At 45.6% G+C, this 64,536-nt stretch overlaps 3 protein-coding genes across 4 annotated transcripts in view; 1 reads left to right on the forward strand and 2 right to left on the reverse strand.

Annotated features, from left to right (window-relative positions):
* LOC137880948 (receptor-type tyrosine-protein phosphatase beta-like) overlaps window positions 1–20,000 on the reverse strand; it is a 31,338-nt gene extending 11,338 nt beyond the window's left edge. The window contains exons 1-15 of the mRNA XM_068722551.1: window positions 19,844–20,000; window positions 15,099–16,846; window positions 13,914–14,178; window positions 11,903–12,214; window positions 11,351–11,614; window positions 9,480–9,743; window positions 8,797–9,066; window positions 8,406–8,672; window positions 7,966–8,232; window positions 6,311–6,574; window positions 2,700–2,963; window positions 2,127–2,390; window positions 1,759–2,022; window positions 772–1,041; window positions 193–456 (exon numbers count right to left, since the gene is read on the reverse strand). Of these exons, the coding sequence (XP_068578652.1) occupies window positions 193–456; window positions 772–1,041; window positions 1,759–2,022; window positions 2,127–2,390; window positions 2,700–2,963; window positions 6,311–6,574; window positions 7,966–8,232; window positions 8,406–8,672; window positions 8,797–9,066; window positions 9,480–9,743; window positions 11,351–11,614; window positions 11,903–12,214; window positions 13,914–14,178; window positions 15,099–16,846; window positions 19,844–19,895 (5,299 nt within the window). The 5' untranslated portion in view covers window positions 19,896–20,000. The remainder of the gene's footprint in view (window positions 1–192; window positions 457–771; window positions 1,042–1,758; window positions 2,023–2,126; window positions 2,391–2,699; window positions 2,964–6,310; window positions 6,575–7,965; window positions 8,233–8,405; window positions 8,673–8,796; window positions 9,067–9,479; window positions 9,744–11,350; window positions 11,615–11,902; window positions 12,215–13,913; window positions 14,179–15,098; window positions 16,847–19,843) is intronic.
* Window positions 20,001–29,220: 9,220 nt separating this feature from the next.
* Window positions 29,221–46,900, reverse strand: LOC137881055 (zinc finger C3H1 domain-containing protein-like). The gene is made up of 35 exons (XM_068722760.1): window positions 46,124–46,900; window positions 45,289–45,780; window positions 44,789–45,033; window positions 43,752–44,145; window positions 43,438–43,649; window positions 43,173–43,296; window positions 42,359–42,453; window positions 42,035–42,214; window positions 41,799–41,954; window positions 41,577–41,711; window positions 41,201–41,319; window positions 40,979–41,122; window positions 40,726–40,900; window positions 40,463–40,591; window positions 39,560–40,219; window positions 39,319–39,428; window positions 39,087–39,218; window positions 38,879–39,000; window positions 38,696–38,797; window positions 38,447–38,575; window positions 38,058–38,235; window positions 37,655–37,841; window positions 37,358–37,546; window positions 37,047–37,284; window positions 36,824–36,929; window positions 36,502–36,700; window positions 36,317–36,411; window positions 36,130–36,234; window positions 35,703–35,807; window positions 35,143–35,293; window positions 34,953–35,053; window positions 31,391–31,492; window positions 31,250–31,289; window positions 30,898–30,960; window positions 29,221–29,953 (listed from the first exon to the last, which is right to left on the reverse strand). The coding sequence occupies exons 1-35, from the start codon at window positions 46,662–46,664 to the stop codon at window positions 29,819–29,821; spliced, it is 6,390 nt and encodes a 2,129-aa protein (XP_068578861.1). The 5' UTR covers window positions 46,665–46,900; the 3' UTR covers window positions 29,221–29,818.
* A 2,240-nt stretch (window positions 46,901–49,140) lies between these two features.
* Window positions 49,141–59,605, forward strand: tbc1d15 (TBC1 domain family, member 15). Of its 2 annotated transcripts, none has more exons than XM_068723139.1 (17): window positions 49,141–49,215; window positions 51,366–51,467; window positions 52,121–52,195; window positions 52,460–52,601; window positions 52,892–53,099; window positions 53,932–54,034; window positions 54,506–54,703; window positions 54,816–54,944; window positions 55,338–55,441; window positions 55,866–55,960; window positions 56,046–56,162; window positions 56,240–56,340; window positions 56,492–56,591; window positions 57,328–57,425; window positions 57,518–57,634; window positions 58,042–58,128; window positions 58,267–59,605. In XM_068723139.1, the coding sequence occupies exons 1-17, from the start codon at window positions 49,192–49,194 to the stop codon at window positions 58,456–58,458; spliced, it is 1,992 nt and encodes a 663-aa protein (XP_068579240.1). In that variant the 5' UTR covers window positions 49,141–49,191; the 3' UTR covers window positions 58,459–59,605. The 2 variants fall into 2 exon arrangements, with proteins under 2 accessions (XP_068579240.1, XP_068579241.1); XM_068723140.1 differs by having other exon boundaries at window positions 54,509–54,703.
* Window positions 59,606–64,536: the final 4,931 nt, after the last annotated feature.

A 64,536-nucleotide genomic window follows, 5' to 3' on the forward strand; every position in this document is an offset into this window, starting at 1 on the left:
AACAATTCAACATGGTGGAAAATGGAGAAGGTGCACTTAAATCTGATTTCAATCTGACTTTTTTCTGACGTTAATTAGCCGACTGGCTTCATATTTTTAAGGAAGCACTTCCACATCATCACAAACAAATAATAACAAAGCAGCATAAACTCTTCTCATATGAAACAAAGTGCTTTAAATACCCCCCCTCACCTGTCTGGGCCCAGACAGACGATTGGCTGGTCTGCTCTCCGCTGTGGGTCACCACCACCATCCTGTATGGAGCTCCAGGTCTGAGACCCTGGAAGGAAACCTGCTGACTGCTGGACTGACCGCGTCGTCTCTCCTGCAGCGACTCGTCGCTTTTATACAAGAAAATATCATAAAAGTCAAACTCTCCGTCAGGTGGAGACCAGCAGAAGGACAGGAGAGTGGTGGTGTTGGCTTCAATGGACAGATCAGTGACGGCTGCTGGACCTGACCGGACATGACAGGACAGGACGAGGAGGGGGGGGGGGGGGGGGTATTACTACTTTATTATTTTATGTTGAAATATATGTAATATTTTCTCTACAAAATGACATCTCTTTTTTCTAAACATGACCACTTATTCTAGAATGAATCCAAATTTATTACGATTATTACTTTATATAATTAATATATATTATATTGTCTTTTTGTTGGAAATGTCACAACTTTTATTTTTTTTCTCAAAATATTACAACTTCTTCTCTTTGAACTTGACTGCTTTTTTCTCAGAGGATCTAAACATCTTAACTCTTGAAATATTACGTGTTCGAGCCCCGGCGCTGACTCCCTGGCTGAGGACGCCCCCGCTGGTGGTCTGGACCAGGACCCGGTACCTCTTGCCTGGTGTGAGGCCGTCAAACCTGAACCCGGTGTGTCCGGAGGGCTGAGAGAAGTTCCTCACCAGAGAGCCTCGATCGTCCAGGAGCTGCAGGACGTAACCGTCAGAAACACCCAGAGCTTCCAGCCAGCTCACCTGGAGGCTGCAGGAGGAGACGAGCTCCTCCACCTGGAGACCCGTCACTGCCGAGGGCACTGAGGGACACAATTATGTCATCAGGATGTCATCATATCAGCAGTACAAGTACACAAGTATTATGAAATGTATCATAGTTCAAGTATAAGCAGTACAAGTACACAAGTATGATAACATATATCGTATATTAAATCTATGCAAGAACAAAACACAAAACATTGTAAAAAATGTTTTTCTTAGTACAAACAACGACCACTTGTAACTTATAATCTCATTATAATGCACTATGAAAAGATTATAATGTATTACAACTATGTGAAATATAATATAATTATAATACACAATGAACTCCATCAGTTATGAAGTATAATGATAGTTGACCTCATAAGTTCTTATAACATGATTGTTGTTATAAAGCTTCATAACTGTGTTTCAATGTAAAATCAAGGGTTGTATAACAAAATGTGTAATATATAAATATAAATCTATGTACTGTGTAGTACTGTCTAGTACCTGTATAGAAGAGTGCAGTACCTGTGTAGTACTGACTAGTACAATTAAGTACCTGTGTATTACCTGTGCAGTACAGTGCAGTAAAGTATAGTACAGTGTATTACATTATGGTACAGTGTAGTACAGTATATATTTCCTGTGCGTCCGGTGGCTGTGTTGTTGTTGAGCAGTGTATTACCTATGTAGTACATTATACTACAGTATAGTACAGTATAGTACCTGTATAGTATCAGTGTATTACCTGTGTAGTATTTGTATATTACCTGTGCGTCCGGTGGCCGTGTTGTTGTTGAGCAGATCTCCGCTGACTGACTGAACCGTCACTCTGTACTTCTGTCCCGGCTGAAGAGAACCAAACGTCACCTCGCTATGGTGTTTGAGGATGAGCCGGACGTCCAGCTGTCTGTCCTCTCTGTACAGAAACACGGAGTACTCGTCCACATCGCCCTGACCGGATGTCCAGCTCACCTTCAGACTGCTGCTGTCTCCGCTGTTACTGATGTGGATGTTCTTCACTTTACTGGGAACTGAAAGACACGTTAGAACCTCAGGAGCTTCTTCTGTGTAAGCTTGTTATAGTTTTAATGTCTACAATGATGTGAAGAAGAAGGAACAGCTGGTTCTGTCTGACCTGTGCGACCCTCGATAAACTGGGCCCTCTGGTTGGGTCCACTGAACGTAGAAACCAGGATCTTGTAGAGCCGTCCAGGTGTGAGCGATGACAGCACACACTCTCCCACGCCGCTGCCCAGAGTGACCGGAGGAAACACCTTCATGTCGTTGAACAGCAGCTGCACCTCATAGTGATCCACGTCACCAGGGGCGGCGGACCACGTCACGCGCAGGTCCTCGGTACCCCGTCCAGCTAGAACCAGGGACCGGACCACCGCTGGAACTGCAGAATGGAGAGCAGAGAAAGTTGATCCTGTTCTGGCAACCAGAATCTGGACTCCATTAAAAACAATGACACGTCTTCAGAGAGAAAACAGGTAGTTGGTGAGTATTTTGATTGTATTTGATTGTCCATAAACCTCCTCTAGTCAAAGCTGACCTGAGAACAGCTGAGGCTGCTGAAGTAAAGCAGCTCTGATTCAGGTAAATTCTCCTCTGGTGCCAATATGTAGCCAAATGTTAACTTGACATGTTGGTTTACACCAGTGGAGAGTAAAGTGGTGGTGTATCAGAGGGGTCAGAGGTCACTCACAGGTCCGGCCGTGAGTGGAGGCGCTGGTTTCGTACTTCCCGCTCCAGGTGCTCACCAGCACGGTGTAGAGTCGGCCGGGCACCAGGCCGGTGAACACGCACTCGTTCTGCGTCTTCAGAACCGTCTTGTTCTGCAGGAAGATGTTGTTGTGTTTGATGAACACCTGGTAGAAGTCAAAGTCTCCAGCGGCTTGACGCCAATAAACCTTCAGGTAGTCGTCCCGCGCTGCGTGAGTAGCTGTCGGGTTCTGGACCTGCGACGGCTCTGAGAGGACGGAGATTAAACATAAACATGCAGACATTCAGTCAGCAGACAGACAAACATACAGATATAATTGCAGTCGACAGACAGACCTGCAGACAGTAGACAGTCCTGCAGTCAGCAAACAGACCTGCAGACAGCAGACAGTCCTGCATTCAGCAAACAGACCAGCAGTCAGCAAACAGACCAGCAGTCAGCAAACAGACCTGCAGTCAGCAAACAGACTTGCAGTCAGCAAACAGACCTGCAGTCAGCAGACAGACCTGCAGTCAGCAGACAGACCTGCAGACAGACCTGGAGGCAGTAGGCAGACCTGCAGTCAGCAGACAAACCAGCAGTCAGCAAACAGATCTGCAGTCAGCAAACAGACCTGCAGACAGCAGACAGTCCTGCATTCAGCAAACAGACCAGCAGTCAGCAAACAGACCAGCAGTCAGCTAACAGACCTGCAGTCAGCAAACAGACTTGCAGTCAGCAGACAAACTAGCAGTCAGCAAACAGACCTGCAGTCAGCAGACAGACCTGCAGTCAGCAGACAGGCCTGCAGACAGACCTGGAGGCAGTAGACAGACCTGCAGACAGACCTGGAGGCAGTAGGCAGACCTGCAGTCAGCAGACAGACCTGCAGTCAGCAGACAGACCTGCAGACAGACCTGGAGGCTGTAGACAGACCTGCAGACAGACCTGGAGGCAGTAGGCAGACCTGCAGTCAGCAGACAAACCAGCAGTCAGCAAACAGACCTGCAGTCAGCAAACAGACCTGCAGACAGCAGAGAGTCCTGCATTCAGCAAACAGACCAGCAGTCAGCAAACAGACCAGCAGTCAGCAAACAGACCTGCAGTCAGCAAACAGAGTTGCAGTCAGCAGACAAACCAGCAGTCAGCAAACAGACCTGCAGTCAGCAAACAGACCTGCAGTCAGCAGACAGACTTGCAGTCAGCAAACAGACCTGCAGTCAGCAGACAGACCTGCAGTCAGCAGACAGACCTGCAGACAGACCTGGAGGCAGTAGGCAGACCTGCAGTCAGCAGACAAACCAGCAGTCAGCAAACAGACCTGCAGTCAGCAAACAGACCTGCAGACAGCAGACAGTCCTGCATTCAGCAAACAGACCAGCAGTCAGCAAACAGACCAGCAGTCAGCAAACAGACCTGCAGTCAGCAAACAGACTTGCAGTCAGCAGACAAACCAGCAGTCAGCAAACAGACCTGCAGTCAGCAAACAGACCTGCAGTCAGCAGACAGACCTGCAGTCAGCAGACAGACCTGCAGACAGACCTGGAGGCAGTAGGCAGACCTGCAGTCAGCAGACAGACCTGCAGACAGACCTGCAGTCAGCAGACAAACCTGCATTACATTACATTACAGTCATTTAGCAGACCCTCTAATCCAAAGCGACTTACAATAAGTGTATTCAACATTGGTAATCAAAAGAACTACTAGTCACCAGAAGTCATAAGTACATTTCCTTTTCCAAACAAGCATCTAAGAGCATGAAGCAGAGCATAACGCAGAGCCAAAGTACAGTGCAGAAACAGACAAAAACAGTAAGTGCAAAAAAAGTAATACAAATACAATAAGTGCAACAAACTAGTATGAACACAATAAGTGCTAAGTGGAAGGCTCAGGGTAGTACTTCTTGAAGAGGTGGGTTTTCAGCCTGATGAAAGATGGGCAGCGACTCTGCTGTCCTGACGTCAGTGGGGAGTTTATTCCACCACTGTGGGGCCAGGACAGAAAACAGCCGTGACCGGGTCCATCGGCCGCAGAGACCTCTGAGCAACGGGGTGACTGATCGCCCCGAGGCAGCAGAGCGAAGTGATCGGGCGGGGGTGTAGGGTTTGACCATGGCCTGGAGATAGGAAGGAGCTTTTCCTTTCACCGCCCTGTAGGCTAGCACCAGAGTCTGAAACTGGATGTGAGCTCTTACAGGGAGCCAGTGTAGAGAACAGAGAAGGGAAGTTGTGTGGGAGAACTTGGGGCAATTGAACACCAGGCGAGCTGCAGCTTTCTGGACAAGCTCCAGAGGTCTGATGGCCGACGCCGGTGCTCCGGCAAGTAGAGAGTTGCAGAAGTCCAGGCGGGAGATGACAAGAGCCTGGATGAGAACCTGCACCGTCTCGTCAGTGAGAAAGAGGGGAATCCTCCTGATGTTGTAGAGCAGGAATCTGCAGGAGCGTGTAACGGATGAAATGTTTGCCGAGAATGACAGTTGGTCATCCAGGGTCACACCCAGGTTCCTCGCAGTCTGAGTTGGCGTCACCACGGTATCATCAATGGTGATGGACAGGTCCCGGTGTGGGCTACCCTTCCCCGGGAGGAACAGTAGCTCGGTTTTGTCCAGGTTGAGCTTGAGGTGGTGTGTCGTCATCCACTTCAAGATGTCAGCCAAACACGCAGCGATGCATGTCTCTACTTGGGCGTCACCGGGGGCAAATGACAAGACCAGCTGGATATCGGCATAACAATGGTAAGAGAAGTCATGCGAGCGAATAACAGAACCCAGAGATGTTGTGTAGAGCGAGAAGAGAAGGGGGCCTAGGACTGAACCTTGCGGAACAGCAGACAGACCTGCAGACAGCAGACATACCTGCAGACAGACCTGCAGACAGACCTGCAGTCAGCAGACAGACCTGTAGACAGCAGACAGACTTGCAGACAGACCTGCAGTCAGCAGACAGACCTGCAGACAGCAGACAGACCTGTAGACAGCAGACAGACCTGCAGACAGCAGACAGACCTGTAGACAGCAGACAGACTTGCAGACAGCAGACAGACCTGCAGTCAGCAGACAGACCTGCAGACAGACCTGCAGTCAGCAGACAGCAGACCTGGTCAGTGAGACCAGGTCCCGGTGCGGGCAACCCTTACATGGGAGGAACAGTAGCTCGGTTTTGTCCAGGTTGAGCTTGAGGTGGTGTGTCGTCATCCACTTCGAGATGTCAGCCAAGCACGCAGCAATGCGTGTCTCCACTTGGGTGTCACCGGGGGGAAATGACAAGACCAGCTGGGTGTCATCGGCAAAACAATGGTAAGAGAAGTCATGTACGCAAATAACAGAACCCAGAGATGTTGTATAGAGCGAGAAGAGAAGGGGGCCTAGGACTGAACCTTGCGGAATAGCAGACAGACCTGCAGACAGACCTGAAGTCAGCAGACAGCAGACAGACCTGCAGACAGCAGACAGACCTGTAGATAGCAGACAGACTTGCAGACAGCAGACAGACCTGCAGTCAGCAGACAGACCAGCAGATAGACCTGCAGACAGCAGGCAGACCTGGAGTCAGCAGACAGACCTGCAGTCAGCAGACAGACCAGCGGACAGCAGACTCGGTCAGTGAGGTACATACGTGTTCTCTCCTGGATGAAGGTGCGGTTCAGGTGCGTTCCACTCCGGGAGGCAATGGAAACGTTGTAGAGACGTCCGGACACCAAAGAGTTAAAAACACACTCTGGACTGGATTTAGAAACAGAGACGGTGTGAAGAGTCTTCTGACGGTCGCTCAGCATCACTAGGTAACCGTCCACCTCACCTGGAGCCGGACGCCACGACACACTCAGGAAGTCCATACGACCGTTATTACTGACTGTTACCTCACCCACTGCAGCTGGGGCTGAGGGAGAGACAAGGAGTGTGTGTGTGTGTGTGTGGGAGGGGGGGGGGGGGGGGGGACATGATGTTTCAGCTCTTTGGATCAAACTCAAACCAAAAGATTTAGTCTTTAAATGTGCATTTATATGAAATAATATGCAGATATTTAGAGCAAAAACATCCTTTTTCAATGAGCCAGTTATAGTGAAACAATATATATATATATATATATATATATATATATAGTGCTGGGCAACGATTACAATTTTTAATCGCGATTAATATCATTGTTATGCGCAAAATTCAATAATGAATTCAAAAGTAATGTATTGGTCGGTGAAGCATGTGAACCTGGAGTGAGTCTGTAGGCAGTAACATACGTGAAGTTATGCTAATAAAGAGTTAAGAGCAGTTTGTTCTCACATGCTTATATGTTTATCTAAAAACACGACAATATGTATTTTGATATTGTCACGTTTGATCCTGTAACATGTCTGGGGGGGGGGGGTGGGCGGCAGCAGGAAGAGAAGGAAGAGACGCAACACACACACACACACACACACACACACACACACACACAGAGCTGTTCACCGCTCGCTGCCCGGTTTTTGTAAAGATGTCCGCTTAATAATAAAAAAAACTGCATTAATGCGTGATAAAATAATTGTCGGCATTAATTAATTAATGCAATAATAACGCGTTACCTTGCCCAGCCCTAATAAATATATATAATTTCTACTCTTTAACATTAGTTTGATTCTCACGATGTTCACAGTGAAAGTTGAATACGACTCATTTAAAGTCTTTGATCTTTGTCCTCCGTGACTTAAAATTTTTTTCCAGCAGTAAAATATTAAATGGTGTAATTTAACAATGAAGTTCGTCCTGACAGGAAGTCTCACTTCTTCTGTTGTTGTCAACACTTCCTGAACATTCCTGACAAATTCCTGCTTTTCAATAATATCCTGTTAGATTAACACACACACACACACACACACACACACACGTACACACCCACGCACACACACGTGTTATAACTTGCAGATTAATGTTTAAACACGTTTAAATATATATATATATATATATATATATATATATATATATATATATATATATATATATACATATATACATAAAGGAATGAAAAGATAAATGAATAAAGAAAGAAATGATTATATAAATAATGAAATTAATAAATATGTAATTAAATAAAGAGATGTATAAATAAATTACTATATAAATAAATGAATAGATTAATAATTAAATAATTAAATAAATTAATAGATAATGAAATAAACAAATGGATGAATAAAGAAAGAAATATATAAATAAACAAATAGATGAATCAATAAATAGATACATAGATACATATATCATTAATATTGAAGAGAAACACCACGATGTCAGTCTTACCCGTGCGTCCCTCTGCTACACTCTGTCTGGAGGTCTGTCCGGCTCTGACGCTGGTCAACACCACCCGGTACAGAGTTCCGGGTCTCAGACTCTGGAAGCCAATGCCAGTGGCATCGGCCCGCACGCTCTCGTTCTTGATGACGCTGCTGTCCTGGACCAGCAGGACGCGGTACGAGTCCAGGTCTCCGGAGGCTCGATCCCAGTGCGTCTGCAGGCTGTCGGTGCTGCCGAGGTTTGAGACCTGCAGCCTGGAGACCTGAGCCGGACCTGAGAGGACACAGGGACACGTTACCGACTCCATCTTTGTGTCCCAGCAATCAGCTCGTGGTTTGATACCCTGCAGATTCTTTTACAATAAACTAGGAACAAAGTGAGACAAACAGTTTGAATTGGTGGCTGACTGGTTGGGTGTTGGAGCCGGACTAATGAATCAGACGTACTGGTCCAAGCGGTCACAGAGGTGGAGCTGGTCAGGTTACCACTGTTGGTCGTCACAGTGACAGCGTAAAGGCGTGCTGAGGTCAGGGTGTTAAAGGTGCACTCTATGGCCTCCATGGAGAGGATCCTCTGAGCCACGACGGTGGCGGGGTCCACCTGTCTGAGGACCACAGTGAAGCCGTCCCATTCGCCGACCGGTGGACTCCAGAAGACGCTCACAGTGGTTTCATCGGTGTGACTGACGAGCAGCTGCTGGACGGGACGAGGGGCTGCAGGGACGTATAATAACTAATTATTATTTAATATAAGAATCAATAATATAATTTATAACCTATTTGTGTTGTTTCTGACCAACAAACTTAAAGATGAACGAAGGTGTGAATGTGAATTTACCCAGTCGTCCATGGCAGAGAGCCGTGTTACCCAGAATGCCGCTGTGAACCGTGACCTCTGCCCCGTAGAGTCTACCCGGTACCAGACCGTGGAGAGAGAAGAGGTGCTGTCTGCTTAGTTTACTGATAGTCTGGTTCACCAAAACCACCGAGCCGTCCCTCAGCAGGACGCTGTAGTTCTCCCAGTCTCCTCTGGGGGGCGACCAGCTGAGCCTCAGAGTCCTGCTGTCACTGAGGGGCGTCATGGACAGAGACGACACCGACTGAGGGACTGAAGCATGACGGGGAACTATCATTAAAACAAAGACTACAGACTGAAACATGACAGGGAACTATCATTAAAACAAAGACTACAGACTGAAACATGACGGGGAACTATTATATTACACTACATTACAGACATTTAGCAGACACTTTTATCCAAAGCGATTTACAATAAGTGTTTTCAACATCGGTGTTCAAGGGAACTACTCGTCACCAGAAGTCATGAGTACATCTCCTTTTTTAAACAAGCATTTAAGAGCATGAAGCAGAGAGAAGACCTGAAACAAACTAATATGAATCCAACAAGTGCTAAGTGGAAGGCTCAGGCTCAACTATCTTTAACACAAAGACTACAGACTGACTGCATGAACCTGTACTAAGGATAAAGGTTCATGGTGTCCTGGTGTTTAAAACATGTACCTGTCCTGCCGCTGGTCCTGGTTTCTGAGCTCTGTCCTCCAGCGGTGGTCCTGATGCTCAGCTGGTAGCTGTGACCGGGGGTCAGACCATCAAAGACTACACGGGTGACGTTGGGATGCAGACGGAGCTCCTGGGAGGTCAACTCCAGAGCTGACAGCGTCAACAGGTAGACGTCCACACCACCTTTAGGTGACCGCCAGGAGGCCTGCAGACTGTCTGAGCTGTTGTTGTTGTCCAACCTCAGATCTGAGACCACTGCTGGGACTGGAAGGGGGGGGGGTTAGATTATAGGTATAAATAGTATTTACAGTATATTCTCATTCTTTCTCATTCTCCTGTTTCATTTATTCATTGTCTTCACTTTACGATATTAACTGATGGAGGTTTCAGTTAGATTAATAAAGTGAGAGAAGTCAGATTATTATGGATATGAACCATTTCAATCCGGATTCAGATCTCACCACAGCACAGAAACTGCCCTCATCAAAGTCACCAACGACCTCCTCCTCTCCTCAGATGACCACTCCCTCAACATCCTGGTACTGCTCTCGACCTCAGTGCAGCCTTCGACACCATCAACCACTCCATCCTCCTCTCTTGTCTGGAGTCCTCCCTCCACATCACTGGCACAGCCCTCTCCTGGTTCAAATCATACCTCTGACCGTAAACAGTTCATTAGTATCAATAAATTCAAGTCTGACACAGCCCCGGTCTCTCACGGTGTCCCCCAAGGTTCAGTACTCGGTCCCCTCCTCTTCATCCTCTACCTGCTCCCCCTTGGCGGCATCATCCGCCACCATGGTCTCCACTTCTACTGCTATGCTGACTACACCCAGCTCTACATCTCCACCAAATCCATCACCACCACCACCCACTCCACCATCACCAACTGCCTCACAGATATAAAAACCTGGATGCAAGCCAACTTCCTCAAACTCAACAGCAACAAATCTGAAATCCTCATCATCGGCCCCAAATCACTAAACAAGTCCCACCACAACTTCTCCCTCTGCATCGATGGCACCACTGTCCCTGCTTCCACACATGTCCGTAACCTTGGTATCATTTTTGATCAAACCCTCTCCTATGAACGCCACGTCAATCACATCTCAAAAAACGCCTTCTTTCATCTCAAAAACATCGCCCGTCACTGCTCTCCTCCGCTGCTGCTGAAACACTCATTCACGCCTTCATCACCTCTCGACTGGACTACTTTAAATCCTCTACGGCTCACCCACCAAATCATCAACAAACTTCAATACATCCAGAACTCTGCTGCCCGTCTGCTTTCACACTCCACCAGAGACCACATCACCCCAGTCCTCCAAAACCTCCACTGGCTCCCAGCAAAGAATCCACTTCAAGATTCTCCTCATCACATACAAAGCCCTTCACAACCTCGGCCCTTCATACCTTTCAGACCTCCTGCATCGACACGCTCCCAACCGCAACCTCAGATCCGTCGACGCCAACCTTCTTAACCCCCCCACTCTGTCCCAGCATCGGACCTGGGGGGACAGGGCCTTCTCCATTTCTGCCCCCTCCCTCTGGAACTCCCTCCCCCAACACCTCAGACATTCTCCCTCACTCGCCACTTTCAAAACTGCACTTAAAACTCACCTGTTCAAATCTGCTTTTAACCCGTAAAGTCAGTTATGTATGTTGTTCCTTACTGTTATGATTTTGTTCTTATTATAAATGCTTTTATTGTTTTTATTTTCTTTACCATGTAAAGTGTCTTTGAGTGCCTTTTAAAGCGCTATATAAATAAAATGTATTATTATTATTATTATATATTACATACTGTATATATATATATATTATATATATATATATATTTATATATATATAATATACAAAGGTATATCTACCTGTGACCACCTGTTCGGAGACGGCACTCGTCAGGCCTACGGCTTCTGTTACCACGGTGACGGTGTACAGGGTGCCGGGCTGCAGTCCGTCCAGCTCAACGGAGGTCACGGTGTTCGGCAGAGTGACGTTCTTCAACAGAACCCGGTCCGGATCTGTCAGCAGAACTCTGAATCGCTCAGTTCGACCCGGACCGATCGTCCAGGAAACACAGAGGCCGTCTGAGGACGAAGACGCCACCCGGAGGCCGAGGACAGACGGCGGCGCTGGAGGACAGAGAAGGTTGTCATGAGTCTCCTCTGACCTGAACTCATCTGCTGTGGATCTTTTTTGATATTTAAAGGTCTAATGTTCTCAACTCAGCTGTATTCATGAAGCACCTTTCATACAGATTTAAACAGCACAAAGAAAATACATGAATCATTAAAAATAAACAATAAATAGCTTTGGCTAGATTAAAAATGATCCAAAATTAAATGTTCGAATAAATAAAACTAAAATAGGCTCAAGCGATACAAACCAATGAATAATAACTAATATAAGGTGTGTCTCACCTGTAGATGCTGTCCTGTGGACAGGTGGAGCGCTCTTGTTCCCGGCTGAAGCCACCACACTGACGTTGTACAGAGTCCCGGGGACCAGAGAGCTGAAACCAGACTGGGGGATTGCAGAGTCCATGATTCTGGTCCTGAGCGTGGTTCCGGAACTGGAGTCATCCAGAGTCACATCATACCAGTCCACGTGACCTGCAGAACGAGACCAGGATACCCGCAGACCTGGAGAACCACCGTGGACCACAGACTGGCTTTTATACTGAGCCTGAACCTGGTCCAGCTGGACGTCCAACCGAGCCGGACCGACCGGGTCTGAGACAAGACAGAAGGGGGCAAGGGGAATTTGATATATTTATAACATACAAACAGGCCTCAGAGAGATTTCATTGAATATGTGTGTGTGTGTGTGTGTGTGTGTGTGTGTGTGTGTGTGTGTGTGTGTGTGTGTGTGTGAGACGGGTGAAGGTTGATAAGATTGTCTAAAAGACGTTTAAATGGAGCTGGACAGGAAACAGAAATAAGAGAGGGAGGGCCGGACGAGAAGGACGCCGACACTGAACCGTGACCTGCTGTTCCTAATGTTTCCTCCCTGAGGAGACTCCACTTCCTAAAGCTCAACAATGTCCAACTCTAGAAACAAACAATGTCCAACTCCAGAAACAATGTCCAACTCTACAAACAAACAATGTCCAACTCCAGAAACAATGTCCAACTCTACGAACAATGTCCAACTCTACAAACAAACAATGTCTAACTCTACGAACAAACAATGTCCAACTCCAGAAACAATGTCCAACTCTACAAACAAACAATGTCTAACTCTACGAACAAACAATGTCCAACTCCAGAAACAATGTCCAACTCCACAAACAAACAATATCCAACTCCAGAAACAATGTCCAACTCTACGAACAAACAATGTCCAACTCTAGAAAAAAACAATGTCCAACTCCACAAACAATGTCCAACTCTACAAACAAACAATGTCCAACTCCAGAAACAATGTCCAACTCTAGAAAAAACAATGTCCAACTCTACGAACAATGTCCAACTCTACAAACAAACAATGTCTAACTCTACGAACAAACAATGTCCAACTCCAGAAACAATGTCCAACTCTACAAACAAACAATGTCTAACTCTACGAACAAACAATATCCAACTCCACAAACAATGTCCAACTCTACAAACAAACAATGTCTAACTCTACGAACAAACAATGTCCAACTCCAGAAACAATGTCCAACTCCACAAACAAACAATATCCAACTCCAGAAACAATGTCCACCTCTACAAACAAACAATGTCCAACTCCAGAAACAATGTCCAACTCCACAAACAAACAATGTCCAACTCCAGAAACAATGTCCACCTCTACAAACAAACAATGTCCAACTCTACAAACAAACAATGTCCAACTCCACAAACAAACAATGTCGAACTCCAGAAAAAACAATGTCCAACTCTACAGACACATAATGTCCAACTCCAGAAACAATGTCCAACTCCACAAACAAACAATGTCCAACTCCAGAAACAAACAATGTCCAACTCCAGAAACAATGTCCACCTCTACAAACAAACAATGTCCAACTCTACAAACAACTCTACGAATGTCCAACTCTACAAACACACAATGTCCAACTCTACAATCAATGTCAAACTCTACAAACAATGTCAAACTCTAGAAGCAAACAATTACAAAGTAAAAGTACAAACACCACACTATGAAAATACTCCAGAACACATAAAAGTACTAACAAGCTAATTTGCTTTTTTAGATGTTATTGTTATTATTATCATTGTTGTTATTATTGATATTATTGATATTGATATACTATTAATGTTATTATTATTATTATTAATATTACTATTATTTTCATATAAACTAACCTTTGAGAGACAGTTTAAAGATAACTTAACTTTTAGTTCAGAATGTCGAATTCATTTTCATGTCAAAGGAAACAGGAACTTCATATTTCATAATCATAATAAAGATCTTTACACTCACCTGTGCGCACCGACAAGTGTCTCTTCTCTCCATCCTCATTGGACATCACCGTTAACCGGTACAAAGTCCCAGGATCCAGATCCGGGATTCGACAGGTGAAGCTGGTTCTGGACTCTCCGTACAGGTCACAATCAGAGACATCAGGCCGAGAGTCCTCGTCAGAGAACAGCATGAAGGAACAGGAGACGCCGGCAGTGGTGAACGTCACCTCGACCCAACTGGAGCTTGAGCTGATGTCAGTAACGTTTATGGAGCAGCAGGAAGCCTGAAACAGGAAGTGACATCACCACAGGTGAGCCTAAGAGGACTGAGTTTAATCAATTTAAGAATTAATTAAAGTTATCATTACTACCATTAATATTACTATCATAATAATAATACTACATATTATATTTGTTATCAATAAAGATATCATTAATTGTAATACGTATTGTGTAAATAGTGTAAATAGTATGGCTATTATTATCATTATTAATAATATTATTGTTGTTATTATTCTGACACGTCGTGAGCATTGATTGTCAGGTGTTTTGAGGTTCAGGTATCATGACATCATCTCTTTCTGTGATAGAGGTCCAGAGGAATGCGGTGCCTCAAAAATCCTGAGTCTGAAACTTAACTCACCTCGTTTATGCTTCAAAATAAAAGTATCAAACATGTTGTGGTGCATCTGAACATCACAGTCCTAAATCAGTCCGCTAAATGGTGCTTCCCCAGACCAGCTGGCACACCGAGAATATATAGTAATGTTCAGAAAAATTTGTCTACAGTGATCCTCAGTGATCCTCATCCACATCTACAGACACATCTACAGACAGTTGTTCCTCAGCTGATGGAGGCTGACTGCTGTTTTACATCACAGATGGATTTAAATATCTGGAGCTTCTTTATCACACATCATTTTCCAGATTTCTTCCTCACATTCATCAAAACGTGGACTTGATCTTTAAACTTTCACTGTGATCAGAGATTGACTCCCTGCTTCCTTCCTGACTTTCTCTGACGACCTTCAGCCTCAAACTGAGCCCCATCAATCAGAACCCACTATTGTTATGGTGGAATAGGAGTTATCAAATCAGGAAGCAGACTCAGATCCCCAGAATGAAATAAGAATTAATCTCATCAAACTTCATAATCCAGGTGAAGGTTTGATGAACAGGTGAAGGTTTGTAAACATGAACTTACAGGTGTAGTGGTGGTTGATGCTAAAGTCGTGGGTTGAGGTGTCGCTGTAGTCGAAGGAGAAGATGTGGTCATTCTGGTTGTTGTTGGAGCAACAGGTGTTGTACTGGTTGTACTGGTTGTGGTAGTGGGTGGTGTGGTTTTGATGCTTGTTGTCATGGCAGTGGTCATCATGGTTGTAGTGGACATAGGTGTTGTTACAGAGGTGGTTGTGTTTGGAGTTGTGGTTGTGGTTGCGGTTGTGGTTGGAGTTGTGGTTGTGGTTGTGGTTGTGGTTGAGGTTGCGGTTAGAGTTGTGGTTGTGGTGGGTTTGGTTGTGGTTGTGGTTGTGGTTGGAGTTGTGGTTGTGGTGGGTTTGCTTGTGGTTGAGGTGGTGATCCTTCTTGGTGACACCACCCCAGCTGTTGGAGATGTTGGTAGAGCTCCTTCAGTCACTGAGACTTTCGGATGAACAGTCAAGACAGTCGAGACAGTCGGCAGCAGCATGGTTATTGTGGGTGGTGTTTGGGAAATGGTCGGCGGGGGTTTACGAGTTGATGGAGGATGAATCTCCAGGATGGAGGTAGTCATCATATCTGCTGTTGAAGGCACACAAGCAGTCGTAGGAGGAGGTGTAGTGGTGGTGGAGGAAGCTGAAAGATTATTGTCAGTAATTGAATGTGTTGTATAAGTTGTATCTTGGTTTGACTCAGTGCCAGAAACCGCAGATAAACCAACAATAGCATCAGAGGTGACCTCGGACATGGTGGTGACCTCAGACGTTGTATTGACCTCAGACGTGGTGGTGACCTCAGACGTTGTATTGACCTCAGACGTGGTGGTGACCTCAGACGTTGTATTGACCTCAGACGTGGTGGTGACCTCGGACGAGACGTTGACCTCAGACGAGACGTTGACCTCAGACATGGTGGTGTCCTTGGACGAGACGTTAACCTCAGACGTGGTGGTGACCTCAGACGAGACGTTGACCTCAGACGAGACGTTGACCTCAGATGTGGTGGTGTCCTCGGACGAGACGTTAACCTCAGACGTGGTGGTGACCTCAGACGAGACGTTGACCTCAGACGAGACGTTGACCTCAGACGTGGTGGTGTCCTCGGATGAGACGTTGACCTCAGACGTGGTGGTGACCTCAGACGAGACGTTGACCTCAGACGAGACGTTGACCTCAGACGAGACGTTGACCTCAGACGAGACGTTGATCTCAGACGTGGTGGGGACCTCGGAGGTGACCGTGACCTTGGAGGTGCCCAGAAGGTCGGTTGTCTCTGAGGAAACCGTGGAGGAAACCAGAGTCACAGCTGCAGTTTCAGACTCAGGATCATTGCTAATTGAGGACGAGGACGCAGTAAAAAGTTCTCGGTGTTCTGACGTCGTCCTGGCTTTGGTCCTGAGTTGAAGAACATTTGTAGCTGACAAACTCTCCGAACCGTCAGCGGATCGGACTGAAGTGAACTCAGCCGGACTCGATGAAACAACATGTCCGCCGGTTGGAGCTAACAGCTCTGTGACTGAAGTTGAAACATCAGGATTAAAGTCCGTAGTTTCCGACCTCCTGGTTCGAGGTTTGGTGATGTCGTTAACATACGTTGAGGCTCTGTTACTGGTTGAACTGAGGACTTCTGAGGACGTGACTTGTCTGGTGGTCCGGTGGGTTTTTACTGTATCAGGACTTGTGATGGTGAAAACGGTGCTGGAGAGTCCCAGTGGTTTCAGTGTGGATGAATACAAGATAGAGACAGAAGTGGAGTCTGAAAAATGAGGAGAAAAGGACATTAATGGCAATAAAAAAATCTACAAACTAAAACGTAAAGAGGAACCTGAACCACAGTGAAGTGCCCCAGATCCCCCTGAGATCCACGACACGGGATAAAACCACCGATCGTCCTTTTAAGTTCTCAAAATCCAATTCAATCAAATTTCCAAAATCACTTCCTTTGATTTTTGTCTTACTTTATAAGCTGTACTTTGTAAATAAGAGTTCCCAACCAGTAATACATTCAAACTAACCAATCAATCAACATGTCATTCTGTGGACAGTTAAGCTGTTCTTCTAATTATTACATGTGTACAACATTAACAATGTACTTAAGTACTGCTGTACCTTCATTGACCTGCTTCTTGGCAACAGCTGTGTTCTCCAGTTTTTAAGGTACTAGAATGTCTTCTGTCTTAATAATGAAATAGGAATTTATCAGCAGGAGAAATGTGAGTATTGATCCAGACCAAACTAGATTAAACTATATCAAATTAATACAACAAAGTAGCTTCACAAGCATGCAGCATTGTAGTGGCTTTAATCTGGACCGGTTGGTTACAGAAACTTTAGGTTTACTGGCTCATTACCATCAGTTAAACCACATAGTGACTTAATAATAATGTATGTGAAACTCAGAGGAGAGATGAACAGAAACATGTTGGCTGAGACTCTGACAGGAAACACAGCGCTGACGTTCTTCCTGTCTGACTGAGTGAACTAACAATGACAGGAAGTGTGAACTCACTGACTTCCTGTTGAGAGACACTGACGTTTAGCAGGTAGCCTGTCAGGTAAACTTCAGGGTCTCACTTTAGTGTTTCACAAAGACAAATTAAAGAAATGAGAGATTGAGACAGGAAGTGATGTCATGATGTCAGATTTAAGTCAACCTAAACTTATATGACTCTTTATCACTTTATCTTTAGATATTAATATTCACAACATCTCATCAATGGTGGAAGAAGTACTCAGATCTTTAACCTTAGTAAAAGTACTAATACCACAGTGTAGAAATACTCTGTCTCTAGTAAAATCATACTTCAGTAAAACGTAAAAAAGTATCAGCATCAAAATATACTTAAAGATACAAACATAAAAGTACTCATTATGCAGAATAATGTGTGTTATATGATTGTATTATAATTATTGATGCATTAATGTGATCATCACTTTAAAGGCACTTTATATACTGCTGGTAGTTTAATCTGTAATGATACATCATCATTTATTGGTTGATTATGTTTTGTTTTTACAATCTGAGTTACTTTACAGATTAGGATGATGATTTCTACGTCTAAACCTTCTACCTGTCTCTTAGACCTTATCCCGACGAGGCTGCCTAAAGAAGTTTTACCGTTAGTTAGCACGTCTATACTAGATATTATCAATCTGTCTTTACTAACAGGTTTCTAGTTAGGGCTGGCTCCGGTTTCTAGTTAGGGCTGGCTCCGGTTTCTAGTTAGGGCTGGCTCAGGTTTCTAGTTAGGGCTGGATCAGGTTTCTAGTTAGGGCTGGATCAGGTTTCTAGTTAGGGCTGGCTCAGGTTTTTAGTTAAGGCTGGCTCAGGTTTCTAGTTAGGGCTGGCTCAGGTTAATAGTTAGGGCTGGATCAGGTTTCTAGTTAGGGCTAGTTTAGGTTTCTAGTTAGGGCTGGCTCGGGTTTCTAGTTAGGGCTGGCTCAGGGTAATAGTTAGGGCTGGATCAGGTTTCTAGTTAGGGCTAGTTCAGGTTTCTAGTTAGGGCTGGATCAGGTTTCTAGTTAGGGCTAGTTCAGGTTTCTAGTTAGGGCTGGATCAGGTTTCTAGTTAGGGCTGGTTCAGGTTTATAGTTAGGGCTGGATCAGGTTTATAGTTAGGGCTAATTCAGGTTTATAGTTAGGGCTGGCTCAGGTTTATAGTTAGGACTGGATCAGGTTTATGATAAGGGCTGGATCAGGTTTGCCTTGGACCAACCCCTAGATATGCTGCTATAGACCCAGGCTACTGGAGGACTTCCTATGATACACTGAACTTCTCTCTCCTCTTCTCTGTCTTCGTCTGTATGAATTAATGCTCCATTAATGGATCCTGGTTTTATCTAGACCCTGGTCCTGCTGACACCCACTGCTACTATCATTATCATTATTATTAGACACAACCTCCTCGGGGTCGAGATGACAAGGAAACCAGCTGAGAGACGAGTTCACAACAAATCAAAGGTTATTAAAAGTTTATATAATGATATAAAAAGAGTGTCTGTGTCTTTAAAGGGTCACTTTCAGATGTTTAGTCTAATGAGACTTTTAAACAGCACAAATAATCTGTTTTATCAATATTAGTAGTAGAAGTAGTGCTCTCGCTCTTATTATTCTAAAGTATCATTTTGATTTCTGTGTACTTTGAATGTTTTCATTTTCTGCAACTTTATACTTCTACTTCATTACATTTCACAAGTAATAAAGTAAACTTTGTATTTATTTACTGAAGTATCAAGTAAATGAGTCAAAGTACTTCTTTCATCACTGTGTTTCATTAATAATAAAACATAAATTCAATCCATTCATTTAGATATTATTAATATTCAAACTGCTGTCATCTCGTCAGTGGTGGAAGAAATACTCTTTAAATAAAGTACTAATACCACAGTGTAGAAATACTCTGTTAAGTACAAGTCCTGCATTCAAACATACTGTATATATACATATACTATATACTATAGTATACTATATACTATTATATTATAATTATTGATTTGTTTGGGAACAGTGGAACAATATCAATGTGTATTATTCTTAATGATGCAGTGAATCTAAATTATTTATCTGAAAAAGAGCTCTTATTATAAAAAACTGTTTTATGTATTTCTTTGGTGAACAAACAGCCAAAAGTTAATCAGGTACTCTGGTTGTTCAAAATCATTTTGAAAGAAGTTTGATGATCACACGGATCATCAGATCCTAATCCTGATCCTGATCCAGACCACCAACATCACATCATCAGAGCAGTACTTACACACACAGCTGGATCTCAGTAGAAAGAATAAAAGCAGCACCGGGGCGTCCATGTTCCTTCATGCGTCCTCCAGTTTCAGATGAGCCGAACAGAGAAGCTGAAGGGAAGTGAGTGTTTGTGGGGAGGAAAAAGTCAGCGAGCAGCGTTTCCTTCTATTCAATTGTTGTGGAGTTTTCACGGTGAAGGAGTCGTCGGAAATACCAGAGAACATCCATGTTCAGTTCTAATAAACCTGCAGAAGAAGAAAACATCCAGGAAGAGGAGGAAGAGGAGGAGCAGCCCAGATACTTCATGTGGAGATAAATATGTTCAGTTATTAGAAATCATCATCATAATAATAATAATAGTTCACAAAGAGCTCATGTCTTCTATTATTTAGCTTAAACCACATTTAATAAGACATAGTCAATACAGATCCATTGATTGTGTTAATGAACATTCCACAGCTCCTTCTGCATAAATGTTGACGGTTGAACAGTTACATGTAAAAACTATTGACTGGGTCGCCTCACAGCCAGAAGAACCAGGGTTCGATCCCGTTGGTGTGAATGTGAGTGTGAATGGTTGTCCGTCTTTATGTGTCAGTCTTCTGATAGTCTGGTTATTTGTACAGGTGAACCCTGCCTTCACCAAATGTCAGCTGGGATCGGCTCCAGCGACGACGTGACGCTGTGACTTTCTGACGATGTGACTGTGACGATGTGACTTTGACACGTGACGTTGTGACATTGTGACGTTGAGACGCTGTGACATTGTGACATTGTGACTATGAGACATTGTAACTATGAGACATTGTGACGTGACATTGTGACTTTGAGACGATGAGACGTTGTGACTTTGAGACATTGTGACGTTGTGACATTGTGACATTGTGACGTTGTGACATTGTGACTTTGAGACGTTGTGACATTGTGACATTGTGACGTTGTGACGTTGTGACTTTGAGACGTTGTGACTTTGAGACGTTGAGACTGAGACGATGAGATGTGACGTTGTGACGTTGTGACGCTGTGACGTTGAGACTGAGACGATGAAACGTTGTGACGTTGAGATGTTGTGACGTTGTGACGTTGTGACTTTGTGACGTTGTGACGTTGAGATGTTGTGACGTTGTGACGTTGTGACTTTGTGACGTTGTGACGTTGAGACTGAGACGATGAGACTGAGACGATGAGACGTGATGTTGTGACGTTGAGACTGAGACGATGAGATGTTGTGACTTTGAGACGTTGTGACGTTGTGACGTTGAGACTGAGACGATGAGACGTTGTGACGTTGTGACTTTTAGACGTTGTGACTTTGAGACATTGTGACGTTGTGACTTTGAGACTTTGAGACTGAGACATTGTGATGTAATATCAACTAAGTAAAAAAGTCTGCAAAGGCGGAGCTTCCACTCCTGGCAGACAATGAGCAATCAGTAGATAGCTGTACTTAACCACTGCTGGAAGCATCAGCTTTCAAGCGTCTGGCAAACGAAGGCAACAGGCCGACTTTTTCAAGCCCGACTTCGTCAAGCTAAGACTTCTCGAGCGTGTACTACCATGTGTTTGCATCCTATTTCTGTCCGGTCCTCTCCCCGGCGGTCACGTAGACATTGGGCAGCTTTCAGGAGCCGCGACCCCACTAACCTCATCTATCCTACTCTCTCAGCTCGGGGCGAGCAAATGGTGGCGGGGGGGCTCTGGAACTGCCAGTCGGCAGTGCCGAAAGCTGAGTTCATCTCAGGTTACGCTTCCTTGCTCTCCCTTAACTTTCTTGCTCTAACTGAGACCTGGATCACACCAGAAAACACCACCACACCCGCAGCTCTGTCAGATGTGTACTCTTTCTCTCACACTCCCAGAGCTGTGAGGCGGGGTGGTGGTGCTGGCCTGCTAATTTCCCCAAAATGGAAATACTCTCTTGTCTCTGTTCCTCAGTTCTCCCCGTCCTCTTTCGAATTTCATGCTGTTACTGTCACTTATCCAGTCAAGCTCACCATTGCTGTTGTGTATCGCCCACCAGGGCCTCTTGGTGAGTTCCTGGAGGAGCTCAACACATTTGTCTCGCACTTCCATGACGATGGCTCGGCGCTCATCCTGCTCGGTGACTTCAACATCCAGACCGATAAGCTTGAACCTCTTCTTTCATTCCTCTCCTCCTTTGACCTTTACCACTCTTCTTCTCCTCCTACCCACAAGGCCGGCAACCAGCTGGATCTTATCTTCACTAGGCACTGTTCTACTGCTAACCTCTCTGTCACTCCCCTCCACCTCTCTGACCACTATTTCATGTCCTACTCCCTCTCCCTATCCTCTGCCCCATCACTTCCTCCACCTACCCACATGGTTTCTACCCGGAGTCATCTCCGCTCCCTCTCCTCTGCTGATCTTTCCTCTTCTGTCACCTCTGCTCTCCTGACCCTGAATCCTTCTCTCTCCTATCCCCTGATACTGCTACTGATCTTCTCCTCTCCACCCTTACTTCTTCTTTGGACAAACTCTGTCCCTTCACCTCCAGGCCTGCACGCCCAACTCCACCTGCCCCGTGGCTGTGGGACTCAGTGCGTACTGATAGACGGAGCCTAAGAGAGGCTGAGCGTAAATGGAGAAAAGGCAAACTCCCGGAGGACCTTCTTAACTTCCAAGCTCTTCTTTCCACTTTTTCCTCCTCTCTATCTACTGCTAAAGCTGCGTTCTTCCGCTCTAAAATCCTAACCTCTGCTTCCAATCCTAAAAAACTCTTTGAAACTTTCAACTTTGAAACTCCTCCAACCCCCACCCCCTCCTCCTACTTCCTCCCTTCTCCCTGATGATTTCGCCAACTTCTTTGACAAGAAGGTAAACGATATCAGATCCTCCTTCTCTCAGCCCCTCTCTCCCTGTCCAATCCTGCCCCCACAGCTCTCCCTCCCATCTCCACACCCCATCTTACCCTTTCTGGCTCCTCTCTCCCCTAACGAGGTCCTCAACCTTGTTACGTCTAACCGCCCCACCACGTGCTCCCTTGACCCGATCCCTGCCCCTCTTCTTCAGTCTATTGTGACTGAACTCCTTCCTTTCCTCACCCACCTCATCAACACATCTCTTGTTTCAGGATGCTTTCCCACGGCCTTCAAGACCGCCAGAGTCACCCCCCTTCTGAAGAAACCATCACTTGACCCCTCTGATGTCAAGAACTTCAGACCGGTTTCTCTTCTACCCTCTCTATCCAAAACACTTGAACGTGCTGTCTTTAACCAACTGTCTTCCTATCTCCACCAAAACAGCCTTTTGGACCCCCACCAGTCCGGGTTCAAAGTGGGTCACTCGACAGAGACGGCCCTCCTTGCGGTGACAGAGTCGCTTCACGCCGCGAGAGCTAACTCTCTCTCCTCTGTCCTGATTCTCCTGGACTTGTCTGCGGCGTTTGACACTGTGAACCATCAAATCCTCCTCTCCACCCTCAAGGGGATGGGCGTCTCAGGCTCTGCACTCTCCCTGTTTGCATCCTACCTGACGGGTCGATCCTACCAGGTGACCTGGAGGGGGGCCGTGTCGGAACCACGCATGCTGACTACGGGGGTTCCGCAAGGGTCAGTCCTGGGCCCCCTTCTCTTCTCGCTCTACACAACATCTCTGGGTTCTGTTATTCGCTCGCATGACTTCTCCTACCATTGTTATACCGATGACACCCAGCTGGTCTTGTCATTTCCCCCCGGTGACACCCAAGTGGAGACGCGCATCGCTGCGTGTTTGGCTGACATCTCGAAGTGGATGGCGACACACCACCTCAAGCTCAACCTAGACAAAACTGAGCTACTGTTCCTCCCTGGGAAGGGTTGCCCGCACCGGGACCTGTCCATCACCATTGATGATACCGTGGTGACGCCAACTCGGACTGCGAGGAACCTGGGTGTGACCCTGGATGACCAACTGTCATTCTCGGCAAACATTTCATCCGTTACACGCTCCTGCAGATTCCTGCTCTATAACATCAGGAGGATTCGTCCCTTCCTGACTGACGAGACGGCGCAGGTTCTCATCCAGGCTCTTGTCATCTCCCGTCTGGACTACTGCAACTCTCTACTCGCCTGAGCCCCGGCGTCGGCCATCAGACCTCTGGAGCTTGTCCAGAAGGCCGCATCTCGTCTGGTGTTCAATCGCCCCAAGTTCTCCCACACAACTTCCTTTCTCCGTTCTCTACACTGGCTCCCTGTAAGAGCTTGCATCCAGTTTAAGACTCTGGTGCTAGAATACAGGGCAGTGAAAGGAACAGCTCCTTCGTATCTCCAGGCCATGGTCAAGCCTTACACCCCCGCCCGACCACTTCGCTCTGCTGCCTCGGGGCGATTGGTTGCCCCGTCGCTCAGAGGCCGATCGACCCGGTCGACCCGGTCACGGCTATTTTCTGTCCTGGCCCCACAGTGGTGGAATGAACTTCCCACTGACGTCAGGACAGCGGAGTCGCTGCCCATCTTTCGGCGCAGGCTGAAAACCCACCTCTTCAGGAAGTGCTACCCTGAGCCTTCCACTTAGCACTTATTGTATTCATACTAGCTTGTTGCACTTATTGTATTTGTATTACTTATAGCACTAACTGTTTTTCTTGTTTCTGTACTTTGGCTCTGAGTTATGCTCTGCTTCATGCTCTTAGATGCTTGTTTGGAAAAGGAAATGTACTTATGACTTCTGGTGACTAGTAGTTCTTTTGATTACCAATGTTGATGCACTTATTGTAAGTCGCTTTGGATAAAAGCGTCTGCTAAATGACTGTAATGTAATGTAATGTACAAAAATCCACAATGACTAAATATAACTAAAAATAAAAATATTATATATACAGACAGAGTTTTTTTTTATTGCATCAATTTTTTGAAGTGTTGTTAGTGTTGTGTGGTCTACTGGGAGCACAGCTGGTTGTGCAGCCTGACAGCAGCAGGAAGGAAGGACCTGCGGTACCTCTCCTTCACACACTGGGTGTGAATCAACCGGTGGCTGAAGGAGCTGCACATAGCTGCCAGGGCGTCCCTCATGGGGTGGGAGGTGTTGTTCATCAGGGATGATAGCTTAGCCATCCTCCTCCTGCCTCCCACCACCTCAGTCTCCTCAGCAGATATAGTCTGCTCTGACCCTTTTTGTAGAGTGCGTGTGTGTGATGTAATGTAATGTGATGTGATAAATGAGTTTATATCCATATTTTTATTATAGTTTTGGGTATTTGTTTGTGTTATTTTAGAGACTTGCTTTGCATGTCATGTTACCCTCCACCTTTAGCTGTTCTACCCCCCCCCCCCCCCCCCCTTCTTTCACTGACATCCTGTCCTAGACAGGAGGAAGAGGAGGAAGAGGAAAAGGAGGAACATCTTCTCCACCCTCGACATCCTGACTGCAGCCTTCACACTGAATAAACAACGATCTGAAGTTCACTTCAACACGGTGCATTTTAATGAATAAACGTCCAACATGTTCCTTCAATACAAAACTAAACACATGAACAATTATATATGAACATATACATGAAATATTCAACTTATTCAGTATGAAATCCTTCACTAGATATATTTACTCAAGCACTACAGTACAATTTCCAGGTACTTGTACTTACAATTTGTGTTACTTTATACCTCTATTTCACAACAAGTACAACATTGCTGTACTACATTTATCTGACAGCTTTAGTTATTTGTTACTTTCACAGAGGTAGAATTTACACACAAAATGTGTGATGAACGTATATAAATACTGCATTGTTCCAAATGTATTTAAAGTAGGTAAAAATATACAAGGTAAGTAAAAGTATCTTCACCTTAAGCAGCTACAACACTGCAACTTTAATGCATCTAATAATATAATATATCATATATCATAGATGTGGTCGCTCACTTTTGCAGCTTTGCATTTAAATTAAAAGCAACAGGAAGTTCAACCCTTGGTCTTCAGATTAAAAGTGTCTCTGCTCTGCTGTAAAAAAAGACAAACATAAAATAACATATCAGACATCAGACAGTGATGGAGCTGAAGACTAATTAGATAAAACTTCAACTGTCACAATCTTTTCAAATGAACAAACTGAAAGAATCGAGACAATCAGAGAGTATGTGTGAGCAGTGTGTGTATTTGTATAGTGTGTATTAGTACAGAGTGAGTGTGTATTAGTACCGTGTGTGTGAGCAGTGTGTGTATTAGTATAGTGTGTGTAAAGTGTGTGTATTAGTACAGTGTGTATTTGTACAGTGTGTATTAGTACAGTGTTTATATTAGTATAGTGTATTAGTACAATGTGTGTATTAGTATATTGTGTGTACAGTGTGTGTATTAGTACAGTGTGTATTTGTACAGTGTGTATTAGTACAGTGTGTATTATTATTGTGTGTATTAGTACAATGTGTGTATTAGTATGTTGTGTGTACAGTGTGTGTATTAGTACAGTGTGTATTTGTACAGTGTGTATTAGTAGTGTGTATTAGTACAGTGTGTGTATTAGCATATTGTGTGTACAGTGTGTGTATTAGTACAGTGTGTATTTGTACAGTGTGTGTATTAGTATAGTGTGTATTAGTACAGTGTGTGTATTGGCATATTGTGTGTACAGTGTGTGTATTAGTACAGTGTGTATTAGTACAGTGTGTGTATTAGTATATCGAGTGCACAGTGTGTGTATTAGTACAGTGTGTATTAGTACAGTGTATTAGTAGTGTGTATGTTCAGTGTGTGTATTAGTATAGTGTATTAGTACAGTGTATTAAGTGTGTATTAGTACAGTGTGTGTATTACTACAGTGTGTATGTACAGTGTGTGTATTAGTATAGGGTATTAGTACAGTGTATTAAGTGTGTATTAGTACAGTGTGTGTATTAGTACAGTGTGTATATACAGTGTGTGTTAATACAGTGTGTATGTACAGTGTGTGTTAATACAGTGTGTATGTACAGTGTGCGTATTAGTACAGTGTGTGTACAGTGTGTATTAGTACAGTGTGTATTAATGCAGTGTGTGTATTAGCAGAGTGTGTATGTACAGTGTGTGTATTAGTACAGTGTGTGTTAATACAGTGTGTATTAGTACAGTCTGTGTATTAGTACAGTGTGTACAATGTGTATTAATACAGTGTGTGTATTAGTAGTGTGTATGTACAGTGTGTATTAGTACAGTATGTGTACCGTGTGTAATAATAGTGTGTGTATTAGTAGAATGTGTATGTACAGTGTGTATTAGTGCAGTGTGTATATTAGTAGAGTGTGTATGTACAGTGTGTATTAGTGCAGTGTGTATATTAGTAGAGTGTGTATGTACAGTGTGTATTAAAACAGTGTGTGTTAAAACAGTGTGTATATTAGTACAGTGTGTATTAAAACAGTGTGTGTTAAAACAGTGTGTATATTAGTACAGTGTGTATTAGTACAGGGTGTGTTAAAACAGTGTGTATATTAGTACAGTGTGTATTAGTACAGTGTGTGTTCAAACAGTGTGTATATTAGTAGTGTGTGTATTAGTACAGTGTGTATTAGTACAGTGTGTGTTCAAACAGTGTGTATATTAGTAGAGTGTGTATGTACAGTGTGTATTAAAACAGTGTGTGTTAAAACAGTGTGTATATTAGTACAGTGTGTATTAGTACAGTGTGTGTTAAAACAGTGTGTATATTAGTACAGTGTGTATTAGTACAGTGTGTGTTCAAACAGTGTGTATATTAGTAGTGTGTGTATTAGTACAGTGTGTATTAGTACAGTGTGTGTTCAAACAGTGTGTATATTAGTAGAGTGTGTATGTACAGTGTGTATTAAAACAGTGTGTGTTAAAACAGTGTGTATATTAGTACAGTGTGTATTAGTACAGTGTGTGTTAAAACAGTGTGTATATTAGTACAGTGTGTATTAGTACAGTGTGTGTTCAAACAGTGTGTATATTAGTAGTGTGTGTATTAGTACAGTGTGTATTAGTACAGTGTGTGTATTGTATCAGGTCCTCACCTCTGTTGAAAAGTGATGAACAAAGCCCCGCCCTCTTCAGGAAGAGTGTATCACCTCAACAAACTGAGTTGTATTGATAGTAAATCTTTCACAGACTCAGTCATGTATGTGTGTGTGTGTGTGTGTGTGTGTGTGTTTATACATTTTTACAACCCACCAATGAAATATAGGGCTCATTATGTAATATACACATACAGGCTGTAAAGCTGCTGTCTGCTGGACTAGAAGCTGTTTGTTCTCTCCTCACCAGACAGTTCAAGGCCTCCGTCTGTCCTCACAGAGGTCAGGCTGAGGGAGTGTCTCACTGCAGAGGAAGAGCTTCATGACTCTGTGTGTGTGTGTGTGTGTGTGTGTACACTTTGTTGAGCTTCATCTGAATAGTTTGTTTCATATTGTGTTAAACATTAAAATCTAATTATAAAAGTACAATTTCAGTCTCACAATGACTGACTGTCTCTTTAACTTGTTGACTCATTTCCTGTTTACCTCTCAATCATCTGCTGCCTCTCTCTTCTCTTTGGAGCCACACTGTAACGAAAAGTTATGCAACGTGAGGTTTATGAAATAACATCAAACGGCAACAGTTTACTTCATATATTTTACTTCATAGGCTCACTTCTTAGTCTGAACTTAGTTCTCCAAAAAAATATTGATTTATTTTTTTACACATGCAACTGTTCGGCATTTCTCCTCTAATATTTCCACTTGGAGTCACTCAACACTGACTATTATTCACCACTTAACTGGATATTGTGTCCTTGTGGAACCAATTAAGCTGAATATTCAAAAAAAATGTCATATCATTATTGCATAACAAATAAAAAGGACACTTCCCTGTGACACAACACAGTTAATTTCTAGCCTCAGATAAAGTTCTGTTAGTATCAACTCTTTGACACCTATCATACGAAAATGACTAATCTACTCACAAGCCATCATACAGAAACCCAAAGCTTTTAGTCTTAGTGAGTAGATTCTAATGGTCATCTGTCTAAAAGTACCATAACAAAGAATTTGCCCAAATTATTAATGAACGTGTATTTGTTGTGTGGAACTCTTTGAAATCAGACTGCATTTCATACAACAAATCAGAATGCAGCTGTTGTTAACCTGATGGACACATTAACTTACTTCAGGTTTATAGTTGGGGCTGGTTCAGGTTATTAGTAGTCGTTTCCATCATTACTACTCTCATTAATGAATAATTTCTGTCGTTGATTGTGTTGTAAATGTTGTGTTAATTCTGTACACATGACATCTATCACACTTCATACTGATAGAGGATGATGATGATCTGAGGTTTCTTCTTCACCGATGTGAGGGTCAAAGGTAAGAAAATGTATGTGTACAGATTACAGAATTAACAGTTCCACCTGTAGTTTACCTGATGGACACATTAACCAAAATAAAGACAATCAAACTTCAGGAGACATTTCTTATTTCTTTATAAAATAATTTAATAACATTTGAATCCAACATGTAGAAAACAACAGTGGAAGGACTTCTCTCCTCTCTAATACTCTTTAATCATTATATGGTAAAATTTTGACAAAAAGAAACAACAAGGGAGCACGATAGCGAGTCCTGCAGAGTCCTGCAGAGTCCTGCAGCTGGTTCAGTCTCTGTGGCTCAGAGTCTCTCAGACGGACCAAATAGAAAATATTCAGTTTGTCTGCTTTTGTTTTAGTTTGATCACTTTAACAAAATAATCTTGTTTCCTCAGGAGACAAAGAAAAGACAACGTGCAGATGTTGCAGCATCGCTACAGGAGGGAAAACATCCTTTAAATACACAAGGGGGGGGGGGGGGGGGCAGTAAAATCAAATGGGAGGAAATGAAGTCCAAATGAAAAGGTGACAGAAACGAAACAGGGAGGACATGAATAAACAGTGTGTCACTCAGCAGGTCCATACTTACGTACATGATGTGATATAAGCTGGTGTCCCACAGGTGTGGGGGGGGGGACAGGAGGGGGGGCGTCTGTCTTACCTCGTCTGAATCGTTCACTGTTTATTTCTACTGTCTGAGTTACGATGTGAGTGTCACTGATCTTCTGTCTCTGGAGACGCTACTAAACTGAGCCGCTCAATGAGACTCACTCCCACCTGTTGACACCTGTCCACCAGCCTCCTCAGTCGGTCAGAGGCTCCTCCCTCTGCTGCTTCAAACAGCAGGCGCTGTGTGTGTGGGGGGGGGTACGACAAAGAGAGGGAGAGACGGGGGGGGGAGAGATGGGGGAGAGAGAGGAGGTGAGGACGGGGGAGGGTAGCAAGTGAACATGCGTGTATACAGGTGAGGCGTAAACATTCACTCCTTCACTTCCTGTGTCTCAGTGAACAGGGCGGGGCTTTAAGAGAGGACACAGGGTGCATATATTACGTCCTTAACTCCTTTCCTTAACCCTTATCCTCAACTGTTGATCTTGACAGGGGAGATGTGAGGAAGCCAGGACCCCTCTAGAGAGGAAGCCAGGACCCCTCTAGAGACGAAGCCAGGACCCCGCTAGAGAGGAAGCCAGGACCCCGCTAGAGAGGAAGCCAGGACCCCTCTAGAGAGGAAGCCAGGACTCCTCTAGAGAGGAAGCCAGGACCCCTCTAGAGAGGAAGCCAGGACCCCGCTAGAGAGGAAGCCAGGACCCCTCTAGAGAGGAAGCCAGGACCCCGCTAGAGAGGAAGCCAGGACCCCTCTAGAGAGGAAGCCAGGACTCCTCTAGAGAGGAAGCCAGGACCGCTCTAGAGAGGAAGCCAGGACCCCTTTATAGAGGAAGCCAGGACCACTCTAGAGAGGAAGCCAGGACTGCTCTAGAGAGGAAGCCAGGACCCCTTTATAAAGGAAGCCAGGACCCCTTTATAGAGGAAGCCAGGACTGCTCTAGAGAGGAAGCCAGGACCCCTCTAGAGAGGAAGCCAGGTCTCCTCTAGAGAGGAAGCCAGGACCCCTCTAGAGAGGAAGCCAGGACTCCGTACTGGGCCTGTTTAAAGCTACATGATGTCATGAGGCTGTGGCTCCACCCTCTACAGGTGGTTTCTCACTTGAGACACAGGAAGTGGCCGAGTGGACTGACCCGGGTCTGTTATGTGTGCAAGTGATGAGAGTAACAGAGAAAGTGAAGGGTAATTTACATGTTTCCACAGGGCAGCACACAGTGGAAGGTGTTGAAGAGCCTGCTGATATAGAAGTCGAACCTAGAAGAGAAACAAAGCGACATAAAAGAAGGAGGGCGGAGAAAGAAACAGCAGACGGACGGAGCATCGAGTCAGTTCACACAGAAACACTAGAAAACCAGAGGTTCAGTCGTAAATATAGAAGCAACAACAATCAAACTGTCAATCGCCACTTTATATAGAGCCTGTAGGGAAGAAACCAGATTCAGTTACATGATCATCAACAGCTCACACCTCCAGTCGATGGTTTTACAGGAAAAGGAAACATATTTTAAAGGGTGCCGACTGTCACATGACCTCCATCACTCACCTCAGATGGCTCCTTTAGCTCCCTCTCCACAGCTATCAGTCTGAGAGACACAGCACAAACACGGTCAGCTTCATTCACCTCAGACCACACTGGACAGGAGACCTCACACTGACTCTGTTTGTTTGTGTTTGGTGAACTCACATCTCCCAGTAGGCCAGACACTTTGGAGCCTGACTGCTCAACATCCGGACCTGGAACTTCAAATGTTCAATGTTTCCATCCTGCCACTCCTGATGCAGCAACCTGGACAGCAACACAGGAACTCAGGAAGCAACCAACACAACCAGCCCCAACCTGCCTACAAACCTAAACCAGCCCCGACTAGAAACCAGAGCCAGCCCCAACTAAAAACCAGAGCCAACCCTAACTAGAAACCAGAGCCAGCCCCAACTACAAACCTGAGCCAGCCCCAACTACAAACCGGAGCCAGCCCCAACTAGAAACCAGAGCCAGCCCCAACTACAAACCTGAACCAGCCCCAACTAGAAACCTGAACCAGCCCCAACTACAAACCTGAGCCAGCCCCAACTACAAACCTGAGCCAGCCCCAACTACAAACCTGAACCAGCCCCAACTACAAACCAGAGCCAGCCCCAACTAGAAACCAGAGCCAGCCCCAACTAGAAACCAGAGCCAGCCCCAACTAGAAACCAGAGCCAGCCCCAACTAGAAACCAGAGCCAGCCCCAACTAAAAATTAAAGCTGCAAGCAGCGATGGACGGGCCCTCGCACCTTTCCGCGTCTCGGGGGTACTGGCGGGACGCCGGCAGACGCGGCCACGAATGTCTTTGATCGTCGGACGACGCGTCCCGGAGTTTAACATATGTTTCCCGCTGGACTCTGCGATGCTGGAAATTATGTAGTGCAAATATTCCACCAGTTTCTGCATCCACTATGTGGTGCTACAGAACACACGCAAACATGCACCGCTATTCTGGTATGCTTGCCAAATATGGGGAGTTTTGGGATATGATAAAGCCCCCAAAAAGGCAATTCATTTGAGAAAAAAAGAATAATAATAATAATAATAATAATACCTACAGTTTCAATAGGGACCTCGCGGCCCGACGTTGTCTGTGCTCGGGCCCTAACCAGAGCCAGCCCCAACTAGAAACCTGAGCCAGCCCCAACTAGAAACCTGAGCCAGCCCCAACTAGAAACCTGAGCCTGCCCCAACTAGAAACCTGAGCCTGCCCCAACTAGAAACCTGAACCAGCCCCAACTAGAAACCTGAGCCAGCCCTAACTAGAAACCAGAGCCAGCTCCAACTACAAACCTGAGCCAGCCCCAACTACAAACCTGAGCCAGCCCCAACTACAAACCGGAGCCAGCCCCAACTAGAAACCTGAGCCAGCCCCAACTAGAAACCGGAGCCAGCCCCAACTAGAAACCTGAGCCAACCTGAGCCAGCCCCAACTAGAAACCTGAACCAGCCCCAACTACAAACCTGAACCAGGCCCAACTACAAACCAGAGCCAGCCCCAACTACAAACCTGAGCCAGCCCCAACTACAAACCGGAGCCAGCCCCAACTAGAAACCTGAGCCAGCCCCAACTAGAAACCGGAGCCAGCCCCAACTAGAAACCTGAGCCAACCTGAGCCAGCCCCAACTAGAAACCTGAACCAGCCCCAACTACAAACCTGAACCAGGCCCAACTACAAACCAGAGCCAACCCCAACTACAAACCTGAACCAGCCCCAACTACAAACCTGAGCCAGCCCCAACTACAAACCTGAGCCAGCCCCAACTACAAACCTGAGCCAGCCCCAACTACAAACCGGAGCCAGCCCCAACTACAAACCGGAGCCAGCCCCAACTACAAACCGGAGCCAGCCCCAACTACAAACCGGAGCCAGCCCCAACTACAAACCTGAGCCAGCCCCAACTACAAACCTGAGCCAGCCCCAACTACAAACCTGAACCAGCCCCAACTACAAACCTGAGCCAGCCCCAACTACAAACCGGAGCCAGCCCCAACTACAAACCTGAGCCAGCCCCAACTACAAACCGGAGCCAGCCCCAACTACAAACCGGAGCCAGCCCCAACTACAAACCGGAGCCAGCCCCAACTACAAACCTGAGCCAGCCCCAACTACAAACCTGAGCCAGCCCCAACTACAAACCTGAGCCAGCCCCAACTACAAACCTGAGCCAGCCCCAACTACAAACCTGAGCCAGCCCCAACTACAAACCGGAGCCAGCCCCAACTAGAAACCTGAGCCAGCCCCAACTAGAAACCTGAGCCAGCCCCAACTAGAAACCTGAGCCTGCCCCAACTAGAAACCTGAGCCAGCCCTAACTAGAAACCTGAGCCAGCCCCAACTAGAAACCTGAGCCAGCCCCAACTAGAAACCTGAGCCTGCCCCGACTAGAAACCTGAGCCTGCCAAAACTAGAAACCTGAACCAGCCCCAACTAGAAACCTGAGCCAGCCCTAACTAGAAACCAGAGCCAGCTCCAACTACAAACCTGAGCCAGCCCCAACTACAAACCTGAGCCAGCCCCAACTACAAACCGGAGCCAGCCCCAACTAGAAACCTGAGCCAGCCCCAACTAGAAACCGGAGCCAGCCCCAACTAGAAACCTGAGCCAACCTGAGCCAGCCCCAACTAGAAACCTGAACCAGCCCCAACTACAAACCTGAACCAGGCCCAACTACAAACCAGAGCCAACCCCAACTACAAACCTGAACCAGCCCCAACTACAAACCTGAGCCAGCCCCAACTACAAACCTGAGCCAGCCCCAACTACAAACCTGAGCCAGCCCCAACTACAAACCTGAGCCAGCTCCAACTACAAACCGGAGCCAGCCCCAACTACAAACCGGAGCCAGCCCCAACTACAAACCGGAGCCAGCCCCAACTACAAACCGGAGCCAGCCCCAACTACAAACCGGAGCCAGCCCCAACTACAAACCTGAGCCAGCCCCAACTACAAACCTGAGCCAGCCCCAACTACAAACCTGAACCAGCCCCAACTACAAACCTGAGCCAGCCCCAACTACAAACCTGAACCAGCCCCAACTACAAACCTGAGCCAGCCCCAACTACAAACCTGAGCCAGCCCCAACTACAAACCTGAGCCAGCCCCAACTACAAACCTGAGCCAGCTCCAACTACAAACCGGAGCCAGCCCCAACTACAAACCGGAGCCAGCCCCAACTACAAACCGGAGCCAGCCCCAACTACAAACCGGAGCCAGCCCCAACTACAAACCGGAGCCAGCCCCAACTACAAACCTGAGCCAGCCCCAACTACAAACCTGAGCCAGCCCCAACTACAAACCTGAACCAGCCCCAACTACAAACCTGAGCCAGCCCCAACTACAAACCTGAGCCAGCCCCAACTACAAACCTGAGCCAGCCCCAACTACAAACCTGAGCCAGCCCCAACTACAAACCGGAGCCAGCCCCAACTACAAACCGGAGCCAGCCCCAACTACAAACCAGAGCCAGCCCCAACTACAAACCAGAGCCAGCCCCAAATAGAAACCTGAACCAGCCCCAACTACAAACCTGAGCCAGCCCCAACTACAAACCTGAACCAGCCCCAACTACAAACCTGAACCAGCCCCAACTACAAACCTAATAAAAACAACAACAACAAAACAGCGGGATTCATCCCCATGTTAACAGCAAGTGTGTGTGTGTGTGTGTGTGTGTGTGTGTGTGTGTGTGTGTGTGTGTGTGTGTGTGTGTGTGTACCTCAGGCCCAATTCAGTGTTGTTGGGCATGGCGTATCTTAGTCTCTCCAGGACAAGTGCATGCTGGGACTGCGGCAGACAGCTCAGGTAGAGAGTCACCACCTGAAGAGCCAATCAACACAAAGCATTTTCATCTTTACCAGGTGAACTGTCTGCTGGTTCATACAGAGAGACAGACAGACAGGTCTCACCTTGTTGTGGAAGCTGTAGCAACTCCAGAACTCTGCTGGGTTAAAGGGAACCTCCAGTCGAGACGGGACGGTGCTCAGACAGCGATGGACCAGATCTGAGAACAGTTTGGACTGATGGTTGGACTGTTGACTGCTGCTGAACACCAGGTAACTGTAGACAGAGACACAATGAATACCAGGTAACTGTAGACAGAGACACAATGAACACCAGGTAACTGTAGACAGAGACACAATGAACACCAGGTAACTGTAGACAGAGACACAATGAATACCAGGTAACTGTAGACAGAGACACAATGAACACCAGGTAACTGTAGACAGAGACACAATGAACACCAGATAACTATAGACGAAGACACAATGAACACTAGCTAACTGTAGACAGAGACACAATGAACACCAGGTAACTGTAGACAGAGACACAATGAATACCAGGTAACTGTAGACAGAGACACAATGAACACCAGGTAACTGTAGACAGAGACACAATGAACACCAGCTAACTGTAGACAGGTGAAGGTAACACCAGGTAACTGTAGACAGGTGAAGGTAACACTTACTCCATCCAGAGTTTATGAAGCTCCTCCAACTGCATAGTTGACCCCAGAGCTCTCTCAAAGGCGTCCACCGTCTCGTCCACAGAGCCGTGAAGCCACTGCCAGCGACTGGTACAACAACAACAACAACAACAACAACAACACTGATTCAATACAATAAGTAAACTTTAACCTGATTCATAAATAACATATTTCATGATGATGTTCTGTAGACTCGCCTGTTGAACGCCTTTAGTCACAAATACAAATATTAAATCAGGTAATGAGATATTCTGAGTATCTCTAATGTCAGAAATATCTCGATAGGTCAACATGAAATGTACAGACTACAAGCTACATGTCAAACCTTCCTAAAAACAGATTTAAAGGAGAAACGTTCATGACGTCTGTAACAAAGACTTCTTCTCATCACGAACAGATGGAGACTCACCAGTGGATGAGGTGGAGGTAGGACATCTGCTGACTCAGCTGCTCCTGAACCTCCCTGATGATGGGACCTCTCAGTAGCTCCTCGGTGGGGAAACCCAAGACGTGTCTGAAGGGAGCAAAACAACAAAGTGTAACTCTTTAAAAGTCCTCCACATGTTTAACATTCAGTTCAGTTTCCCATTATGCACCTGAGAACGTCCACCGGCTTCTCCTGGCTCTGTTGGTCCTCGCACAGCGACAGGACGAAGCCTCGGAACAGAGGAGCGATGGCACCGGACTTCTCCTGTCAGACCACATTTAAACATTTAAAACACCTCCTCTATTTGACCAGGATGAAGCTGCACCCAGAGACCCTGAACCACCTGGAGCTCACCTGAGCCATGAGGAACCTGCAGGAGTGGTAGAAGACCTCTGCGTTGTTGGGACACTCTGCCAGAGCGTGAAGCCACATGCTAACCGCCTGATCCAGGTCTCCCTGCCTAATGTGGAGGTCGGCCAGAGCGTCTCGCAGGGCGCAGGACTCTGGACAGAGATCCAGCAGAGACCGACACAAAGCCACGCCCTCATCACACCTGTTCAAATGACAGCCCTAATCAATACATGAACATAATATCAACACGATTATAAAGCGGATGAAGATAAATCAAGTCATCAGTTCCTGTCAGCAGATAGAACACTGCCCCCCCCCCCTTCACCTGTCCAGCAGCTTGTAGAGGAAGATGAGGTTGGTGTGAAGAGGAATGCAGGCCATCGTCCTCTGGCTGAGAGTCAGAGACTCATCGGTGCACTGATGGACGGCGTCTGAGAGGGGAAGAAGAAGAAGGTTTATAGAAGTAGAACAAACAGAAGAGTTCTGTGTCTTAGAGGGGAAGAAGAAGAGCGTTTATAGAACCAGAGCAAACAGAAGAGCCTCCGTACCTCTGAACAGAGCCACCAGGATGTGGAGCGGCGTGCTGACGTCCTGCGGCGTCCTCCAGGGCAGCAGGAAGGACTCTCTGCTGACCAGCCGGGTAGGACCGGACTCCGCCGGGTCCAGCAGGCCGGCCGGGAGCCGGTCGAACTCCGTCAGGTGGATGTAGGAGAGCCACAGCAGCGCCCGGTCGGCTGCCCTCAGGTGCTCGGCGATGCTCCTGTCGTGGGCCGACTTCAAGGCGTTCTGCAACACAAACACAAGCTTCATGTTCATGTCCACCATCTACCCGAGCACAGGATCACAGACCTCCGCCCACCTGGAGGATAGCCAGAGCGCTCTCCATGCGGCCCGTGAACAGGTTGAGCTGGACTCTGTAGAGCAGAGCCTCCATCAGCTGGAAGGACAGTCGATCAGTCACGGCAGGAGAAGCTTCAGAGACCAGAAACCGGAGCAGACGGTCACACACGTAGTCCTTCCCCTCGAAAGAGCTCTCCAGCTTCAGGTACTGAGAGGAAGATACAGACAGGTTAGCGTGTCAGGTTAGAGTGTCAGGTTAAGGTTAACGTGTCAGGTTAGTGCGTCAGGTTAGTGTGAAAATCAGGTTCTTTCTTACGTTCCACCACACTTGGTAGTCTGGAGCGTGTTCCACAGCCATCTCACACATCTCCTGGACCTCCTCCCTGCTGCCTCTCCTGGAGAACAGGGACAGGTAGTGACTCCACACCTCAGGGTTCTCACAGTTACTCTCCAGAGCTCGAGACAACGTGTTCAAGGCTGCTTCCAAACACTCTGCTGCAGACCTGCGGAGGAACATGAGGTTCTCATCTTACAGAAGTAGAGAACAGACCTACAGAGGAACATGAGGTTCTTATCTTACAGAAGTAGAGAACAAACCTACAGAGGAACATGAGGTTCTCATTTAAAGAGAACAGACCTCTTTAAATGAGAACCTCATGTTCCTCTGCAGGTCTGTTCTACAGAGGAACATGAGGTTCTTAGAGAACATTAGAACCCACGTGTCGTTCTGGTTGAGGTACTTGAAGGCTAACTTGATCCACAGCTGAGGGTCTCCAGGACTCTCCAGAACGCTGGTCTCCAGGTTCGATATGTCGTCCGTCTCACTGACAAAATACCGTTTGTCCTCCGATGTGACGCAAACGTCCAGAGCAGAGAGGCTGGTTTTAGAGACGCCGTCTGGACAGAGAGACGGACATCAGCTGATCAGGAACAGGGTTTATAGTACTACAGTACAATCAATCAACAGAATATGAAATATTAATATTTTCAACTGTCAATGGGACATCTTTGTCCAGATGAGGTTCAACTAAACCTTACCAACATGTTTGATACATGGCTTCACATTCTATAATCTGAGTGATCAGCTGTTTAACTGTCCGTCTCTCACCGTGTCTCCTCGTCGACAGGTGTCCTCCTGAAGACTCGTCCTCGCTGTCGTCCTCCGGGATGAAGCTGCTCTGTGCTGACGGCTTCGGCCTCCACGTCCTGGTGTCTTTACAGGTGGTGAAAGGAGGGACTGGAGGAGGACAGACGGGTCAGAGGACAAGATGATGAGGACAAGATGATGATGATGATGATGATGATGATGATGATGATGATGATGATGATGATGATGTAAAAGAAAAAGGTTCCTCACTGTGTCGTTTGCTTTCGTTCACTTTGCTGACGAGGAGGACGGCCTTCTGGTCAACGCCCATCCGGTCTTTGTTGGATCCGAACAACATCTTCATGTACTTTTCTACAACGACAACATAAACAGGTGAAGAAACTTCTACCTTAGACCTTCTGGGTCTGAAGAACCCACCGGTCTGACGCCCACCTGTGGAGACACCCACGTCCTCATCAGAGCTAACTTCAGAGCAGCCAATCAGAGGTAGGTTGTAGGACAGGAGGTCCTGGAACAGCTGGGTGCCAGTCAAAGTGCAGTTCCTCATGTGCTGCCTGCAGAGAGACCAGATGGAACTATGAGAGACCAGATGGAACTATGAGACCAGATGAATAAACATGAATGAAGAGTCTGTTCTCACCATCGGCATTCGTCATCGTTGCAGGTTCCTGTGAGGTCAAAGCGACAGAAACTCCTCCGGGCTTCTATCGCGTTACTGAATGAGACGGAGCTCAGAGACAACTTCTCCTTGGTCCTGTAGTATGGACTGAACCTGAGACAGAGACCACATGACAGGTTCATCACATCTGAGACAGAGACCACATGAGACATGTTCATCAGACCTCACATCTGAGACACATGAACTAATTTACCTGTAAGACCTGAAGACCAGCAGAGGACTGTGATAGGGTCCATATGGAACAGGCTTCAGCTCTGAGCTCCCTGATTGGCTATTGGCTGAGTCCACTTCCACTGAGACCACCTGCACAGAGATGGAGACACGCTGACTCGTTTCATATTCAGAAACTAAGACACGAGAACAGGGACAGAATGGACTTGACCAAAGACAGACAGGATGATCATAGTTAGTGTCCATGTGTCTCAGGAACTCACCTGTCCGGTGGGGGGGCCGTGGACGTGACCCCCCACCGTCTGCAGCTCCTTCTGCAGCAGCTCTCCCAGCCGGGCCTGCTGCTGGTAACGAAGCTTCAGGGCATCCAGGTCCAGACCCGCAAACATCTCTGCAGCAGGCCTGCAGCCAGCCGAGCCCTTGGCAGGTTTGGCGGTGGGGTCTTTGGTGGGGGTGGAGCTCAGCTGCTCCAGATTGGGTTTGGGGTCTTTGGCGGGGGTGGAGCTCAGCTGCTCCAGGTTGGGTTTGGTGAAGGAGCTGCTGGACTGACGGAGGGAGTTCCGGCGGGTCGCTTTAGCCGGAGCAGGAGCCGGTTCTGCTTCGTGATCTTCGGCCTCTGGGACGTCTTCGCTGTCCAGGGTGAGCTTGTCCTGGGTCAGGTCGTGCAGGGAGGGCTGGGGCAGGGGGCAGGGGGTGGAGGGAGTCGGTGTCTGAGGCTCAGATTGAGTGGAGGCCGGCGGTGGCGGCGGCGGCGGCTCTGAAGGGGGTCCTCGGTTGCACAGGGCCTGGGTCTCCTTCAGCTTCTGGATCTTCAGAGCGTACTCAGACTCCAGTTGCTGCAGACGCTGCTTCTGAGCGATCAGCTCGGCAAAGTGACGCTCGGATCCACGAAGACCTCCGTCCACTCGCTGCAGCTTACTGGGCTGAGAGTACAAGGGGGACACGAGGACTCAGAAACTGATCACTCTGATCAATATCTATGGTCAGGACCACCAACAATCAGCAGTTATTGATTAGTGTCTTAGACTCATCACAGACTAAGAAGACTCCAGATGAAGCACATTCACACTGTCTGTCCTTTATTACCAGCTGTTATAACCCAGAAGTACCTCACTAAACCCAAATCCTGGTCTACTAGACCCTCGTGTCTCATTGTGTGTTCTCACCAGAGTCTGGTTGGAGTCCGCTCTGCGTTTGGACCCTCTTCCTGCAGCCAGCTGAGCCTGAGACAGGTCCTGCTCCAAGCGGACGGACAGACTCTTCTTTATGGAGACCCGATGTTCCACACGATGCACCTGCACAAGACGTGAACCAGCAGGACTCAGATATGGGACTCAAGCTACAGGGACTCCGCTACAGGGCAGATCACTAGTTGGGACTCACTCAGTATCACGTCTCACCGTCAGGTCTGAACTAAATTGTCTCTAACCTGCTCCTGCAGCTTCTTCAGCAGCGTCTTGTTAGCGTTGACGATCTTCTCAGACGCCTGCAGCTGCTCTCGGAGCTTCACCACTTTGGCCTCGGCAGCTTTCAGAGAGTCCCTCTTCTTCAGCTCCTGGTGGAGCAGATGTCTCAGGACGGCCTCATCTCTCTGCAGAAGCTCTCTGAGACACACGGGGGAGACGGACCAGTATTTACCTCATGAACGCTAAGAGGACCAGGACCAGCTCTGAGGGTCTCACCTGTGTTTGTTGAGTCTCTGCTCCGCCTCGGTCGCTCTCAGCTCTGCGGACGCTTTGACGGACGGGTCCGGCACAGAGTCGGAGACGAAGGGGGACGAGGAGCTCCGAGGACCGTGGTCCTTCATCATCTTCTGCTTCTCCCTGCTGCAGGAGGACACAGAAGACAGAGAGTGTTGGACATGTCCACAAAGACGTGAGCGTGTCTCTGGGTGCCGTGTTTACCTGGCGATCTCCTCTTTGAGGAGGCGGTACTCGGCCCTCTTGCCTTCAGGTAGAGCCTCAGGAGTCCTGACCGGGTTGTTCTCCTTCTCACAGCCCGACGCCGCTTTAGGCTTTGCCGCCTGAGGACCAGCACAACAGTTAGTCCCTGATATTAGTTCCTCGTCTTCATTAGGGGACACGGTGTGTTTTTACCATCACAGAGATTCATCTACATCAGCTGACTTCAAAAACCACAGGAATCCTCAGGTCTGTACAGGTCGTCTACTGTCCTCTAGAGTCATCTACTGTCCTCTAGCAGTCGTTTGCTGTCCTCTACTGTCCTCTAGAGTCGTCTACTGTCCTCTAGTGCCCACTGTCCCCTCTCATCATGTCTCACCTCCACTGTCCTCCGAGCCTCTCTGATCATGGACTCCAGTCCTCCAAAGGTCTGAGAGGAGCTGCATTGGTCCACATCTGAGTCACTGTCGTCTGAGTCGAGGAGAGAAACCACCACGGACTTGTGTCTGGGGAGCTGGAAGGAGACAGATATCATCTTCATCATAATGACCTTCATCATCACCACCATCTTCCTCCTCCTCCTCCTCCTCCTCCTCCTCACCACCAGTGGAGCTCTAGCAGCGTGGTGTCCTCTGCTGAACTTGCTGCTTCGTGATTGGGTGACGGTGTTCAGACTGACGGTGCTCAGGTTCCCTCTGATTGGCTGCTGAAGGACCGGAGGACCGGTGGGAGACGGAGGACCACTAGAGCCGGTGTCCTGGGGAGAGACGGGGGAGACGAGAGGTGAGACAAGAGGTGAGGTTCATCACAGAGAGACAAGAGGACACAATGTCTCACCTCTGTGGACGTCACCCTCTTGTTGGCCATGGACATCAGACACGTCTCCCTCAGCAGCATCTCCTCCTCCTCCTCCTCATCAGCAAAGGGAGGTTTGGGAGGAGGCTCCGGCTCGTCTGGTGGGGGGGGGAGAGGGGGGGGTGGGGGAGGAACCACCGACATCATGGGGGAGAGAAACGGCTGAGAGACGGAGAGACAATATTAAACCTTCTTTATGGAAGACAAAAACAATTGTGGAGACAATACATTCATGTTTACAAATAAAGAGCGCAGAGAGGAAGAGGAGGGAGGAAACAAAGAGGACAGAGGAGATGAAGAGCGTACCAGTCCAAACTGAAGACAGTCGGGGACATAAGGAGACATCTGAGGGAAACCTGCGGGATCTTCTGAGGTCAGCTGGTTGTGTCTCGGTGACGCCACTGAAACAAAAACAGGAAGTCAGAACCGTATTCAAGAAGTCTCTACTGAGAGGACAAGTGAAGTCTCCACTGAGAGGACAGGTGAAGTCTCCACTGAGAGGACAGGTGAAGTCTCCACTGAGAGGACAGGTGAAGTCTCTACTGAGAGGACAGGTGAAGTCTCTACTGAGAGGACAGGTGAAGTCTCCACTGAGAGGACAGGTGAAGTCTCTACTGAGAGGACAGGTGAAGTCTCTACTGAGAGGACAGGTGAAGTCTCTATTGAGAGGACAGGTGAAGTCTCTACTGAGAGGACAGGTGAAGTCTCCGAGGACAGGTGAAGTCTCTATTGAGAGGACAGGTGAAGTCTCCACTAAGAGGACAGGTGAAGTCTCCACTAAGAGGACAGGTGAAGTCTCTACTGAGAGGACAGGTGAAGTCTGAGAGGACAGGTGAAGACTCTATTGAGAGGACAGGTGAAGTCTCTACTGAGAGGACAGGTGAAGTCTCTATTGAGAGGACAGGTGCAGTCTCTACTGAGTAGACAGGTGCAGTCTCTACTGAGAGGACAGGTGAAGTCTCTACTGAGAGGACAGGTGAAGTCTCTACTGAGAGGACAGGTGAAGTCTCTATTGAGAGGACAGGTGAAGTCTCCACTAAGAGGACAGGTGAAGTCTCCACTGAGAGGACAGGTGAAGTCTCTACTGAGAGGACAGGTGAAGTCCCTGTCCGGGTCTCACCTGGTGATCCGGTCTCACTGTCCGTGTCCATGGCCACCTCGTCATAGTTGTCGTACTGGTACAGGTTCCCGGAGGCGTCCGGTCCCGGTTTACCTGCAGACTTCCTGTGTTCTCCATCTCTGGACTGAAGCACAGAAACAACACTTCCTGTCACTCTTCTTCTGTGGTGGTTAATATGACGATGTCATCAATAATGAAAGCTAGTCTCACACATGTAATAAAGGTGACCGCAGGACTACAGGCTACAGAGAGGACATGGTCTTACCTTGCTGCGGGTCCTCGTCCGCCCCCCCACCAGCTTCATGAAGCGGTTGTACTGCTCGTCCTGATTGGACAGATCTCGGATCCGTCGGATCTCGTCTTCTCGTTTGCGTCTCTCCTCCTCTTCCTGTCTCCGGTTCTCCTCCTGGTCTCTCTGCTGCTGCAGCTTCCATGTCCTCAGCTGCTGCTTCCTGAACGCCTGCTTTGCCGCCGAGCCTGAGAATCACCACCACCACCACCACCACCACCACCACCATCATCATCATCATCAACATCAACACCACACAAATAATGTCTCCACTGTACTCTTCTTCTCACCTGGACTGATCATCTTCTTGGCCATGTGGGCTTTCCCTGGACCTCGGCCTCTCTCCAGCGGAGCCTTGGGACCAGGTTTAGGACTGGCTTTGGGTCTCTCTCTGTCTCTGTCGGGCGGTCTGGGGACGGTCTTGGTTCTGTCTCGGTCCCTGTCTAGAGGTTTGGACCTGGTTCGGTTCCTCTCTGCGGCGGCGGCGGCGGCGGAGGCGGACCTGGTGGTGACTCTCTGCCTGCTGGGAGGAGGGGAGCTCTTCTCTTGGACTTTAGTGATCCGCTCTTTGCTCTTCTTCATCACCTGCTGCTCCTTCTGCTGCCACTTCTTACTGGCCGACTGCAGAGCGAGGAGGCGCAGCTGCAGCTCCGACAGCTCCTCCTCCTCCAACTTCACCACCGGCTGCTCGGGAACAGAGGCAGAGAGTTGAACCCTCTAACAGGTTAGAACCCGTTAAATGATGCAGATCCTCCACCTGGTTCTACAAACGAACACTGTTCCTTTAAAACCTGCAGCAGGTTTGTTACTACGTGACGAGCCAGAGAGGAGGATCTGAAGAACCTGGTACGGGACACTGATAAGGGACACTGTAAGGGACACTGATAAGGGACACTGATAAGGGACACTGATAAGGGACACTGATAAGGGACACGGGTACGGGACACTAGTAACATATACGTGTACTGGGACACTAGTAAGATATACATGTACTGGGACACTAGTAAGATATACATGTACTGGGACACTAGTAAGATATACGTGTACTGGGACATTAGTAAGATATATGTGTACTGTGTACTGGGACACTAGTAATATATACGTGTACTGTGTACTGGGACATTAGCAAGATATACGTGTACTGTGTACTGGGACACTAGTAATATATACGTGTACTGTGTACTGGGACACTAGTAACATATACGTGTACTGTGTACTGGGACACTAGTAATATATACGTGTACTGTGTACTGGGCCACTAGTAAGATATACGTGTACTGTGTACTGGGACACTAGTAATATATACGCGTACTGGATGTAATACTACCTTGTCAGGAGAGAGGACAGAGAGGACAGAGAGGACAGAGTCCTCACTGGAGGCCGATGATTCTCTGCGACACAAACACGTCTGTTGACATTTCTCCTTCTCATCTTTGGGTGTTTCCTCGCTGCAGCACAGACACGTCGTCGTCGTCTTCTTCTTCTTCTTCTTCTTCTTCTTCATGTCCTGTGACTCTTCTTCAGCTTTTTGATCTGTTTCTGCTCCATCTGGTGTCTCTTCCTCTTCATCACCTGGTGAGACGCACAGGAAGTGAGACTTTCAAATGAAACTCAAGATTCATCGTCTTTGAATACTGATCACTTGACTTTTGTTGTATCTTCTTCTTCTGATTATTGGTCGACTTGTTTATGAAATGTAAAGAGAGACATTGTAACAAACATCAAATAATATATATGTGTTAATTAAAAGAGTAAAGACATGATGTCATTGCTCAAGAAAAGCCTCGTTAGACACTTTTATTTTGTAGGGACTTCCTGTTTGCTCACCCTCCTGGTCAGCAGCGCCGCCGCCGCCGCCGCCTCCTCCTCCTCCTCCTCCTCCTCCTCCTCCTCCTCCTCCTCCTCCCTCCTGCTGCTCACGCTTCCTCTTCAGCTCCTCCAGAGCGGCAGGAGAAGGAAGTTTCTGACGGAGAGGTTTGATGTTGAACGCCTGGAACACTTTCTTCTCCTCAACCGTCTCCAGCTCTGACGGGTCCTCTGCTGCTGGACCCCGAGGAGCCGGTCCGGGTTCAGGAGCAGATCCGGGAGCCGGTCGGGTCTGTGTAATACTGGCAGTGTTATCGGGGGTCTGGGCTCTGGGGGACCCCGGGGACCCCGTGGGCTCCAGGGCCATGGTCTCTTCTTTGCGGATACATTCCAGCTCCAGCTGGATCTGCTTGTACTTGGACAGCAGGTCCTCAAAGGACTCGTCAACACCGGTCTCTGGTTTAGAAACACCGTGAGCAGCTTTCCTGCTCTGGTTCCTCCCAGTCTGCTTCTCTGAGGACCACGGTTAAAGAAAGACCTCCACCTGATCCTCCCTCACTCCCTCATTCATTCATTCAAACATCAGGTTATCATATCACATCCACTACGCACAGCTTCATCATCATCATCATCATCATCATCATCATTATTATTACTATTATCATTACCTCCTGTTATTGTTCCACTGTTTACAGCTTTATAATTATTATGATATTAATATGTATTATGATATTAATATGTATTATGATATTAATAACTATCATCATATAGCAGTAGTCCCGCTGCTGGCCTGTATCATAATTGAATCAGTCGGTAGAATCACGCTGAATCTATTACCGAGCCGGTGAAAGGATACGTTTCCTCGAGGGAGAGTCTTTACTCTCTCCGGGCCCGTAGCGACCGGAGGGACCGAAGTTGTTACCGCCTCCTCTAATGTTTCCTCTGATGTTTCCTCGGTTGTTAGCTCGGTTGTAACCACCTCTGCCACGGTTCCAGCCCCCTCGTCCACCGTTCGGCCTGAACCGGCCCAGAGCTCCGTGGCTCCGCTCCCAGAAGCTGGTCCTCGGACTCTGGTCTCCGTGAGGACCGAGACCCAGAGGAGGCGTCGTGGTGGAGGAACCAGGAGTCCGGTCGGGCCCGCTCGGCCCACACTGCTGCCGGTGGTTCGGAGGGAACGGACCGTGAGGTCCTCGGTTATAAGACATCAGGAGCCTGAGGTCCGGAGCCACGTGCTGCTCCACGTTGTGAGGCCGTTGGTGAGGTTTTCGTGTCCGAGCCCGAGCTCCTGGTCCCGGCCTCACGTTACCATCCCCCCGCCGGAGAGGAACACTCTCCTCGGTGTCATCATCGCAGATCTCTCCGTCCTCCAGCTCGCCCTCCTCTCTGTTCACGTCCATTTTGGTTTAAAACTCACCCTAACCCTCCGGCTGTAACCTCATCGAGCTGAAGACGGTAAATAAGCCGGTAAATAGTTCATGTTTCACCGGACAGACGGTCGGTAACGAGTCGGTCCGCTCTGACAGTTAGCTCGGTTAGCTAGCAAGCTAGCTTCTCCTCGTCTGCTCTCATCCAACTCTCACGAGACAAAACGAGACTGACCAGACCGGAAGCTGCCCATATAAGGACCCAGATGAAGGGAATTCCAGCTTCCTGGTTTGTCACGTGATGTCATGGGGCCCGAAAAGACGTTTCTCATCGACTTACATCGAGAGGATTTCTTTCTTTCTTTTAATAATAATAATAATAATTTAATAATAATAATACAAATAAAATACTCTAACAGCTGAATCCATAACTCTCTCTAAATCCATAATTTTACTGGTGACGTCAAGATGAACTTCATGAAAATAATTACGCCTCAAAACATGTTTAAAAAACTAAACTATACATAGTTATAATACAAATTATTATAATGTACAACAATCATATATACTATAGTATAAAATAAAATAGATAGATAGATACTTTATTCATCCCGCGAGGGGAATGTGTTTGTTACAGCAGCAACAAATATACTAAAGCAATTAAAATAACAGATTAAAAAATAAAATTATAAAATATAAAAATGAACAATATGTAAATGTAGCGAGTAAAAATAGGAAATATAAAAAATGCACAGTAAATAGTATGGTATTAACTAAGCTAAACTAACCAGTAGTGCAAAGATGAACCACAGCACACAAACAACAGTGTAGCAGTGTTATATGTTATATGTATGTCTAGTGGATGAGTTATTATAAAGTCTTATTGCAGGAATGTTCTCCTGTATCTGGATCAGTCTGTCCCTGCAGTAGGTGGTGGAGAGGGTGGTCCGGGTAATCCAATATGGATAATAGTTTCTTCAGTGTCCTCCTCTCCACCACCTGTTCCAGATAGTCTTGTTTACAGCCGATGATGGAGTCTTCTTAACCGGTTTGTTAAGTCTGTTGGTGTCTCCGGCTCCTGCTCCCCCAGCAGACTACGGAGAAGTACAGTGCACTGACCTCAACAGACTGGTAGAACATCTCCAACATCTTACTGCACACAAGAAAAAGAGTCGACTCATCCCCTTCTTGTACACAGCGTTGATGTTGGTCTTCAGTTCAGTCTGCTGTCGATGGAGACACCCAGGACCTTGTCCTCCACCATGTCCATGTCCTCTCCCAGAACTCTCAGCGGCTGTGGAGCCGTCGTCTTCCTCCTGAAGTCAACCACCATCTCTCTGGTCTTGGCCACGTTCTGAAGCAGGTGATTTCTACTGGCCCACTCCACAAAGTCCTCCACTACTGCCCGTACTCCTCCTCCTGTCCGTCCCTCATACACCGACCACTGCAGAGTCATCAGAGAACTTCTGTGGATGGCATGACCCCGAGTTGTACTGGAAGTCAGTGGTGTATAAGGTGAACAGGAAGGGAGACAGAACAAGTCCACCGTCTCCAGTACCACTGACTACCGTGTCAGACAGCACACGGTCCAGTCAGACAAACTGTGGTCTGCCTGTGAGGTAGTCAGTGATCCAGGAGACGGTGGACTTGTTAACCCCCACCACCCGCAGCTTCTCACTCAGCAGCACTGATTGGATGGTGTTGAATGCACTGGAGAAGTCAAAGAAAGTGATTCTCACAGAGACACCGGTTCCATCAGGTGCGACTGAGCTCGTTGCAGCAGGTAGATGATGGCGTCGTCCACTAACACATGAGGCTGGTATGCAAACTGCAGAGGGTCCAGTGAGGATCTCACCTGCGGTCGGAGGTGGTCCAAGACCAGCCTCTCCAGCACCTTCATCACATGGGATGTGAATGTCTGTAATATAATGTAATATTATAATGTAATAAAATATAATACAACAAAACATAATATAATATAATATATAATACAACAAAACATAATATAATATATAATATAATACTAATATAATATAATATAACATTATAATATAATATAACAATATAATATACAACATAACATAATATAGTACAACAAAACATAATGTAATATAATATAATATAACATAATATAATACAACATTACATAATATAATATAACAATATAATATAATATATAACATAACATAACATAATATAATATAATACAACATAATATAATATAATATAATATAATATAACAATATAATATAATACAACATAATATAACATAATATAATATAACAATATAATATAATACAACATAATATAATATAATATAACATAATATAATATAATATAACAATATAATATAAATACAACATAATATAACATAATATAATATAATATAATATAACAATATCACAACACAACACAACACAATATAATAAACTGAAAATGTGTGAAGACTTAGTGCGCATGCGTGCCAATGCTCTCCACCGGAAGCTGACTTGTCCGTTTTGTTTTGGAAGTTGACAGGCACGTGAGCTGCTGACGTCATCAGGAGAGAGAAGGCGACAACATGGCGGCGGACTCTCTCCTAAAGGTAGAAACACATGTAAATATATGTTATACAAGTTGACACTATACAGTTATATGTTATGTATGTATACTGTAAATATATATAGATGTTTGTATTTGTTTATAGAGTTGTGGCTTCACTAACCAGCTGAGCGGTTAGCTCAGGCTAGCTAGCATTAGCCGCTGTGCTAGCTGGCATTAGCCGCTGTGCTAGCTGTAGTGTGACGACATCACCAGAGATGCCACGAGAGCACAGCTGCGACCTAAACCCGTCTGTTTATGTAGTTCATAGACACACAACACGTAGCGGAGGCTCCTACATGCTAACAGCTGTGCTAACGTTAGCATGTTGCTAGCATGTTGCTAACGTAAGCACAGCCGTGAGGTTCACCCTGTGTGACCTAAACCCGTGACTGTATTCTGTCATCCCATCTTTAGTTAGCCTGCTAACGGTAGCTAGTGTGTCTGCTCTTTAACAGCTAACGTTAGCAGGCTAACAAACATCTGTTTACTCTCTAAACATCTGTTCACTGAGCTACACACGTTCTGTAGCTCATCACTGAGATCAGCTGGTCAATAAGAAGCTTTTAACATAACGTTTTAACACCAAGTTGTTTCCTGGTTAGGGTTAGTTATATAGTATAATATATATGTGTATATATATATAATATATAGTTATAGGTTGGTTGGAAACTTTATTGTCCACAATGCGGAAAAGTGTCTTTGTCTTCAAGACATGATGAACTAATGAGGTAAAAACACTGAAATATAATGAAATATAATGATATCAAAGCGAGAGCTGTGTCCGGGTTCTCGGCAGTAAGTCGGACTCGTTTCCGGTGAGGGTTGGCTTCCACCATGGCTGCGCTTTGTCACCAATCCTGTTTGTGGTATTCATGGACAGGATATGGAGGCGTAGTCGTGGGGAGGAGTGTTTACAGTTCGGTGGGCTGAGGATTGCATCGCTGCTGTTTGCAGATGATGTGGTCCTGATGTCTTCATCGGGCTGTGACCTCCAGCAGTCACTGGATCGGTTTGCAGCCGAGTGTGAAGCGGTTGGGATGAGGATCAGCACCTCTAAATCTGAGGCTGTGGTTCTCAGCAGGAACCCGGTGGATTGTCCACTCCGGGTAGGGAATGAGTCCTTACCCCAAGTGAAGGAGTTCTAGTACCTCGGGGTCTTGTTTGCGAGTGAGGAGGGTGGCTGGCATCTCCCTCAGAGATAGGGTGAGAAGTTTGGTCATCCGTGAGGGACTCGGAGTAGAGCCGCTGCTTCTTTGCGTGGAAAGGAGCCAGTTGAGGTGGTTCGGGCATCTGGTGAGGATGCCACCCGGGCGCCTCCCTAGGGAGGTGTTCCATGCACGACCGGCTGGGAGGAGACCCCGAGGGAGGCCCAGGACCAGGTGGAGGGACTATATCTCCAAACTGGCCTGGGAGCGCCTCGGGATCCCCCAGTCAGAGCTGGCTGATGTGGACCGGGAAAGGGAAGTTTGGGGTCCCCTGCTGGAGCTGTTGCCCCCGAGACCCGATCCCAGATAAGAGGTTGAAGATGAGATGAGAGATGAATATAATGAAATATAATGAATATAATAAAATATAATGAATATGATAAAATATAATGAATATAATAAAATATAATGAATATAATGCTCTCAAATACACTTCTAAAAGTACAGTGTGAAGAGTTCCTGTGGATGTAAAGTTATTTAATAATTAAAATGTTCCAGTAGATGTGTTGTTATGTGGAGTTTATCACATTAAACTTATATTTTGATATGTATTAAATCTTTCACCGGTGCCTTTTTAGAACAAACTTTGAATCTTGTTAAAATCTGATCAAACTATAAAATAGCTTTACATGAGTATAAAATATTGTTCTATAATAGAAGCTCTTTGAATACTTTGTTAAAAGATTAATAATAAACATTTGGTGAACTTGTCTACAGACTCACTTGTGATAGTATATAAAGTATTATTGTTATATTAGCTCACTGAATAACTGACTGTTGTAAAGTAATGTTGAATGTATGGAACATGAGGACTGTGGTGAGTGAGAACATCGTATTCCTGTTAAACACAACACAGCGTGCTCCTTCTCAACAGGAGCACATTAGTTCATGTTCTGAAGATGAAATGTGAACGTGGGTCTGATTCACCACCACGTCTGTCACACAGGTCATCTTTGAACACGAAGGAGTCTTCATCCATCCGAGCGGCGATGAAGACGCCGGCGAGCAGGATGTACTCGTCTCGGGCTCTCTTCGGATTGTTGACAAGGTAAACGGTTCATCAGTCTGTACTTCATGTTCTTCAGCTCCTCCTCACTGTTGAGTCTGGTTTCTTCTAGTCCTCAGTCTGTACTTCATGTTCTTCATGTTCTTCAGCTCCTCCTCTCTGTTGAGTCTGGTCTCTTCTAGTCCTCAGTCTGTACTTCATGTTCTTCATGTTCTTCAGCTCCTCCTCACTGTTGACTCTGACCTCTTCTAGTCCTCAGTCTGTACTTCATGTTCTTCATGTTCTTCAGCTCCTCCTCACTGTTGAGTCTGACCTCTTCTGGTCCTCAGCCTGTACTTCATGTTCTTCAGCTTCTCCTCACTGTTGAGTCTGACCTCTTCTGGTCCTCAGCCTGTACTTCATGTTCTTCATGTTCTTCAGCTTCTCCTCACTGTTGAGTCTGACCTCTTCTGGTCCTCAGCCTGTACTTCATGTTAGCCGGCTGGAGATGCTGAGGTTTGAGACCAGAGCATTCAGTTTAAAAGTCATTATCGAGAGCTGTTAATGGAACCTAGTGCTGACAAAGTGATGTATTTATTTATTATTAATGCACATAACATGGACATAGGCAGCGCCTCTGAAAACCAGGTATTATAAGCAGCACAATCCATTCTAAGTGATATAATAACAAGTCGTAACGGTTTGTTTGTCCACAGGAGGCTGAAGTCCTTGTTGAGTTCAAACCTGTGGAAGAAACAGTCGACGCATCAAACATGCTGTGTGCTGGAAAGGTTTGTTTTCTTCTTCTATAGCTAGTTATACTTTATATATAACTACAGATACACTGTGTGTATGTGTATATATATATATATATATATATATATACACACACACACACACACACACACACACACACACACACACACACACACACACACATATCTATCAGCCCACCAGGGAACAGCAGTCGTCCTCTTTTAACTGTTCATCATTTGAGTCCGGAGCAGAAAGGAGAAGAAGTCTGACATGTCGTCATGTTGTCAATGTCTCCTCAGGACTCCAGCTCAGTGATGGAGTGGGACCAGGTCCCAGGTGAGAAGTCCCACCAGCTGTTAGAATCCCAGCAGAGCTACGAGACAGAGTGGGACATGGTGAATGCCGTGTCCTTCAAGAAGAAGAGCTGCACCAACGGAGAAGGTGACGTGAACATCATGAACACGGAACACGGCTGTGTGTTTTTACATGTTTCTGTGGAGACGGTGTGTTTGTCCTTCGTGTTACAAGCTTTATGATCTGATAGGAACACGTTGACGGTAGAAGCTGGTTGGATTCTGACGACTAGTTTCACTGCGTTCAGTGATTAACTCTCCACCGCGCCGTCAATGCTGCTTTATATCTCACGTCTCTCAGCAGCTCGTCCACACTCAGACACATATATCAATGTATAATAAATCAATCAGCATCACAGCTGGACTTTTGTCTGTCAGGCGCTCTGAACCACAGCCACGAGAGGAGTCGGGGGGCGTTCAGCTTCGCTCTGAGTGACCTCAGGTCCGTCACCGTGAAGGAAGAGGGTTGGACCTTCCTGGTCCTGAAACTGAAGGAGTCTTGCTCCTCCCTACCTGCTCTGCACTTCCACCAGGGCGGCAGCAGAGAGTTCTTGGAGAACCTCAGGAGGTTTGCTCTGCTCACCGAGTGAGTACACAAGGGAGGAGGGAGGAATGAATGAAGGAAGGGTTGAAAGGAGGGAGGGAGGGAGGAATGAATGGATAGAAGGACTGAAGGATGGAATGAAGGGAAGGAGGGAGGAATGAAGGGATGAAGGAAGGGTTGAAAGGAGGGAGGAATGAAGGGATGAAGGAAGGGTTGAAAGGAGGGAGGAATGAAGGGATGAAGGAAGGGTTGAAAGGAGGGAGGAATGAAGGGATGAAGGAAGGGTTGAAAGGAGCGAGGAATGAAGGGATGAAGGAGGGGTTGAAAGGAGGGATGAATGAAGGGATGAAAGTGTGACCCGATGACTGTAGTCCTACTGGGCTGTGACTGGTGATAACGTGGGCATTTAAAGAACTACAACTTTACATCGATGACAGTTGATGATTCATACAGACCCCCCCACCCTCTCCAGCACCACAGTCTCACGAGTGGAACATAAAATAATAAATGTGAACAATATTGTTTCTCTGGGTGAGAGTCCAGATATCATCTCTCTGCAGATAAATCTTATTAAAGTTCTTATCTGAGCCTTTCATAAGGAACCAGTAACACCAGCAGCACCAGTGTGACGTCACGGAAGAGGCTGACTCACTGTGTCAGGGTTTTATTTTGAAAGGACCTGCTGCTTCACTGTGTCAGGGTTTTATTTTGAAAGGACCTTTTGAAAGGACCTGGAGTCACTGTCCAGTTTTCAGAGAGAAACGAGAGTCTGAGGTGTGTGTGTGTGTGTGTGTGTGTGTGTGTGTGTGTGTGTGTGTGTGTGTGTGTGTGTGTGTGTGTGTGTGTGTGTGTGTGTGTGTGTGTGTGCGCGCAGATCTCCAGAGGATGACTCGTGTCTGTTGGTCAGCTCTCCAAACAGAGCTCTGTCTCAGTCCTTTGAGAACCTGCTGGACGACAACAACTTCGGCCTCGTTCAGGTTAGTAACTAGATTAACATCCTGCTGTCATTAAGAGACACATTAAGACCTCAACACACACATCAAGTCACCACATTAAGACCTCAACACACACATCAAGTCACCACATTAAGACCTCAACACACATCAAGTCACCACATTAAGACCTCAACACACACATCAAGTCATCACATTAAGACCTCAACACACACATCAAGTCTTCAACCAATCAGGTTGTGAGGAACAGACACATTCAAAACGTTCAGCAGTTTACAAGAACACAGAAGCTCTCTAGTCCCAAACAAGACGGCAAACTTTATTACTCCTTTCAGTCTTGATAAAGGAAACACAGACCACATCTGACCTTTCACAATAAAAGCCCTTGACATCATTACATTTAGTTTTATTTTGAAAGGTGAATCCAGGTCTAGCTGAATGATCCCTGTAGAGGTTCCTCTTAACTTGTATGTTAATAGAACCGTGTGTTTCCAGCAGAAGTTCAGGAAGGACCCGTACGTCACTACTCTGGGAGGATTCTCTAAAGTCACTAACTACATCTTCGATGCATTCCGGGGGTCTGAGGAGCAGCACCAGCGCCCCCCCGAGGAGGTGGCCCTTCTGCTGGGTGAAGTTATTCCTGGACTGGAGATCAACCAGCAGGAGGAGCCCGGCTTTGAGGTCATCACCAGGGTGAGGCTGCTGGGTCACATGACCATGACCTCATTGTTATTATTAGTGTAACTCGTAGGACCTCTGACCCTGTTTCCCCTTTGACCTGTCTGTCTCACCCTTGTCCCCTCAGATTGACCTGGGGACCAGGCCTCAGGTGACCCGTACTGGTCCTCTGTCCTCTGAGGACTGGATCAGACACCAGGATCCAGAGGGAAGGATGATTAACATCCCACTGCTAAAACAAGTCATCTTCAAAGGAGTAAGATGGGTTTATTGTGTCTGACTCTGTCTCACCATGTCTGTCTCTACAGGGACTTTGTCTCATCCTGTCTGTCTCTACAGGGACTCTGTCTCACCATGTCTGTCTCATCCTGTCTGTCTCTACAGGGACTCTGTCTCACCATGGCTGTCTCTTTAGGGACTCTGTCTCACCCTGTCTGTCTCTACAGAGACTCTGTCTCTATAGGGACTCTGTCTCACCCTGTCTGTCTTTACAGGGACTGTGTCTCACCCTGTCTGTCTCTACAGGGACTCTGTCTCACCATGTCTGTCTCTATAGGGACTCTGTCTCATCCTGTCTGTCTCTACAGGGACTCTGTCTCATCCTGTCTGTCTCTACAGGGACTGTGTCTCACCCTGTCTGTCTCTATAGGGACTCTGTCACGCTCTGAGGAAAGAAGCCTGGAAGTTCCTGTTGGGTTATGTCCCCTGGGACAGCACGCTGGAGGAGAGGAAAGTCCTGCAGAGAACCAAAACGTATGACTTTACTTTAATATGTTCACAAACACTGAGTGGGCACTTTATTAGGTCCACCTGTTCACCCGTACACCTGGATACCTGCTCGTTATTAGTCATCGCTCGTCAGCCAATCATGAGGCAGTAAGAGTCCTACTGTTGGTTGGTCAGATGGCTGCTGCAGTATTAAACAGGTGTACCTAATAAAGTGACCACAACGTGTTTCTATAGAATGTCACAGGACAGTGGAACTGATCAGTGATCAATGATCAGGTGTTCACTAATGATTCAGTAAACAGTGATCAGGTGTTCACTAATGATTCAGTGAACAGTGATCAGGTGTTCACTAATGATTCCGTGAACAGTGATCAGGTGTTCACTAATGATTCAGTGAACAGTGATCACCTGACAGTGACTGGCTGTTGATGACTGTGTCCTCTCACAGTGATGAATACTTCAGGATGAAGCTGCAGTGGAAGTCCGTGAGTGAGGAGCAGGAGAGGAGGAACTCCAGACTGAGGGACTACAGAAGTCTGATCGGTGAGGTCCCCCTTATACTGGTTATTGATCATTGAAGACCAGTAGACCTTCAGACACCATAACACCATCCCTCTTCTGTCCTCAGAGAAAGACGTCAACAGAACGGACCGCAGCAACCGCTTCTACGAAGGCATCGACAACCCGGGTCTGGTCCTCCTCCACGACATCCTGATGACCTACTGCATGCTGGACTTTGACCTGGGTGAGTTCTGTAAGGTGTCTCCTTCTGAGGATCAGGGACATGCGGACCAGGACTCTGAGGTCTCTGTGTCTCCTTAGGATACGTCCAGGGGATGAGCGACCTGCTGTCTCCGATCCTCTACGTGATGGAGAACGAGGTGGACGCCTTCTGGTGCTTTGTCTCCTTCATGGAACAAATGGTGAGGTTGTATATATAAATATATATACATATACATACATATATGTGTATATATGTATGTATGTATGTATGTATGTATATATGTATATATACATACACATACACAAGTACAATGAAAACACGTTAGGTTTGTGTTTGTTGTCGTCTTCCAGCACCAGAACTTTGAGGAGCAGATGCAGGGCATGAAGACTCAGCTGATCCAGCTCAGTACTCTGCTCAGACTGCTGGACTTGTCCTTCTGGAACTACCTCGGTACGTGAACTTACCTGGAACTCACTTTCAAAACAAAAGTCACAGAGCCCTTCGCAATAAAGCATTCAGTATAAAAGTTGTGTGGTAACAAACACAAGAGCAAGAAAATAGAATTCATGAACAAATAACATTTACAGAGAAAAGCAGCTGAACAATCTGATAGTCCACAGCTGGACACTCAGTGGACTGTGGACAGCCTGAGGATCCAGCTGGGACAGGATGTCCTTTAGTCCAGTACAGGAGACCCTAACGGGACTGTCTCTTTGTGGACAGCCTGAGGATCCAGCTGGGACAGGATGTCCTTTAGTCCAGTACAGGAGACCCTAACGGGACTGTCTCTTTGTGGACAGTCTGAGGATCCAGCTGGGATAGGATGTCCTTTAGTCCAGTATAGGAGACTCTAACGGGACTGTCTCTTTGTGGACAGCCTGAGGATCCAGCTGGGACAGGATGTCCTTTAGTCCAGTATAGGAGACCCTAACAGGACTGTCTCTTTGTGGACAGCCTGAGGATCCAGCTGGGACAGGATGTCCTTTAGTCCAGTATAGGAGACCCTAACGGGACTGTCTCTTTGTGGACAGCCTGAGGATCCAGCTGGGATAGGATGTCCTTTCGTCCAGTATTGGAGACCCTAACGGGACTGTCTCTTTGTGGACAGCCTGAGGATCCAGCTGGGATAGGATGTCCTTTCGTCCAGTATAGGAGACCCTAACAGGACTGTCTCTTTGCTTCACAGAGTCTCAGGATTCAGGTTTTCTGTATTTCTGTTTCCGCTGGTTGTTGATCAGATTCAAGAGAGAGCTCAGCTTCCAGGACGTTCTGAGACTCTGGGAGGTGAGTTTCTTCTTCTTCTGTGGTGGATCTGGATGGATGGACACCTGGGAAAGATCTGTGTTCACCTGTCTCTACCTGTGTGTCCTCCTCAGGTGATGTGGACCGATTTACCCTGCGACAACTTCCACCTGCTGGTCTGCTGTGCCATCCTGGACTCGGAGAAACAGAAGATCATGGAGGAGAACTACGGCTTCAACGAGATCCTCAAGGTGGTTTTTAAACATATATATGTGTATATATATATATATGTATGTATGTGTGTGTGTGTGTGTGTGTGTGTATATATATATATATATGTATGTATGTATGTATGTATATACATATATATTTATATGTACATATATACGTATATATATGTATATATATATATATATGTATGTATGTATGTATGTGTGTATATATATATATATATGTATGTATGTATGTGTATATATATATATGTATGTATGTGTATATATATATATATATATGTATATGTGTGTATGTATATATATACATATATATGTATATACATATATATGTATGTACATATATATATGTACATACATATATATGTATATATATATGTTATGTTTAAAGTAGAACATGTTGAGACGTCTGTCTGTTGTCCCTTCAGCACATTAACGAACTCTCCATGAAGCTGGACATCGAAGACATCCTTCAGAAAGCTGAGGGCATCTGTCAGCAGATCAAGAGCTGTAAGGTACGTTCACCAGCGTCTGTCTGGGTCCAGGTCTAAGTCCACGTCTGGACCTCTGTCTGACTGACTCTCAGAGTGTTGCCATGCCGTCTCCCCCATGTGTCCATGTGTTTCTAATGAAGCATCTCCTGCTGTCCTCAGGACCTGCCTTGCTCCATCAGCGTCATCCTTGGTCTGGGTCCGGGTCCGGGTCCAGATCCCGGTCTGGACTCTGAGGTCTGTGACTGCGGAGCCTCTCCGTCTCTCAGGCCGACTCAGCGACCGGACGTCTGCTCCAACGGACTGTTGAGAGGAAGCAGCTCTCACAACAGAGTGGCCTTCATATCGTCGTGAGCACAGACTGACAAGGACGACCGTGTAAAAAGCATTTGAGACGATTCAGAATCTTATTTTTGTAATTTCTTGTACCGCATTGTGTCCGTCAGTCCTTCTCTCCACGTCTCCTAAAGCTCCATTCAGACGCTCACCCTGTTGAGTGACGGTGCTCCTCTGGGTCCGTCCACCGGTCTCTTTAGTTCTGCATCACCAGAGACATGTGGTGGTTTCAGTGTCTCTCAGGTCTCCTTTTACTTCCTGTTTTAGTCTCTCTGCTCTGACAGAGAAACCACAGCTAGCAGCTAACCGCTAACTACTAACAGAACTTTTATAGGACGACTTTTGTCTCTGTGTTTTACTTTGAATCCATTGAATCACATGAACCTCTGTAGTTCTGGTTCTTCATAACGGATAACACATATCCATCATATCCAGAATAAACCTCCATGAATCCACTCAGAAGTCACAGATTCACTCATTAAACATTCAAGGACGTGATGTAAAGGGACAGTAGGGCTGGTTCAGTCTTCTTAAAGAGACAGTAATGATGGTTCACAGGAGCAAAGTGATTGTTTTAGACACTAACAGAATCAATATCAGTCATATTCAGAAGATCTCTTTACCTTTCTGATATTACCTGTTATCCATGTTCTCTTCACACCAGACTCCATTCATAAAAACAGTTATTTAAGCTCCTCCTCCTGTAGTAAAGCTGTGAACCATCAGTACTGTCTCTTTAAGGAGACTCTGAACCATCAGTATTGTCTCTTTAAGGAGACTAAACCATCAGTACTGTCTCTTTAAGGAGAATGAACCATCAGTACTGTCTTTTTAAGGAGACTGAACCATCAGTACTGTCTCTTTAAGGAGACTGAACCATCAGTACTGTCTCTTTAAGGAGACTGTGAACCATCAGTACTGTCTCTTTAAGAAGACTGTGAACCATCAGTACTGTCTCTTTAAGGAGACTGTGAACCATCAGTACTGTCTCTTTAAATGACAGAAGGAGCAGCAGGAGTTCTGAATGGATCTTTAGAGGCATCGTGGTGTTTTTTCTCCTCACAGTGAACTCGTCAAAGACAAACATGGACAAACTCTTGTGTCTTTAACCTCCTTCAGTATTAATCATCTAACGAGGAATAAAAGAAGACGTTCCTGTGAAAAACTGTTTCCTCTGAAGTCATCGACATGTAGATTTGTGTTTTTATACGACGGAGCGGCTCGTTTATTCACTCTGAGAGGAAGTGAACACACACACACATATATATATATATATATATATATATATATATATATATATATGTGTATATATATGTATATATATGTGTATATATATGTATATGTATATATATATATATATATATATGTGTATATATATATATACATATATATATGTATATGTATATATATATATGTATGTATATGTGTATATATATATATATATGTGTGTATATATATACATATATATATATATATATATATGTATATATATACGTGTATATATGTATTCTCAGTAAACAGCAGTTCATCTGTGCAGCTGGAGTCAGTTTACATTGAGTTTCCTGTGGCTCCTTCACAATAAAAGCCAAGTGTTTTACTGTGAAGGAGCAGAAAAAGGAATCTAAACAAATGTTTATCTCCACAAATATCAAAGTGTTCCTTCAAAAGCAACACAATCAAGTCTCTGATGTGTTTCTCTTCATTCCATACTTTTATTATAGATGACAAATTAATAAAGTTTTCTTTAAAATAAGTCAATCTGGTTATTAATAGTCTTCTTTAAAACAAAAATCTATACATATATATCTCATATATCAACAATATAATTAGATATTTACATATATGTACATCAACAATATAATTAGATATATAAATATACATCTAATTATATTGTTGATGTACATTTACAGTTGTGGTCAAAAGTTTACATACACTTGTAAAGAACATAATGTCATGGCTCTCTTGAGTTTCCAGTTATTTCTACAACTCTGATTTTTCTCTGATAGAGTGATTGGAACAGATACTTCTTTGTCACAAAAAACATTCATGAAGTTTGGTTCTTTCATGACTTTATTATGGGTTAACAGAAAAAGTGACAAAATCTGCTGGGTCAAAAATATACATACAGCAACATGAATTAGCAATTTTGGTGACTTAGAAAGTTGTGTCAATGAAATGAGGTTCATAGCATGGCCTCTTAACTTCTTGTGAGTGATTATGAGTGACTACAGCTGGTGACTTCTCTGAGGCCATTTAAATAGGGCTCATTGGATACAAACGCCGACAAACGCTACAATGGGAAAGTCAAAGGAGCTCAGCATGGATCTGAAAAAGCGAATCATTGACTTGAACAAGTCAGGAAAGTCACTTGGAGCCATTTCAAAGCAGCTGCAGGTCCCAAGAGCAACAGTGCAAACAATTGTTTGTAAGTATAAAGTGCATGGCACTGTTTTGTCACTGCCACGATCAGGAAGAAAACGCAAGCTATCATCTGCTACTGAGAGAAAATTGGTCAGGAGGGTGAAGAGTCAACCGAGAACCACCAAAAAGCAGATCTGCCAAGAATTAGAAGCTGCTGGAACACAGGTGTCAGTGTCCACAGTCAAGCGTGTTTTGCATCTCCATGGACTGAGAGGCTGCCGTGCAAGAAGGAAGCCCTCGCTCCAAAAGCGGCACCTTAAGGCTCGACTGAAGTTTGCTGCTGATCACGTGGACAAAGATAAGACCTTCTGGAGGAAAGTTCTGTGGTCAGACGAAACAAAAATCGAGCTGTTTGACCACAATGCCCAGCAATATGTTTGGAGGAGAAAAGGTGAGGCCTTTAACCCCAAGAACACCATGCCTACCGTCAAGCACGGTGGTGGTAGTATTATGCTGTGGGGCTGTTTTGCTGCCAATGGAACTGGTGCTTTACAGAGAGTAAATGGGATAATGAAGAAGGAGGATTACCTTCAAATTCTTCAAGATAACCTAAAATCATCAGCCCGAAGGTTGGGTCTTGGGCGCAGTTGGGTGTTCCAACAGGACAATGACCCCAAACACACATCAAAAGTGGTAATGGAATGGCTAAATCAGGCTAGAATTAGGGTTTTAGAATGGCCTTCCCAAAGTCCTGACTTAAATCCCATTGAGAACATGTGGACAATGCTGAAGAAACAAGTCCATGTCAGAAAGCCATCAAATTTAACTGAACTGCACCAATTCTGTCAAGAGGAGTGGTCAAAGATTCAACGAGAAGCTTGCCAGAAGCTTGTGGATGGCTACCAAAAGCGCCTAATTGAAGTGAAAATGGCCAAGGGACATGTAACCAAATATTAGCACTGCTGTATGTATATTTTTGACCCAGCAGATTTGATCACTTTTTCTGTTAACCCATAATAAAGTCATGAAAGAACCAAACTTCATGAATGTTTTTTGTGACAAAGAAGTATCTGTTCCAATCACTCTATCAGAGAAAAATCAGAGTTGTAGAAATAACGGGGAAACTCAAGAGAGCCATGACATTATGTTCTTTACAAGTGTATGTAAACTTTTGACCACAACTGTATATCTATACATCTAATTATATTGTTGATATACATATGCATGTCAAAAATATAATTAGATATATACATAATCTAATTATATTGTTAATATACATTTATATATCTAATTATATTGTTGATGTACATATGTATCAACTGTGTGTGTGTGTGTGTGTGTGTGTGTGTGTGTTAACAATATAATTAGATATATATGTATGTCAACAATATATTTATACATTTACACACATTCTGAACATCTGAAACATGATTTAAATGTCAGACTGACTGAAGAGCTGCTCGGCTCCAAATGTCACTTCAGCTGCTTTAATGTGACGACGAGTCGGCCTCCCTTCCTCCTCCTCCTTTGATGGGAGACATTTGGCGTTGAGAGGAGAGCGAGGAAGAGGAGGAAGACGAAAGTATCACCTGCTATCTGCTCATAAAGCTCCATCAGAGAGAACAAAGCTTCTCCTGCCGTCTCGCTGCTCTTTCATTTCCTGTTAAACAGGAAATTGTTGGAGCACCCGGCTGATAGAGGCAACTTATCGAGTCTCCATCTCGCTGTCTCTTATTGAAGCTGTTTGTGTGTCTGTCACTCAGCTCCACCGTCTCACAGACAGACAGACAGTCAGTCAGACAGACAGACAGACAGACAAACAAAGTGAAGAGTCTTCTGTTAACCTGCTGGACACGTTACAGTCTGAGAGGACCAATGACCAAGAAAACTGAAGGACAAGCATTAACAGAGAAAGAACCCATGCAATATAATATATATACAGTATATTGTACATGTATATATACAGTATATACAGTATACATTTATATTTGTATAAAGTTGGTCTGTATACACTTGTATTATCTACAGTTAGTCTATATACAGTTTGTCTTATACAGTTAGTCTGTATATACAGTTAGTCTCTACAGTTAGTCTCTATACAGTTATTCTGTATCTACAGTTTGTCTGTATCTACAGTTAGTCTTTATACAGTTAGTCTTTATACAGTTTGTCTCTATACAGTTAGTCTGTATCTACAGTTAGTATTTATACAGTTAGTCTATCTACAGTTAGTCTGTATACAGTTAGTCTTTGTACAGTTTGTCTCTATACAGTTAGTCTGTATCTACAGTTCTTCTATATACAGTTAGTCTGTATCTACAGTTAGTCTTTATACAGTTAGTCTGTATCTACAGTTAGGTTAGTCTGTGTCTACAGTTTGTCTCTATACAGTTAGTCTGTATCTGCAGTTTGTCTTTATACAGTTAGTTTACCTAAAGTTAGTCTATATGGTTAGTCTGTATCTACAGTTAGTTTCTATACAGTTCGTCTCTATACAGATTGTCTCTATACAGTTTGTCTCTATACAGTTTGTCTCTATACAGTTAGTCTGTATCTACAGTTAGTCTTTATACAGTTAGTCTTTATACAGTTTGTCTCTATACAGTTAGTCTGTATCTACAGTTAGTATTTATACAGTTAGTCTATCTACAGTTAGTCTTTGTACAGTTTGTCTCTATACAGTTAGTCTGTATCTACAATTAGTCTTTATACAGTTAGTCTATCTACAGTTAGTCTATATGGTTAGTCTCTATATGGTTAGTCTGTATCTACAGTTAGTCTATATACAGTTAGTCTGTATCTACAATTAGTCTTTATACAGTTAGTCTCAATACAGTTAGTCTGTATCTACAGTTAGTCTATATACAATTAGTATATAGACACTTAGTCTATAAGCCCTTAGTCTGTATCTACAGTTAGTCTTTATACAGTTAGTCTATCTACAGTTAGTCTCTATATGGTTAGTCTGTATCTTCAGTTTGTCTTTGTACAGTTAGTCTGTATCTACAGTTAGTCTTTATACAGTTAGTCTATCTACAGTTAGTCTGTATATGCAGTTAGTCTTTATACAGTTAGTTTATCTACAGTTAGTCTGTATATGCAGTTAGTCTTTATACAGTTAGTCTATCTACAGTTAGTCTGCATCTACAGTTTGTCTTTATACAGTTAGTCGATATACAATTAGTCTATAGACACTGAGTCTATATACAATTAGTCTATAGACACTTAGTCTATAAGCCCTTAGTCTGTATATACAGTTAGTCTGTATATACAGTTAGTCTATATACAGTTAGTCTGTATAGAGTTAGTCTGCATCTACAGTTAGTCTGTATACAGTTAGTCTGTATATACATTTAGTCTAGACAGTCTATATACAGTTAGTCTGTATACAGTTAGTCTGTATACAGTTAGTTTGTATACAGTTAGTATATAGACAGTCTATAAACAGTCTGTATAAACATTTAGTCTCTACTCTCAGAGAGTAGAGACTAAATGTTTCAGAGACCAGATGTTTGTTGTGTGTCTGCATTGTGATGTGTTCTCTTGATGGAGTTCAACCTGAAACATCTTCCAGAAGCTTCAACTTCTTTTCATCCAAAGACTTTTTCTCTGTTTCTCCATCTGTTGTTTACATTCCTGCCCAGTGTTAGTATGCTAACACGCTAACCAAACACAGTGAACATGGTAAACATAAACATGTCTGATATCTTATAGTTTTCAGGTGAATTAAAAAGG

The sequence above is a fragment of the Cebidichthys violaceus genome, unplaced genomic scaffold (genome assembly GCF_023349555.1).
Source record: "Cebidichthys violaceus isolate CVI_PGR_0920_01 unplaced genomic scaffold, fCebVio1.0.p SCAF_3, whole genome shotgun sequence".
Lineage (NCBI taxonomy): Eukaryota > Metazoa > Chordata > Actinopteri > Perciformes > Stichaeidae > Cebidichthys > Cebidichthys violaceus.

Coding starts and splice junctions, on each gene's coding strand:
- LOC137881055 (XM_068722760.1), bottom strand. CDS start 46,664: ATGGACGTGAACAGAGAGGAGGGCGAGCTGGAGGACGGAGAGATCTGC. Junction 45,034..45,288: donor CGGCGCTGCTGACCAGGAGG/GTGAGCAAACAG, acceptor GCGTCTCACCAG/GTGATGAAGAGGAAGAGACA. Junction 39,001..39,086: donor AACGATGACGAATGCCGATG/GTGAGAACAGAC, acceptor GTCTCTCTGCAG/GCAGCACATGAGGAACTGCA.
- tbc1d15 (XM_068723139.1), top strand. CDS start 49,192: ATGGCGGCGGACTCTCTCCTAAAG. Junction 49,216..51,365: donor CGGCGGACTCTCTCCTAAAG/GTAGAAACACAT, acceptor TCTGTCACACAG/GTCATCTTTGAACACGAAGG. Junction 54,704..54,815: donor GCTTTGAGGTCATCACCAGG/GTGAGGCTGCTG, acceptor TTGTCCCCTCAG/ATTGACCTGGGGACCAGGCC.